We start from the raw sequence: 71,255 nt of genomic DNA, 5'->3' as shown, positions 1-71,255 counted from the left end.
TAACAGAAGCACAGTGTTTTAACAGAAGCACAGTGTTTTAACAGAAGCAGTGTTTTAACAGAAGCACAGTGTTTTAACAGAAGCACAGTGTTTTAACAGACCACTCTAGTGGTGGAAACAAACTGTGGTTCTATCATGCTGCTGAATCTACAAGCACCAGATTGAATTGCAGAAACAAAAATACAATAACTGAAGTATCACCTACACTGAGTGTGTGTAGGCAGACACCCAGTCAGTGTAGACACTGCTGCATGGACAGGTGTTGTCTGGGTGGTTCTTCATGGACAGCTGCTACCTCTGCAGCTTGCTTCTAGATTAGAGCCCCTCTACATTGGTTTGATACTGAATGTAGAGTTTCTGGCTCTCCTTATTTCCCCAGCTTTATGTCACTTAGAACTTCCACCTGCTATTCATTCAACGGATCAAACACTGAAAATTGATATTTAGCCAAGTAACAGAAAACAGTTCTTGGGTTTGCATCAGTCAGTGTTCTGAGGACAACAAGCCAGGCTGGAACCCTAAGGAGAGGCTTTGTTCACCTTCATCCCCATCCACCAGCCCTCTCCCTCCTCATCCTCCACCAGCTCTCTCCCTCCTCATCCTCCCAGCCCTCTCCCTCCTCATCCTCCCAGCCCTCTCCCTCCTCATCCTCCACCAGCCCTCTCCCTCCTCATCCTCCCAGCCCTCTCCCTCCTCATCCTCCACCAGCCCTCTCCCTCCTCATCCTCCCAGCCCTCTCCCTCCTCATCCTCCACCAGCCCTCTCCCTCCTCATCCTCCACCAGCCCTCTCCCTCCTCATCCTCCACCAGCCCTCTCCCTCCTCATCCTCCACCAGCTCTCTCCCTCCTCATCCTCCCAGCCCTCTCCCTCCTCATCCTCCCAGCCCTCTCCCTCCTCATCCTCCACCAGCCCTCTCCCTCCTCATCCTCCACCAGCCCTCTCCCTCCTCATCCTCCACCAGCCCTCTCCCTCCTCATCCTCCACCAGCCCTCTCCCTCCTCATCCTCCACCAGCCCTCTCCCTCCTCATCCTCCACCAGCCCTCTCCCTCCTCATCCTCCACCAGCCCTCTCCCTCCTCATCCTCCACCAGCCCTCTCCTTCCTCATCCTCCACCAGCCCTCTACCTCCTTATCCCCATCCAGCCCTCTCCTTCCTCATCCTCCACCAGCCACCCCCCACCTCCGTCTTCAGGCTCCGCCCCTGCTTCCTCGAGAGGGGGGAAGGTTGCCCCCGACCCCCCTGCCTCAGGACCAGTGTGAGATAGATGACCACCCTACTCAGGGAGGTCAAACCTCTGCCCTCTCCTGCTCCCCTCAGTCCTCTTCCTCCCTGTAGGGAGTTCACCAACACACCTGACTCACATGAACAGGTCATTATCAAGCCCTGCAGAAACCTGATAACAACCATTCATCTGAATCAGGTGTGTTGAACAGGGAACTATCTAGGACATGCAGGACATTGGGCCCTGGGGACCAGGGTTTAAGACCACTGATCTATGATGTGGCAGCAGGGCAGTGATCTATCACCACTGATCTATGATGTGGCAGCAGGGCAGTGATCTATCACCACTGATCTATGATGTGGCAGCAGGGCAGTGATCTATCACCACTGATCTATGATGTGGCAGCAGGGCAGTGATCTATCACCACTGATCTATGATGTGGCAGCAGGGCAGTGATCTATCACCACTGATCTATGATGTGGCAGCAGGGCAGTGATCTATCACCACTGATCTATGATGTGGCAGCAGGGCAGTGATCTATCACCACTGATCTATGATGTGGCAGCAGGGCAGTGATCTATCACCACTGATCTATGATGTGGCAGCAGGGCAGTGATCTATCACCACTGATCTATGATGTGGCAGCAGGGCAGTGATCTATCACCACTGATCTATGATGTGGCAGCAGGGCAGTGATCTATCACCACTGATCTATGATGTGGCAGCAGGGCAGTGATCTATCACCACTGATCTATGATGTGGCAGCAGGGCAGTGATCTATCACCACTGATCTATGATGTGGCAGCAGGGCAGTGATCTATCACCACTGATCTATGATGTGGCAGCAGGGCAGTGATCTATCACCACTGATCTATGATGTGGCAGCAGGGCAGTGATCTATCACCACTGATCTATGATGTGGCAGCAGGGCAGTGATCTATCACCACTGATCTATGATGTGGCAGCAGGGCAGTGATCTATCACCACTGATCTATGATGTGGCAGCAGGGCAGTGATCTATCACCACTGATCTATGATGTGGCAGCAGGGCAGTGATCTATCACCACTGATCTATGATGTGGCAGCAGGGCAGTGATCTATCACCACTGATCTATGATGTGGCAGCAGGGCAGTGATCTATCACCACTGATCTATGATGTGGCAGCAGGGCAGTGATCTATCACCACTGATCTATGATGTGGCAGCAGGGCAGTGATCTATCACCACTGATCTATGATGTGGCAGCAGGGCAGTGATCTATCACCACTGATCTATGATGTGGCAGCAGGGCAGTGATCTATCACCACTGATCTATGATGTGGCAGCAGGGCAGTGATCTATCACCACTGATCTATGATGTGGCAGCAGGGCAGTGATCTATCACCACTGATCTATGATGTGGCAGCAGGGCAGTGATCTATCACCACTGATCTATGATGTGGCAGCAGGGCAGTGATCTATCACCACTGATCTATGATGTGGCAGCAGGGCAGTGATCTATCACCACTGATCTATGATGTGGCAGCAGGGCAGTGATCTATCACCACTGATCTATGATGTGGCAGCAGGGCAGTGATCTATCACCACTGATCTATGATGTGGCAGCAGGGCAGTGATCTATCACCACTGATCTATGATGTGGCAGCAGGGCAGTGATCTATCACCACTGATCTATGATGTGGCAGCAGGGCAGTGATCTATCACCACTGATCTATGATGTGGCAGCAGGGCAGTGATCTATCACCACTGATCTATGATGTGGCAGCAGGGCAGTGATCTATCACCACTGGTCTGCTGCGCTAATGCACTTTAGCTTGGTAAGATGTCCTCCAATGGAGGCATGCGGATTGACATGTCCTCTCTCCTCTCATCTCCTCTCTCTCTCTGCCCTCTCTCTCTCCTCTCATCCTCCTTTCTCATCTCTCTCCTCTCATCTCCTCGCATCTCATCTCTTCTTTCTCCTTTCCTTTCCTCTCCCATCCCTCTCCCATCCCTCTCCCTCTCTGTCTCTGTCTCTCTCTCTGATCCAGGTCAGCTGGTCTCTCCCCAGACCCTGCTGCCTGTGCCCTCCGAGGGAAAGGGAGACGTCAGCAGGGAGAACAGCGCTGTGGACTTCAGTAAGGTACAGTGTGACCTGAACACCCCAGCATGCAGCCAGAAACACGGCACAGCGACAGCAACCACCAGCCCACCACGGAGGCTCACATCTGCTCCAGGCACTTCCTCTCATGTTCTGTTGTTAAAGACTAAATCTGATAGGACGATGGCATTCATGTGCTTCAAATAGACACAACTGACACAGTTCAAGTATAATTCCCTCTAATGGGTGCTTTGGGCTATATTTCAGCATCTGACTGCAGGAAGTGGAAACAGATAGATTTATTTTATTCTTTTACGTTGCGTACAATAAGTACTCATTTGGATTTGTTTTTATGTTTCATGAAAAAATCCTCTATTAGTGGATTAGTGTTTAGACCCTTCTGAGGGTGGAAGCACAGTGCCGTCAGCCATGACAGATTTAACGCACCCAGCTGGACTACCATGTCCCAGTGTGGACAGACAGCCTCCTGGGCCACAGGTCTACACCCAGCTGGACTACCATGTCCCAGTGTGGACAGACAGCCTCCTGGGCCACAGGTCTACACCCAGCTGGACTACCATGTCCCAGTGTGGACAGACAGCCTCCTGGGCCACAGGTGGACACCCTTCCTCTCGACCCATGGGGATTAGACCTCTATAATATGGACTGTAACTGGATACTACAGACACAACGCACAACATACTTAGATGAGTAGACCATAAATAGACCACAAATAGAATCAATAAATGGACCAGATTAGTACAAGAACAGATCGTTCTGTTCCGGGGGTATTTTAAACGAGTACTTAGAGTTCATTTGAATTGTGTGGCAAGTGTAATGTTGTAAGTAGGTAACATAGCAGGTGTGCCATTATCTCCATGTTGACAGCGTGTGGACTGTGACTCTTACAGATGGTCCCTCAACAGAACTGGTCTGACTGATTCACTCTTGTGACAACTAGTTTAGGCTATTTTTCTGGATTTTTCACCAAGCTTAATTAAATAGTTAATTATTAATAACTACTTACTAACCAGTTCACGAGGTCATGCCGGGAAATATCAAACTGAGGCTGGATACGGCAAAACCGAGGTTTGATATTTCCCGGCATGACCGAACGGTCGAGGTTAGTAAGTAGTTCATCATATGGCATTTTTAGCTTCTTTTCATTTTGTAAACGAAAATTTGGTACCTCTAGGCTAATTGTAGCTAGCTCTCAAGTCTTCTCACGCTATGTTTCATGTGTTGCCTAGCAACTCATTACTTTTGATAGAAAGCAGACAACATGGTTCTGCTAAAATGGCTTTAATTTCAACACAAAATATTGACACAAGTGATTAAAAAAAGTCTAGTCTTCATCCTCACTTTCGATGACAAATCTTTTCAGCATCATCTGGATGGTAAAACTCAGCAGCTGACTCGTCGATCTATTTGAAGATGACGTCAGAGGGCAATACGGAGCCGTATTGACCGCTGAGGAGGGCAATACGCGTTTGGCATGACTACCCATTAGCCAATCAGAACGCTCCTACCGTAGTTGCCATATAATAACATATGTTAATTACATATTTATTCTTGTACAAATACTTTAAAATACTTTTTATACGTTTTTTGATAAATTATCTATAGGCTAGATACTATTAAGATTCAAATCCGTCTCATATCTAAGTTATGGTGGATATGTCGGCCTTGAGAAGCTGGCTTTTTTCTGTCACTATTCCCACTCTCTGTGTCGTGTAGTAGTTCACTCTGTCTCCCAGCACCTCCTACCGCCAGACACATAACCAGGACTCTGGTGCCCCTACAGGCTCCTCAGGATATTGCACCTTCTCTTACAGTGTTTGACGCACTGCAGCCCAAAAGCAGAAGAACACAGGATCAGGGGTCAGGGGTCAGGGGTCAGGGGTCAGGGGTCAGGGGTCAGGGGTCAGGGGTCAGGGTCAGGGGTCAGGGTCAGGGTCAGGGTCAGGGTCACTTAGCTCTGACAACTGTGGGGGCGGACACATTGCAAAATGAGTAGATTAACCTTAGAGATTCCATGAAACTCCTATGTTTGGATTTAGTTTGTAATATCGGGTAATATTTCATAATAATGTGCATTCTGTGCAAGTGTTACGTCCTTACCCGTGTCATACTGCAACACAGCTGAACACAGTGCTTCCTCCTTACCCGTGTCCTGTTACAGATCGACCTCCATTTCATGAAGAAGATTCCCCCCGGTGCGGAGGCGTCCAACGTGCTGGTGGGAGAGCTGGAGTTTCTGGAGAAGCCGGTGGTGGCGTTTGTCCGTCTGTCCCCGGCAGTGCTGCTGAACGGCCTGGCGGAGGTCCCCATCGCCACCAGGTGAGCGGCACGCTGCACTGGACTTCCACAGCTGGTCAGTGTCAGTGGAAGACACCTTACAGCCTGCAAGTCAGGTAACACCACAGCAGCTCACAGCTACTGTGTGGGCTGTTGGGTGCACGTGCACCCACACTTCCCTGCTGCCTGACAACATCCGGGTGGAATGTTGGCAGGGACCAACCTATGTGGAGCAGCCTAACTGCTAACACCTGCAAACTACAGCACAACCACTGTCTGATGTGTTGGTCATTCATATTTATTCTTGTACCAAAATGCCTTCTTTAGATACCTATCTAGATACCACTAAAATGTATATTGATCTCATAAATGAGTCATAGTGGATGTATTGGCCTTGAAGATATGGGGGTGTTTTGATGGTCTCTTGACATTGGAAGAGACATGTCACAACTGCCTGACTCTGTGCCAACAAATCAAACATGTGTAATCAAAAACGCTTTAATCAGGAAAAGGTCATCATGGTCAAGCGTGGGTTCTTGGGATGAGCTTGTTATGTGGTGGTTGTTGACTCCTTATTTGGTCGTGCCCCCAGGTTCCTGTTCATCCTGCTCGGCCCTCTGGGTAAAGGGCCACAGTATCATGAGATTGGCAGATCCATCGCAACGCTCATGACAGACGAGGTAGGCCTAACCGCGAAATGGACGGGAGAGCTGTCCTGGTCCTTGACACTTGCCACGCAAATTAGAGTTGTGTTTATCTGTGGAAGCGTTGATTGTTATTGACAAGATCATGTTAGGGTGCTGTGATGTTCAGATGTCTAGTCTCTTCACTGGGCCCAGCCTGGTTCAGATGTCCAGTCTCTTCACTGGGGCCCAGCCTGGTTCAGATGTCGAGTCTCTTCACTGGGGCCCAGCCTGGTTCATTTCACAGCCCAGCAGCAGATCTCCTCACTTTCTAGAAGTGGTGAAATGTTTTGTTAGTGTTAATGCGGCTCTTTAATGACATGCATGGAACTGTGAGTGCTTAGTCACTGGTCCTGTCTCTCATCCCCGTCTACAACGTCCTAGAACGAGGCAGTCTCAAAGAAGAACACACAAGTTGTGAAACTGTGTAGAGCCTCACAATCTAATTCTTCCCTTCATGAGTCAAATATGTAATGTATGATATTCATTTGGTAGTTTGAACCTGTGAACACTTGATCTGCCTTCAAAGTGCGGGGGAGGGGAGGTGACACAGCTTTCTAAGAGTCCTAAAAGGATGATGCACTCAGGTCAGGGCTTAAGGGAGATTACATTTAAAAAGCCTTTATCCCGCTATTTTCCGTAAATTACCAATAATCCTGTCTGCACAGCCTTCTTCTGGTCGTCTGCACAAACCGAATGAGCGACGTGTCTTCCAGGGACTGAATACATGTTCCGGTCTTCCCAGGTGTTCCATGATGTTGCCTACAAAGCAAAGGACCGTAATGATCTGATCGCCGGCATCGATGAGTTCCTGGACCAGGTAACGGTGCTGCCCCCAGGGGAGTGGGACCCCTCCATACGGATAGAGCCTCCCAAAAGTGTCCCGTCTCAGGTGAGTGCAGAGAACAGCACTTCCTGTTCGGGGTGTCGCTTTCTCACACTGCAGCAGAACTTTCCAGCCTTGTTCCTGGAGAACATCCCTCCTGTAGAACAAACCCGATTCAGCTCATTATTAGATTCAACGTAGACATTAGCCTCTAAATTTGCACCGGAGCGATAACCGTAAAGACAGTAGCTGTCCATGAACAGACCTGACTCACAGTTAGCTCTTCCTTAGGTCTGACCACCAGACCAAAGCTGGGTGCCCCAGCCTGGTAGGGAGCTGGTCTGGGGGTGTCCCAGCCTGGTAGGGAGCTGGTCTGGGGGTGTCCCAGCCTGGTAGGGAGCTGGTCTGGGGGTGTCCCAGCCTGGTAGGGGGCTGGTCTGGGGGTGTCCCAGCCTGGTAGGGTGCTGGTCTGGGGGTGTGTTAGCCTGGTAGGGGGCTGGTCTGTGGGGGTGTCCCAGCCTGGTAGGGTGCTGGTCTGGGGGTGTCCCAGCCTGGTAGGGAGCTGGTCTGGGGGTGTCCCAGCCTGGTAGGGGGCTGGTCTGGGGGTGTCCCAGCCTGGTAGGGAGCTGGTCTGGGGGTGTCCCAGCCTGGTAGGGAGCTGGTCTGGGGGTGTCCCAGCCTGGTAGGGTGCTGGTCTGGGGGTGTCCCAGCCTGGTAGGGAGCTGGTCTGGGGGTGTCCCAGCCTGGTAGGGGGCTGGTCTGGGGGTGTCCCAGCCTGGTAGGGTGCTGGTCTGGGGGTGTCCCAGCCTGGTAGGGGGCTGGTCTGGGGGTGTCCCAGCCTGGTAGGGTGCTGGTCTGGGGGTGTCTGCGGAAGTGATGTTGGTGCTACAGGAGCTGATGGAGGGGTTGATGTGTGTATGTTGGTGCTACTGGAGCTGATGGAGTTGATGGAGGGGTTGATGTGTGTTTCACAGGAGAAGAGGAGGACAGCGCCCCTACCAAACGGCTCCACCGAGGCAGGAGAGGAGGAGCACGGAGGCCATGGGGGGCCAGAGCTACAGCGCACCGGGAGGTGGGTGAGGAGAAGGAGGAGGAGGAGGAGGGGGAGGAGGAGGAGAAGGAGAAAGAGGGGGAGGAGAAGGGGGAGGAGGAGCATGGAGGCCACGGGGGGCCAGAGCTACAGCGCACCTGGAGGTGGGTGAGGAGGAGGAGGAGGAGGAGGAGGAGGAGGAGGAGGAGGAGGGGAGGAGGGGGAGGAGGAGGAGGGGGAGGAGGAGGAGAAGGAGGGGGAGGAGGAGGAAGAGGAGGAAGGGGAGGGGGAGGAGGATGAGGGGGAGGAGGAAGAGGAAGAGGAGGAGGATGAGGGGGAGGAGAAGGAGGAGGAGGGGGAGGAGGAGGAGGGGGAAGAGGAGGCGTAGGACGAGGGGGAGGGGAAAGAGGAAGAGGAGGAGGAGGTGGAGGAGGAGGAGGAATAGGAGGAGGGGGAGGAGGAGAAGGGGGAAGAAGAGGCGGTGGAAGAGGAGGAGGGGGAGAAGGAAGAGGAGGAGGAGGACGAGGGGGAGGAGGAAGAGGAGAAGGAGGGGGAGGAGGAGGAGGAGGAGAAGGAGGAGGAAGGGGAGGAGGAGGGGGAAGAGGAGGAAGGGGTGGAGGAGGGGGAAGAGGAGGCGGTGGAAGAGGAGGAGGAGGAGGCGGAGGAGAAGGAGGGTAAGGAAGAAGAGCTCAAAGTAGAGGAGGAGGAAGAGGGGAAGATGGGGGAGGAGGAGGAGGAGAAGGAGGAAGAGGGGAAGATGTAAAAAGAGAGAAAAGCTAAAGAGGACCTGACAGAGAAGTGTAGATATTGGGCTAGCTCAGTTGTTCCACTGTAGATAAAGACCAGAAGATATCCAGTCCAAACATGGAGAAGAACAAAGAGATTGATAAGCTTGTTTCAAAAGGCACTCCAACTTTTCCTCGTGTCTCTGTTGTGACAAATTCTACCTGTTAATTTCCAGCGAGGCTGGCTGGAACAGACACAAGAGAAAGAGCCATCAGGTTCGCCAGCCTTATCTGCCTCCGACAGTTTGCTCTCCAGCTCATTATCGCTGCAGCCTCAGGGATCCAGGATCCAAGTCATGCGCTGGTAACCATGGCAACCCCACGGCGGTAGCGAGGGGAGGGGAGGGGAGGGGGGAGGGGAGTAAGTAAAGTAAGACACCACGGTAACATGCTGCCCTTTTTAATAGTCAGCAGTTTCTGCAGTCAGGAGACAGACTCCTCCCATCTCTCTGTCTAGAGTCAGGAGACAGGCCCCTCCCATCTCTCTGTCTGCAGTCAGGAGACAGGCCCCTCCCATCTCTCTGTTTAGAGTCAGGAGACAGGCCCCTCCCATCTCTCTGTCTGCAGTCAGGAGACAGGCCCCTCCCATCTCTCTGTCTGCAGTCAGGAGACAGGCCCCTCCCATCTCTCTGTCTACAGTCAGGAGACAGGCCCCTCCCATCTCTCTGTCTGCAGTCAGGAGACAGGCCCCTCCCATCTCTCTGTCTGCAGTCAGGAGACAGACTCCTCCCATCTCTCTGTCTGCAGTCAGGAGACAGGCCCCTCCCATCTCTCTGTCTGCAGTCAGGAGACAGACTCCTCCCATCTCTCTGTCTGCAGTCAGGAGACAGACTCCTCCCATCTCTTTGTCTGCAGTCAGGAGACAGGCCCCTCCCATCTCTCTGTCTGCAGTCAGGAGACAGACTCCTCCCATCTCTCTGTCTGCAGTCAGGAGACAGACTCCTCCCATCTCTTTGTCTGCAGGGTCTTTGGAGGTCTTCTCATGGACATCAAGCGCAAGGCCCCCCACTACCTGTCTGACTACACAGATGCAGTGAGCCTGCAGTGTCTGGCCTCCTTCCTGTTCCTCTACTGCGCCTGCATGTCCCCCGTCATCACCTTCGGGGGGCTCCTGGGGGAGGCCACGGAGGGACGCATAGTAAGAACACCCTCATCCACACCCCTCATCCACACCCCACATCCACACCCCTCATCCACACCCCTCATCCACACCCCTCATCCACACCCCACATCCACACCCCTCATCCAAACCCCCTCATCCACACCCCTCATCCAAACCCCCTCATCCACACCCCTCATCCACACACCCTCATCCACACCCCTCATCCACACCCCCTCATCCACACCCCTCATCCAAACCCCCTCATCCACACCCCTCATCCAAACCCCCTCATCCACACCCCTCATCCACACCCCTCATCCACACCCCCTCATCCACACCCCTCATCCACACCCCTCATCCACACCCCTCATCCAAACCCCCCTAATCCACACCCCTCATCCACACCCCTCATCCACACCCCCTAATCCACACCCCTCATCCACACCCCTCATCCAAACCCCCTCATCCACACACCCTCATCCACACCCCCTCATACACACCCCTCATCCACACCCCCTCATCCACACCCCTCATCCACACCCCTCATCCACACCCCTCATCCAAACCCCCCTAATCCACACCCCTCATCCACACCCCTCATCCACACCCCCTAATCCACACCCCTCATCCACACCCCTCATCCAAACCCCCTCATCCACACACCCTCATCCACACCCCCTCATACACACCCCTCATCCACACCCCTCATCCAAACCCCCTCATCCACACCCCTCATCCAAACCCCCTCATCCACACCCCCTCATCCACACCCCCTCATCCACACCCCTCATCCACACCCCCTCATCCACACCCCCTCATCCACACCCCTCATCCACACCCCCTCATCCACACCCCTCATCCACACCCCCTCATCCACACCCCTCATCCACACCCCTCATCCACACCCCTCATCCACACCCCTCATCCACACCCCCTCATCCAGGGATTTGCGCTTCCGGGGGGGGGGGGGCGATGCTGGTGATACATCTTGCCTAGGGTGCCAAATGTGCGAGGACCGGTACTGCCCTCATCCAACCCCCCTCATCCAAACCCCCTCATAAAGAGACGTGTGTGTTCTGACCGTGGTTTAATACAGCACAGTGCAACACTCCTGTCTTCGTCTGTGTGTCGCTCCTGAACGCTGGAGGGTCGCGACAAGATTATCCGTTGCTACGGGAAACAGCTACTACGGATACTGGAGTAAACAACGTCAAAGAATAAACAATAAACATTTGTCCAGACGCATAAATTAAGAGCAAATCACTTTAATGTCGTCTTAATGTTGCATGTCAAATATTACAACCCCTAACAGACTCTTAATACCTTATGTGCATTTTCTCAGATGCTTGCTGTTCTTTAAGTGTAGTCTGTTTGTTTTGTTTTCCTTCCAGAGTGCAATCGAGTCCCTGTTTGGAGCTTCTATGACAGGCATGGCCTACTCCCTCTTTGCTGGACAGCCCCTCACCATCCTGGGAAGCACAGGGCCTGTGCTGGTGTTTGAGAAGATCCTCTTCAAATTCTGCAAGTGGGTTTGGGTTTTTGTGTGCGTGGGTAACATGTAGAAACCAAACCAGGTGTTCCATCATCTCATTGTATAGTCCAGGGCCGCCAGCCCCTGATGGGCTCTGCTCAGATGACATGTTTCCACGAGAGCAGCAGAGTGATCCCGTAGTGACCGCCAGATGATCTCCTGTCTCCTCTCTGATCCAGCTGCATTGACCCTTTCATTATCTATATTGATATGCAGGCACATTACCAATGCCATTGTGATAATGGTGGAGATGAGACCTACATCTCTGGGGATATGATTCAAATACTCTGATTAAAATGCTCTCTAGAGATGTGATCCAAATACCCCAACGGTGATATAATACGGAGCGTGGGATCGTCATGGTGATCGTCATGGGGATGTTGGGTGTCTTCTCCCTCCACAGGGAGAACGGCTTGTCCTACCTGTCTCTGAGGACCTGCATCGGCCTGTGGACGGCCTTCCTGTGTCTGCTCCTGGTCGCTACGGACGCCAGCTCTCTGGTGTGCTACATCACCCGCTTCACGGAGGAGGCCTTCGCCTCGCTCATCTGCCTCATCTTCATCTACGAGGCGCTGGAGAAGCTCATCCACCTGGGGGAGCACTACCCCGTCAACATGAACAACAACCTGCAGAAGCTCACCCTGTACTCGTACGTCCAGCAGGAGTCCCACACCCAGTCCTGTAGCTCCATGTTGTCTTAGAACATGATGACATCATTTCCTGAGGGCACTGAATGTATTCCACTCACTGTCAGATATATTCAACCCAGTGCTTCTGTGTACCTGCTAACCGCCCTACAGCCCACGACAAGAGAAGTATTGTGTAGAAAGTAGACAGTAGTAGATAAGACAGGGTTTGGAGGGTTTGGGATGTGTGTGGTGCGCCCGGTGTGAAGCCGCTCGTCCTGTGCTTCCAGGTGTTCCTGTGTGGAGCCTCCGGACCCCAGCAACGCCACCCTGCAGTACTGGGACGACAACAACATCACGGCCTCGGAGATCTACTGGGAGGCCATGGAGGTCAAGGTACTGGACGCTCACTGGCCAATAGAGGAGGAACAAAGGAAACAGGAAGTGCCTTTTGATTTGGATGGATTTGAATGAATGGTGGTGCAGAGTGAACGGAGAGATGGGTTTAGCTATGGAGCCCATTAAGTGGCATGCTCTCCCAGATGGAGAACGACAAGCGCAGGGGATTAAGGGTATGTGGGCTGGATTATGCTGGATTACCCATGCCAAATCATCGTAAAAGCACATTTTAGGTTTTCGTTCAACCTTTAGCGTATGACCCCTCAGACCCGCTTACCAAAAGTCTGTTGACACTTGTTGTCATCCTAAAATAATCCCAATATTGTTGTCCTCCACCTGTTTATGCCCGTCTGGTTTCACCAGGACTGCATCAAGAATAAAGGGGAGTTTGTGGGCAGTGCCTGTGGCCCTCATGGACCGTACGTCCCAGATGTTTGCTTCTGGTCTGTGATCCTCTTCTTCTCCACCGTCGCCATGTCGGCGTTCCTCAAGGACTTCAAGTTCAGCCGCTACTTCCCCACAAAGGTGAGGAGCACCGCTCATCTGACCTGCCATCGTTTCAGCCGCTTGAGCTGACAAACCCGTCTGACAAACCAGTGTAAATGTGGTGCAGGGGGGCCCTCTAGTGGCCATGTGTTGCTACTGCAGGGTTCTCCTGCTCTGGATCTGAACAGGAGTAACACTGACTGAAAATGAAACATGACGACTGGAATAGCGATGAATGTACAAAGATGGTGTTCAGAGAGTGTTCTTTGCCTCTACATCATGTCCTTGCATCATATTTTCGGACATATTTTCCCTTGCTTAGGTGAGATCCATCATCAGTGACTTTGCTGTCTTCATCACCATCCTCACCATGGTTGTGGGGGACTACGCCTTAGGGATACCTTCTCCTAAACTGCAGGTCCCCAGTGTGTTTAAGGTGAGTGGGCAAGCTTAACTGACTACCAGGTAACCAACTATGCTCAGTGGTAGAGCATTTACCCGGTGGTTCAAATCTCCCTTGTACCTCACTTGGGATAAAAGCACAGAATGAATGAATGTGTTATTCTAATGACCAACAAACACACCCGTGTAGCCGACCAGAGACGACCGGGGCTGGTTCATCAGCCCGCTGGGGCCTAACCCCTGGTGGACCGCCATCGTGACGGTCATCCCCGCGCTGCTCTGCACCATCCTCATCTTCATGGACCAGCAGATCACGGCCGTCATCATCAACAGGAAGGAGCACAAGCTCAAGGTACCGACGGCCTGGCTGCTTGCTCAGCTTTCATCAACCTGCTTTAGCTGTTTTTGGAATTGGGTTTTGTACAGTTGGCCTTATGAAGAATATAGGTTTGTGTTTGTCCGCTCATCATGAAGACATACGGTGCGTTGGTCATTTAGAATGTTTTATACGTGGGAGGGCTTCTATGGCTGTGTACATGTCGTCTTTGCAGATTGTAGAACTTGAGAATGTGATGTTTTACACCCACTCACGCTACCCCCCCCCCCCCCCCCCCACACACACACACACACGCTCCCTACAGAAAGGCTGTGGCTACCACCTGGACCTGTTTGTGGTGGGGGTGATGCTGGGCGTGTGCTCTCTCATGGGCCTGCCCTGGTTCGTGGCAGCCACTGTCCTCTCCATCTCCCACGTCAACAGCCTGAAGCTGGAGTCGGAGTGCTCCGCTCCCGGGGAGCAGCCCCGCTTCCTGGGCATCCTGGAGCAGCGCTTCACCGGCCTCATGATCTTCCTGCTCATGGGCTGCTCCGTGTTCATGACCTCCGTGCTCAAGGTCAGGCTCCTCTCACGCCTTTCAGAAGCTAGACTGTCAGGTGCACAGAACAACACAAGGTCAGACTGGGCACTGAAATTCTTGGGACAAGACAACGCAGGCAACCTAGCATAACATAACATATAAGTACTAAGAACATAGATTACATATATGATAAGATCAAATAAAATAGAATAAAATAAAAATAAAATAATAGTAATAAACATCCTAATATACAAAAATAAGTATGCAATATACAATAATACACATTATACACTAATACACATAATGACCTATACTAACCTTATAGACCTATACTAACCTAAAACATTGTTAAATCATTTGGCAGTTTGAGCTCCGGTTTCAGAGTGGGAATACTGACCGGAGATGCAAGCAGTGTGCGGTGAACCCATGTTGTACAGCAAAGGGTGTAAATCTAATTGACGTGGAGTGTGTGTTGTGTGTTAACTGTTGTTTCACTAATGTGTCCTCAGTTCATTCCCATGCCGGTGCTGTACGGAGTTTTCCTCTACATGGGAGCGTCATCGCTTAAAGGCATTCAGGTGAAACACACTGATACCTTTCAACACGCTAGTGTTCCAGTAGTGTTGGCTGAAGTGTCAGCACGCTAGTGTTCCAGTAGTGAGGTGTAACGAGGTGTACTGCACACCCTAATTCCTTGTTTCTTTATCCAATTTCCCATGTTTCTACCAACCTGACCCCCTGTGCACCCTGGTCCAGTTCTTTGACCGTCTGAAGCTGTTCGGCATGCCGGCCAAACACCAGCCAGACTTCATCTACCTGCGGCACGTTCCCCTGAGGAAGGTGCACCTGTTCACCATCATCCAGCTCACCTGTCTGGCTCTGCTCTGGATCATCAAGACCTCCAAGGCTGCCATCGTCTTCCCCATGATGGTACGACTCTGACCCCTCCACCACCCCTCCACCACCCCTCCACCACCCCTCCACGACCCCTCCACCACCCCTCCACCACCCCTCCACCACCCCTCCACGACCCCTCCACCACCCCTCCACCACCCCTCCACGACCCCTCCACCACCCCTCCACCACCCCTCCACCACCCCTCCACGACCCCTCCACCACCCCTACACGACCCCTCCACCACCCCTCCACGACCCCTCCACCACCCCTCCACGACCCCTCCACCACCCCTACACGACCCCTCCACCACCCCTCCACGACCCCTCCGCCACCCCTACACGACCCCTCCACCACCCCTCCACCACCCCTCCTCGACCCCTCCACGACACAATATGCTCACAGGTTGCGGTCGGTTGTCCTCAGTTATTAAAGTGTAATGACACACTACTGTCACCAAGAGGAAGTGCTGTTGTCGACAGCAGTGTGTTTTAACAGTCTAATTACAGCATAAGGAACAGTGTGACTCTGCATGAGTAAGAAGTGTATATGTGACCCTGCAGGTGCTGGCGCTGGTGTTCATCAGAAAGCTGATGGACCTGTTCTTCACCAAGAGAGAGATGAGCTGGCTGGATGATCTCATGCCTGAGAGCAGGAAGAAGAAGCTGGAGGATGCGGAGGAGGAGGTACCGCTGGGGGTGGGGAGGGCGCTGGGCGTGTGTGTGTGTGTGTAGGGGGGGTGGGGAGGGTGCTGGGCGCGCGTGTGTGTGTGTGTGTGTAGGGTGGGTGGGTGGGAGGGTCGAGCAGTAAGCTCTGTCTCATGTGACACCGAGAAGTTGCCCAATGCTCAGTGTCATGCAACTGTGATGTTTAGGACGAGGAGCAAAGCATCCTGGGGGAGGATGAGGGAGTCGTGCAGGTGCCACTGGAAGGCTATCCTCCCAAGTGAGTCATCGCCCTCCGCTGTGTTGTGTCTGCACATCTGTCTGCTGTGTTGTGTCTGCACATCTGTCTGCTGTGTTGTGTCTGCACATCTGTCTGCTGTGTTGTGTCTGCACATCTGTCTGCTGTGTTGTGTCTGCACATCTGTCTGCTGTGTTGTGTCTGCACATCTGTCTGCTGTGTTGTGTCTGCACATCTGTCTGCTGTGTTGTGTCTGCACATCTGTCTGCTGTGTTGTGTCTGCACATCTGTCTGCTGTGTTGTGTCTGCACATCTGTCTGCTGTGTTGTGTCTGCACATCTGTCTGCTGTGTTGTGTCTGCACATCTGTCTGCTGTGTTGTGTCTGCACATCTGTCTGCTGTGTTGTGTCTGCACATCTGTCTGCTGTGTTGTGTCTGCACATCTGTCTGCTGTGTTGTGTCTGCACATCTGTCTGCTGTGTTGTGTCTGCACATCTGTCTGCTGTGTTGTGTCTGCACATCTGTCTGCTGTGTTGCGTACAGATGTGTTGGAGCCCTTGTGGTTGTAGAGTTGTGGTTGTTTGTCTGGCTCGGCACCCGCCAAGCCAAGGTCATCTTCTACACTACTTCATTTAAAGTATTTACACAAGTTCCTCTGTAACCATGCATTTGACCACCCAGCACGAGGCTGTGACGAACTAGTGTGCCTGTACTCATGCTTCTGTGTCTGTGTTTAGGGGGGAGTCGTCTGAAATCAACCTGACAGATGAGCTGTCAAAAGCTTCCTTTGGAAACACCTGGAATGTTTACCAACTCCAAAACTGACTGGAAACAAATTATGGAATATTATGTTGTAATTTTTATGTACTTAAAGGAAAGTCTCTTTTTACCAAATTCTGTAGGTTTGTCATTGTTTGGTAGAGTGGTTTCTGTCCAAAACACTTTTTATTTTTTAGCCTTGGGCCTTTTTATGAGAGATAAAATAGCCCCATATCTTACCAGTGTTTCTCTGTTCCATCTGTCATAAGCTTCCTCTCCTAACCTCTCTCATGCTGATCCCTTCGAGGTAAGACGTGTATCTATGTGCCCTTGCTTGATCATCCATTGGTTGGTGAATTTAAAAAAATATATATAATTTAAATATTTGTGTTCCTTTTTGCATTTTATTTGGCAGGATTGAAAAGCTTTGAATTTCTGTTTCCTAATGGGTTGAGACTGGATTTGCACAGTTCAATTCAACATCACAGCTTTACTTTGCCTCCAAACAGCCGACCTATGTGTCTCACACATTATTATGTTCCTCTAAACACAGTTTATATCACGATGAGACCACTGCTTTCCCAAACTGTCTAAGGACTGCCAAGGATTTTAGATTAATATAAACATTTACATTTTATTCATTTAGCAGCGGCTTGCATCCAAAGAGACAAACACAAAGTGTGTGTAGAAAGCAGCAGAAGTGCATTGTTTTTGCACAGTATTTCTGTGGCCAAAGCATGGTCTGCATTTATGAAGTCTGTATTTGCTAAACACAAGCATTTTCCTATCAGTGTAGTTACATTTACAAGCAATACATGCAGTAGTGAAGAATTAGAACGGATGGACTAAAACTCTGAATTAGAAATCGTCCCTGCTGGTAATGGCTGCTATCATGTTGTGCAGCACAAGCAGAGAGTCCATGTAAGGCTTTCACTCTTGATCAAATAAACAAAGTATAGTAGCAATGTCAGTAAAAGACAGTTCCCCCTCAAGACTGAATATTCCAGATAACACAGCTGCTCAGGAAGGGCTTGCTATCATGTGTTTAAGAACCGTCTCTTCATTTGAACCGTCTCACATAACCCTCTGTTCCTTCAGCGGTCTAGAGCATGTGTGTGATTGATGCCCATGGCTCCGAGGGATTTGACTAACGTGAAGGTACCGCCAATGGAAAAGCCCACCAAGCTGAGGGCTTTACAGTACAAAGTGTCCTGCAACATGATATCAACTTCTCTCACACCTCACACCCGCAGTCTGGCCCACAGCCTGGGGAGGAGGGGAGGAGGAGAGGAGGAGGAGAGGAGAAGGAGAGGAGGAGGAGAGGAGGAGGAGAGGAGGAGGAGGAGAGGAGGAGAGGAGGAGGAGGAGGAGAGGTAGACAAGGGCTTTGACAGGGAGACTTGACATTACCTTTACTGTGTTTAAAACCCACCAATACTGTGTGTGCGGCCATTTTCCCATTCCTTCAGGGTTTAGTCTTGTATTTGTAAGCGTGTCCAGAGGTATAAAGCAGTGCTTGGTCCCTGCACCTGTCAGCTGCCACAGGGGCAGGCTAAATATGTATTTTGTGTTTTTAAAAGTCAAGTTATACCAGCAAGATGTAGGAATGATGGTGTTTTAAAAGATGTGGAATCATGGAGGGGGGAATCAGATGTGGATGTGGAGTGTTTTGAGGATTTTCTGCATCAAGAATTACATCAAGACTCTATTTTCAAGTTGTGTTTGTTTTTAACTTATCTGTATGTATTTTGTATGTTTTATATTTTGGAATATTATAATAGGAGTCTTCAATGTATCCTTTAACAGTTGAAATGGTTTGTACAATATTGGTGTTCAATAGTATGAAAGCAACAAAGCAAATACACATATTTATTGAGATATGTATTTCATGTATGCAGAATTAAACATGATTCTTAGTTGCTTCATTGTAGATGTGAGTAAAACACGGATATGAATTAGGCCCTCAGTGTTATTCATAATTATTTGCGATATGTGAACTCTGCTAGTGAGATAATATGTTCAATGTTCAACTTTAAATTCTGATTTTGAATAGCATCTTCACGCTTTACAACTTAAGGGAGATTCTGAAACAATAAGCGCAATAAATGACAGTCCTGGCTTTGTGTTTACATCACTACAGTATTTGTTGTCATGACAATCATGCCAAAGTGTAGGTTTTTATTTAATGTAGTTGTAGGTCAGTGGTGTAGTGTGCTGTGTGTAACGCCAGGCATGCGCTCTGTACCCATGAGAATGGCTCTTGTATGCCCACTATGAAATGAGCAGTGATACATGGGTGGAGCACGGAGTAGGGAGGAGGTGAATCTGACGGGTGCCCCCTCCTTCATACTACACTGATGATGCAGACATTGTCTCTGTGTTTCAGTGCTACTCAATACTCACACTCCAGTGTCTGAAACTAAGAAGTCATTGTTTTGGTGACGGGGCTATGATGCAATTGCATCCATAGAAATTAATGTGGTTTTTGGAAATTCAATACAAAATAATACTTGAAAGTGTCTTCAGTAAGGTAGATTTATGGCTTCAGAAACAAAAGCAAAAGCACTTTTTTTCTAGAAGGGCAAAATGTATAGTATATTTATATCAAAGATCATTTCAAATATATATTTTCTTTGTATAATAGACACAAAGATTTTCTTCACATGTAATTTGCTATGCTATCAAATAAATGTATTGCTTCATGTTAATGTACTTGTATTAGCAAAGTATTCTCCAATTATCAGATTTGTCTCGTATCCAATTGTATTTATATGTTTCAGAAATAATGTAATATGATAAGGGGAAAAGTATTGTTTTTGATCTTTGGGTTTGAAGTTTGACTGAATTACCCCCTTAATTAAATGTCCTGAATTATTCTTATTACGTATCTAATTTATGTATTGTACCTGAAAACTGTAAACGTCAAACTGAATAAATGTATATGATTGCATGTTCACTTCGTTTTTATTGACTTGTCTAGTGGTTAGGAGTCCTGAGCTTTCACTCATCACCTGACCATCATTGCTGTTCAATTTCACTACTGGTTATTGTTCCTCTTTGAACAAAGAAACAAGGAATTTTAGATTATTGATATGGACTTAGTAGACAGAAAAATAGTCCTCTTGCTCAGGATATCTGGCCAGCATACGACTGTCTGAGATGTGGGATATAAAAGGATTTGAGTGGGCTGAAGGGTTTAATTCAACAGATGGTTTGACGCTTGTTCTGACAGCTTGGAGATGGACAGTGTCCCAAAGCATGGCATGGAGTTGGCTCCTGTGAATACTCGTGTAGTTTCATCCATGCCACTGAAACCTGAGCAGTGACCCAAGCAGTGATCCCTACATGAGCATGTTGATTGACGCGTGTTCCCTCATCTACCCTTTCTGTGGCAGTACTGTACACTGGGACCTCTCATCATGTAGAATAACCAGGACTTGTCAAAGGATTGTGACAAGTCCTTCAGGTGATTGTTTGGATTCCTCTGAGTTCCCCTGGAGAATATGCTTATTGATGTATGACACATTCAGGCCTTACACGACTGAAAAAGGAATTCCACATTAATATTCCTAATCATCAGAGATGGCAGCAGTACACACATCCTTCACTCAAGTACAATTACAGATGCGCACGTTTAAAAACAGTCAAAGTTGAAGTATTAACCATACTTTTTCACTCAAGTTAAGGAAATAAGTATGGGCTCTGACATATACTTTAAAAAGTAGCCATCACTACTAGCTGTTTTTGTTTTTTTGTAAAAGATTATCAGAAAAATAGTGAAGTAGTGATACCAAATTACATAAGTACAGTAACAAAGTATTTGTACTTTGTTACTTCCCATCTCTGCAACAGTGTAACAACAGCACAATAACAGTGTAATTATAACGTAATGAATAACAACAGTGTATAAAACAACATAATAAACATGTAATAACAGTTAAAAGCAGCAGAGTGTAATAACAACATAACAGTGTAACAATAATGTAACAACAGTGTAAGAACTGTGAAACAGCAGTGTAATAACAATTTACAAACAGTGTAATAACAGTATACTAGTGTTATAACAGTATTAAAACAGTGGTATAACAGTGTAGTCATAGTGTAATAACAAATAACAGTGTGATAACAGTGTAATGGCAGTGTAACAACAGTGTAACAACAGTGTGACAACAGTGCAGAAATGGCAAAAGTACACACATCATTCACCCAAGTAAAAGTACAGATATTCACGTTTAAAAAGACTGGTAAAGGTTGAAGTGCTTTTTCACTCAAGTTAAAGTAAAGAAGTATGGGCTCTGACATGTACTTAAGTAAAAAGTAGCCATTACTTCTACCTGTTTTAGTGTCACGCTGGTAACTGGACCTCACATCATATTAATACATGAATACAAAAAGACACAGTAGAGACACACAGTGGATTCTTATGATCATTAATGTCTCTATTCTCAGTCATGTCCACATCGCTAACTCCCTCTGTCTCATCCAGAACATGGGGGATCAAGTCTCTATTTGAAAATGTAAGAAGTAGAAAGTACAGATATTTGGGTAAAAAATGTAAGGAGTGAAAGTAAAAAGTTAATAAATAGTGAATTACTGATACCAGTAAAATCTACTTCCCAGCTCTGCTTATCGTAAATGTAAACACTATGAGCCGACCACAGATGTTTTATGAGACAGTTGACTTCAGTATGTCAGTCCCTGTTTGGCCCAGTCCATGTTGACTGTGAATAAGACACAGCTTACTTTAAAATGTCCGACTGGATACCATGTTTAATATTCAGATTCTGAAATGTTGTCTTTAACTCGGGCAAAAGTTTGTTCAAACACAAGTCTTTAAAAATTACGTTTCGTGAAGAAATCCAGTGCATTCTTTGAATGTGCCAACAAATTCAGACCCACATGAGGATCAGTACATACATGAGGATGTTCCTCTGTTGATTCTTTACATACATGAGGATGTTCCTCTGTTGGTTCAGTACATACATGAGGATGTTCCTCTGTTGGTTCTGTCATTATTCTCTGTCTTATTACATTCAAACTGGAGTTCCAGAAAGAGAGTGTTAAAACCCACCTACAGACAAAATGTGTTGAATGCAATTCTCCTTAAACAATCTATGGAAATCATAAATAGTACTGTTCAATTTACCAGTACAAAGGATTTTTACTGAACATCATCTTCCCATTAAAGACCAAAACAGCATTTATCAGTGAAATTTATTAGCATGACCAGATAAAGTAGGACACAGGTTATAAAACAGGCCGAGGGTGGAGAGGGTGGAGGTGCATGAGCTGCAACAGACGACCTGTTTGCGTGCTTGCAGGGGTCAGGGGTCAGGGGTCAGGGGTCAGAGGGTCAGGGGTCAGGGGTCAGAGGGTCAGGGGTCAGGGGGTAACGTCTCAAGGCTCTACTCTCGTCTGCCTCGGCCAGTTTTCAGCCAGGAGACAAACTCCTTGGCCGCTTGGTCCTGGAGGTAGGAGCTGACGTCGCTGGTGTAGGTGCCGTCCGCATGCCGTCTACTGGGATTCCTGCAGCAGGGGATGGACCGGTCAGTTTGGGTTGATGAACGCAGATCCCAAACTTTCTTTTCAAAAATATCTTGTCATTTCTTTTTTATATATTATATCTATGGACAAGAGTTACTGGCTCCCATGTGCATAGTACACACTGAACTGTATATTCATGAGTAAAAAAAATCCTTAATTGACAACTTTGACTTCACTGTACAATGTTGTCTTTTTTTATGGCATTGCCATGAGTTGTTAATTTCCTGCGAATCTTAATGCCTTTCTGTCACAGTATGGTGCTTCAACACTGTAAAAGCTGTGCTGTGCAGAGTCATGCATGAACAAGAAACACTATAATCACAGTATCCAATTCACTAAGTGCCAAAAATCATCTTTCTCATGATCCCATGCCAGTCGGCTCAGAGAACCAGACAGTCACTCACCCACTTCGCTTTGAGTTCTTCAACCACTGGACGAAATCTTGTGCTCTCCTCGTCTCCAGGTATTTACTGTAGTCGTTGGAGAAAGTTCCCTCTGAGTGTCTCTTCATGGCTGTGAGCTCGTTTGGGTCATTGAACATCAAGTCTTCTGTCAGGCTGGAAACACAGCAGACAGACGTTGAGTTGAATGAAAACATGAGAAGCTGTTCCGTAATCAGCTGAGGAACACGTCTTACCTGGAGTCCTCCTGTGTGTCCCCATCAGACACCTGGCAGCTGCTCTGGACCAGCACCAGCAGCAGGAGACCAGCCAAGGAGTGGGCACCTTTCATCTTTTGAACTCCTGTGGAGAACAGCGTGAAGACGGCGGTGAGCTTCCCCCAAACACTTCATGAGGACTGAATCCCAACTCAAGTGGAACCGTACAGACTGTTCAAATGAAACTTCTAGAAATAAAATGCCACTCGCTGGGGCTGTGGGATGGTGGGGGTTTGAGACGTTAAGGGTTGGAAATGAGAAAGGAGGAGGCACTCACCTGTGTTACTTCCTGGAGAGCTTCTGTGAGAAGGCTGGATGTGGATGTTTAAGCTTGGATCTTCTCTGGTGTCGTCTTCCCTCGGGCTCCCTGGAGCTTCAGAATGCTCCCTGCCTGGTCTGGCAGCCTTATATAGCAGAGCTGGGTGACAGTGTACCCAGGTGACACCCTGCACACACACGCCACACACACGCCACACACACCCTGCACACACACTCCACAAACACTCCACACACACCCTGCACACACACTCCACACACACGCCACACACACCCTGCACACACACTCCACACACACTCCTCAAGCCCTCCTCAGCACGATCGCTATTACTCTCGACCCATTACTCAGGGATCGTCTCAATGCACTGATATTTGTTCATTCAAAGACTGTCTTTGTTTGAGAAGGATATGTGGACACTTCCCGAGGTAGAAAAAAAAACCTGTCACTTAAGGTGTTAAAATCAAACACGATTCCATCCTGTCAAACTAAATCAAATAATTATACAACTTCCTACCATCTGTGTTCAGGTTGGATTGAGTGGGAAACATAACTCTCTGTGGAAACATTGCATGAAGATATATTCCCAGTGGAATGTTAAAATCTCTTATTTCAACGTTCTTAGAATATCTAAATAGATTTTGGTTGCTTATCTTCCTCCTTAATAACTGGAACATATGGAGCAATAAGGCTAATATTGTCTAGGTGACATTTAAGACTTTAAACAGCATCTGTGATCTCTGTAAAACTCAATTTATTAACAGGTGTCTAATACACAACACAGCTCTTGCTTTTATAGTACTGTAGACAACTCGAGGTAACAAATAAACTACTTGGGAATAAACACTTTAAATTAAGGATACTTTAACTAACATGTAACTACATATCAATCCCCTGAAAGGAAAAGTTATCAGACCTCTAAGAGGACTTGCAATGTAGTTGCACTTTATTGACTAAGTACGTGTTAACATTTATCTTGTTTTGGGGTAAGTTTATGTTAACATGGATCTTGTTGAACACAGCTGAACCCAACTGCGTCGGACTTCCCCTTTTCAACATTCTCTTCTTCCCCTCCCCCATACCGAGTCTTCTTACACTTGTGTTATAACCCGTGCCGCTATTACGTACCACTGAATTAAATTGCAATGTGTACCTACACTGTTGTTACCATAGGTATTGCCACAGTATGTCGTTACACAGTGCTTAATGTAACTTTTATATAAGATGTGAGACACTGCTTGTGTTGATAGCCTCACCAAACAAATCATGTACGTATACATGCAACAATAAAGAGATAATAAATGTATAAACATCAAAAAGTTTCAAGTTTATTTTTTTTATCTGGCCACATAAATTGAAACATACAAGTATTATTTTCTAAACCATCTAAAAATGGTTACAATATTCATACTATATTCATGTACAGTTTATTTGTATCACGTGTTGACTACAATGAAAAGTGTTCCACAAGAGTCAGTGCAACAACATGTTTGTGTTATAAGTAATGTCACAAAGTCCACTGATGTAAAGTTTACCAGAATATAAACATGCAATGGCTTGAAGAACATCATGGTAAATAGTCACATTTTCTCTATGATTAAGACACGATTAATCTATAACAAATATCCAGTTATACAAGTCTTACAATATTAATTGTACATTAAAACCTCTACAAAAATGACCAAATTGAATCCTTTCTTTAGATTGAACTGAACAAACTATACAAATGAGAAGCAGCAGTTCTGCCACAGTCACATATATTCATCAACGATAAAAAGACAGTTTTAGATGTGACGACAGGAGGTATGGTTTATTTGGAGTTGATGAGGCATTTCTGAAGGAAATGACTCATGTGGGTGTAGACATGGTGATAAGCAGAACCCCCCAGACTGTGATCCTTGTCAGTGTACCACTGAAACAAGAAGAAGCACAAACATCTGGACTGGATCACATTCAGTCACAACCTCTCAATCATTTACAGTAAATCACATTCAGTCACAACCTCTCAATCATTTACAGTAAATCACATTCAGTCACAACCTCTCAATCATTTACAGTAAATCACATTCAGTCACAACCTCTGAATCATTTACAGTAAATCACATTCAGTCACAACCTCTAAATCATTTACAGTAAATCACATTCAGTCACAACCTCTGAATCATTTACAGTAAATCACATTCAGTCACAACCTCTGAATCATTTACAGTAAATCACATTCAGTCACAACCTCTGAATCATTTACAGTAAATCACATTCAGTCACAACCTCTGAATCATTTACAGTAAATCACATTCAGTCACAACCTCTAAATCATTTACAGTAAATCACATTCAGTCACAACCTCTGAATCATTTACAGTAAATCACATTCAGTCACAACCTCTGAATCATTTACAGTAAATCACATTCAGTCACAACCTCTGAATCATTTACAGTAAATCACATTCAGTCACAACCTCTGAATCATTTACAGTAAATCTTGATTTCAAAATAATTGGGTGTGCTCATGCTTTCGGCGAGCACAACCATTGTTCTCTCACATATATATTATTATTATTTTCCCACCCCTAAGGATCCGTCAATATATGGACTACATAGACAACGTTGGTGTCCAAAGTTTAGTCTTGGTCCCGATTGAGTTGCTTGTATTTTTATTTACGTTCCGTTGCACAGTTTAGGAGGTTACAAAGTTTTTGTTGCAAAAAGTGTATTTTGTGCAAGAAGGGAACTTCGTGCTCGCCTACGTCACAACGTCAACGCACCTTAGCAGCGACGCATAGATACTACGTGCATAGACGTGCACGTAGTATCTAAAGCAAGTATCGTATCGTGCCATGGTGTACTAGCAGCATCATACATTTAAGCAAGACTTGCATGTACAGTAAGTAATGTCACATTAAATAATGAATCTCAACTCAAGCTTTTTTTTTTTTTTTCGGCACATTCAGTAAGGTTTGGCAAGCAACATCAGCTAGGCTAGCTGGCTCGCAGCACAATTCAGCTTCTCCACACAGGGCTCTAGACTGAGACCAAATGGTCGCTTTTGGCTTTTATACTGACAATGATCGCTTCCAGCAAACTTCTTTTGAATGAGCCATTTCCCCCTAAATAAATATCAAGCTTATTGACGTGTTTGGGGGAATATTTTCAGTTAGCAGATGGTACTGTTTAAATTGCAATTCCATCTGAAAAATACTGCTGGTGACAATGTTGTTAGAATAGCTTGTTGTTGTTAGGGGGTTCAGCTTGTTTCATAATAAACTGACCGATCTGCAACCGAAGCAAGCAAGCACACCCTACAATTTCCCCAGAAATTGTACCCTCTCTAGTATTGAAATTGAAATGTATTCAGACATGTAAATGTTTGTTTTTCAGGTGGGCCTGCTTTGCACCATCCCTGGGGTTACCTCCTCAACGACACGCTAATCTATGATGAGTAACAGTATACTGAAGAATGGCAAGTGTTCAACATAATTTCAGAGAAACTCCATCACATCTTAACAGATCAATTCCTGACGGCACACCAATATTTACCATGGCCTCAAAGTCCACCTGCTGGTCAACCAGGGCCTGTGAGATCTGTGCCGACTGCTGAAAATGAACATTGTCTGAAGGACATAAAAAACATTTGTTAGAGCTTAACCATGAGGCAGTCTGAATAAGATCATAACTCCTTTGTAGATCACCTGAATGTACTGGTAGTTGATGTTGTGCGATGTGATAGAGTAATTGTATTATGGCTATGCAGAAGGAACATGTTTTTGTGTTCCTGCAGACAGCAACACATACCATCTGCTGTCCCATGGATCAATAAGTACTGCACGGATTGGAAATTACGGGCTCTACTTGTAACTGTTGAATTCTTGTAAGAATCAGGATTTTCTGCAGGTTTGTTCATGTAGCGCTCAGTATAGACAGCATCTGGAATTAAACACAACTGTCTTTTGGATGGAATTCATAGTGCTTGGTATATGTAGGAATAGATTGTTATACACTATATTACATACCATAATACTCCCACTTAGCTACAGGAGCAACAGCTATTCCACACTTAAAAAGCCCACTTCCAGAACCCAGAGCCATGGAGGTGACATAGCCGCCATATGACTGAAAAATAGGTCAGTAGAATTTGATGAAATAAATTGAATACCAATCAATAAAATAATTTAATAAATAAATACATTTGAATTAAAATGAGAACATCCCCCAAAAAGCAGATTATTCCAACATGCAACTTACCCAGCCCCAGATGGCTATTCTCTCTTTGTCGATAAAGCCCATATCAATGAACTTTCTGATGGGGAAAAGGGGGTTCTATAAAACAATCTATACTGGCACATTAGTCATGAAATTAAACATGAAATGAGACATGGAACAACATTTAAAAACATGAAACATTAAATAGTTTTTCCCCTTTTGGTTCATGAGCATCTTTTACCTCACAGCTGTTATTTGGTCTTCCACCTCAAATGTTCCAAGGCGTCGGTAGATTGAGTGCATTATCTTGTCACCTTGGTAACCGGTCCCTCTTCCATCAAAACTAGCGATTATAATCCCCTCGGTGCTGGCCAGGTATGAGCCCCAGTTGATTCTGAAGCGGAACTCTGTATTCTGACTGCAAGGACCACCATACCTGTGAGGGACATCCGCAGTGACCGTTACACGGTTATACTGGACAGCTGGGAAAGAAGTGACACACCCAGGATTGAACATCTTCTCTGTACGTACACATCAATGAGAAGGGGATACTTTTTGGATTTCTGGAAATTTGGTGGCAACGTCATCTGATACCAAAGATCTGTTGGAATATAAGAGAGGTTGGTGAGTCACAGGAGAGAAGAACGTTAAGATGTGCCAGGTGACCCCCACACCCTCCCAGGTGACCCCTCCCCACACCCTGCCAGGTGACCCCTCTTCACAACCTCCCAGGTGACCCCTCTTCACACCCTGCCAGGTGACCCCTCTTTACACCCTGCCAGGTGACCCCTCTTCACACCCTCCCAGGTGACCCCTCTTCACACCCTGCCAGGTGACCCCTCTTTACACCCTCCCAGGTGACCCCCTCCTCACACTTTCCCAGGTGACCCCCTCCTCACCCTGCCAGGTGACCCCCTCCTCACCCTCCCAGGTGACCCCTCCCCACACCCTGCCAGGTGACCCCTCTTCACAACCTCCCAGGTGACCCCTCTTCACACCCTGCCAGGTGACCCCTCTTCACACCCTCCCAGGTGACCCCTCTTCACACCCTGCCAGGTGACCCCTCTTTACACCCTCCCAGGTGACCCCCTCCTCACACTTTCCCAGGTGACCCCCTCCTCACCCTGCCAGGTGACCCCCTCCTCACCCTCCCAGGTGACCCCTCCTCACCCTGACAGGTGACCCCCTCCTCACCCTGACAGGTGACCCCCTCCCCACACCCTGCCAGATGACCCCTCCCCTCACCCTCCCAGGTGACCCCCTCCTCACACCCTCCCAGATGACCCCCTCCTCACACCCTGCCAGGTGACCCCCTCCTCACACCCTGACAGGTGACCCCCTCTTCACCCTCCCAGGTGACCCCCTCTTCACCCTCCCAGGTGACCCCCTCCTCACACCCTCCCAGATGACCCCCTCCTCACACTCTGCCAGGTGACCCCCTCCTCACACCCTGACAGGTGAGAGAGGTGACCCCCTCTTCACCCTCCCAGGTGACCCCCTCTTCACCCTCCCAGGTGACCCCCTCCTCACACCCTGCCAGATGACCCGTCCTCACACCCTCCCAGGTGACCCGTCCCCACACCCTGCCAGATGACCCGTCCCCACACCCTGCCAGATGACCCCCTCCCCACACCCTCCCAGGTGACCCCCTCCCCACACCCTGCCAGATGACCCGTCCCCACACCCTGCCAGATGACCCCTCCCCACACCCTCCCAGATGACCCGTCCCCACACCCTCCCAGATGACCCGTCCCCACACCCTCCCAGATGACCCGTCCCCACACCCTGCCAGGTGACCCGTCCCCACACCCTCCCAGGGCACTCTGGTCCTCTCACTCTCAGGCTCACCAAATCCAGCCACTTTCAGAGTGCCACGTTGAATGGTTGGCATCTTAAACTCAGTCAGAATGTGTTCAAGCTCTTTGTTGTCCTGAAGTACCAGAAGCTCTGAAAGAAAGAAATACAATATCAACTGTATTTACCAACTGAAAACAGTCTAATATTAACCCTCTTAATTAATTATAACAATGGGGGTTTTCTAACCCACTTGCAACTACACTCCTGTACATTTTCAGTCTAAACCCAATTGTAACTACCCAAATTAATTTAGTCAAACTGATTATTTTAAGAATGAGGTATGCCACAGTATGGTCAGAATAAGACCCAACCCCACGTTAGGAACAGCCTTGCAGTTTGGTGTTCTAGAATCTCTGGCATACCTGAGCCAGAGCCTCTGTTGTCCCTGAGAGTGATCAAAGGAAGACCAGGTCCTGTTGAGAGACACAAGTAGACACCAGTGCTGCATGAGACCCACTCTACATCCACCCCTCAGTGCTCAGGGCCTGCTGCTCACGGCTGACTGGACACAGCCCCTCCACTAGTCCAGGAGTGCCAGCCGGGTCTGTGCATGGAGCATGGATGAGTTAGTGCTCACATGTGATGAAACGGGGAAACTGACCGTAGCAATCCATGCGGTAATACGAGGCGTCTGTGCTGAAGTACGCTGAGTTGTATTGACACCTGTCCTTGTACAAGTCACAGGTGAGACACTGGGGCGCAGTGGGAATGTTGCCCAGCACAACCCTGGATAAGATGCAGAAAACAGGTTTGATGAGTTCACACCCACAACTCAACAATGCTAACGTGCAGTAAAATGTAAAAAAACATGTTTGTCAGGATTATGTTGCAGATGCTGTTTTGTTCTGTATCCCCAACTAGTTCCTGAAGAGCACTGGTATGGTTCTGTACTGTAATTTTTTGCTTCTGCCATAATTGAGCATTTCTTTCTACTCATTTGCTGATGTAATTAGCTGAATCGGGTAAGTTAAAACTGAGGTTGGATAGAAATCCTACAAGAGGGAAGCTCTCCAGGAACCGAGATGAAGGGCTGAGAAGTCTGGTGTCTTACTTGTAAAGATTTCTCTGCCCAGGTCGTCCTTGATGCTCATTACTTATATAATATCTGTGATAAACAAAACATTCAGTTTCCACACATATTTCTTCCAGGCAACACATGCACTAAATACTACTGATGTGGACGTTCTTACATGGCATCTTTTGTGAGTTTGGAAATGTATATGACCTCCCACTTCCCCGAGGTAATGGGCGTTGCTGTTCCCTTTGGAATAATACACAGGTATCTTCAGAAGTCTATCATTTAATATTGTATGAGAGTTCATGCAACACCCTATCTAGTGATTCACTCCATATGAACATCACATTTGTTCATTTTCATCACAAAAATGGTTTTGTGTAAAAACGTACATCTTTGACCTGATGGATGTGTTTGTATCCGTTTGAGTCACTCATCACTTTGTAGAAAGTGAGGTTGTCCTCCGCAAAGAAGGCCGGAAGGGGAGAATACTGAAGGAAGAAAACCACTGACAAATTATTACGTTATACTTCCTGCACATAGCATGCTAGAGTGTGCTGGTACAAAATGCTTCCTCAAAGTCAACTTACATGACCAATCCAACCCGTCTTGCTTGTCTGCTCAAATTTCTACAGGGAACAAAATGTTGAACCCCTTTTAAGACAATCGCCTTGCATCCTAGATCACTGACTCCATGTTGTTTATTTTAACCACACGGTTGACTCTTCACCGACGGCGTACAGTACCTGCTTCTCATTCCAGCCGTTTCCATCAAAGTCATATGTCTGTAAGAGGACATGATCCTGCTTCCTCCTGAGCCACTGAACTGCAATGCGTTCATCTGTCACCCACACCACTGAACTCAAATAGTGATCGCTGCGTTCAAACAAACAGAAGGACAAATCTGGAGACACCTATTTTGTCGTGTGGAAAGAAACGACCAGATAAACACACTTCCATTACGTTAACAGAAATAGCACAGGTGCTTTGGGTGTACCTTGAACCAACAGCTTCTGGAACTACCACCTGAGTGCGTCCGGTTGGGCTGTCAGTGTCCACTACAAACAGCTTGACCTTGGGAATCGTTGAGCCAGACTTGATAGGAAATACAAGGCATTAGCAAACGTTAAGTTGCATGTACAGTATGGTGAATATTAATATAAGTAGTATTTCATGTATATCCAGTAGCTTGAATACATTAAATAATCCCTAATATGCACATATGAAACTATTGAATAGCATTGACTGGGTGAAAGCATTAATCATTGACTTGATAAAGCACACAAGGCTACCCACCTTGGGGTATGGGATGACCACTGTCTTGGGGTACTGCTCTGGCCCGTAGAATGGATATTCGATAGTGTGCACTTCAGTGTCATTAAACTCAGCATATGCCAAAAACTTCCCAGTTGGTGACCACCATACTGCTTCATTTGATGAAAAAACCTCCTCTGAAGAAAGGAAACCAAAACATCAAAGATGCCACCAGATACTTGACCTTGTAACCTCGACCTGCCCCCAGCCTTCTCTTCCCTTCCCCCTCAAAAAAGAGAAAAAGCGGTGAAGGTACTAACCTTCGTACACCCAGTCAGGGACGCCATTTAGGATCTGATTCTCCTTTCCGTTGTGGGTCACTTGAATGGCAGTGGCTCTGGCATACGGTTTCAAATAAATGTTGTAATTCCAGATGTAGGCCTGAGGGAGGGATTCCAGTTATTGCAGATTCCCTTCCTTTTCTAGTTCCTCTCACAGCCTGACGGCTACTCCGTGGGAACAGCTCGACATGGAGCTCTTCTAAACATGTCTCACACTTTTAACTCCTGGCCTCTTTTGCATGTTTATCCGTCAAGGCCAAAATGTTTCCATACTTTCCATGGGAGGAAGATAACACTACCTGCTGAGGTATAGGCTTCACAACATGGTGACTCCTAACCATGTCATTCCTACCCATGAAGGACTGAGATTCATTGTGTGAAATATATGATACAGCATTACACCCTATCAGTTGGATATCATGTGTTCTTGATAGGTTTTCATAGCAGAGGACTAGAATGTAGGAGATTTGTTTTTTTACCAGTTTGTTTCCACTAGGGGCCCAGGTTAGGTATTGCACAACTTCTGGAATGTTTACTGGAGTAATGAATGTTCTAAGGAATAAAAACAGACAATGAAATACAGACCATAATATTACATCTGTAAATAATCTATAATATAATGGCTCTCCTGATTCTGTCAATCAACAACTGAGGTTTTTTCTTCACAAATTCGATGAGACTCTAGAACTCCAAAATTGACTTACGAACTTTCCAGGTCAAATAAGGAGTATGACGCGTTGTACGAATGTCTCCATTGCTGTAGAAACATTAAACAAGCAACAGTAATGGGTTACTTTTACTTTTCAATGCTCATATTCTTTTCCTGTAGAGGGTTAATAGGTAAACTAAAACATACAACGGGAGTGTTGAATGGTGAATCAATAACTACGTGGATTTACAAAGATCCCCTGGCAGACTCACGTAAAGCCCCTAGGGGTCTCTATTCTGCTAGTTTACTGTAACTTCAGAGATGTAACAGCTAGCTTTAGGCCTAGACACTTTCATGTCTGGAATAGGGGAGAAAAATTACCTTTGTGTAGTTGCTTTCAAAACAGACATATTTGCGATCAGCGGACACAAAATACCCTGTAGCTTCCACTTGTTCCTGCAACATCAATGCTTTAGGTAAATACACGACCGGTGTACACAAGGGTGTGAAATCCCCATTCAAGTTTTCTTACAAAGGTTTTGTTGCTCAGAAATTGAGATGTCTCCTTGGTTTCAACATTGTAAAGGATGACATTGCCTTGTCTTGTTTTATGCAGGTACTCATGATCTACAGGGGAAAAGGAAACAACAAACTGTTTCTACAATCCATTCACCTTTTTGAAAGAATCGCAAACTTTGAACTGAAAGACTGTTGTGTGATACCTGATATCCATCGCAAATTATATGGTCTGTTTCTAATAGTGTCGTTGAAATAATCGTCCAGGGTGAAAGATCTCTTTGTGCCACTGGCATCTCTTCCTGGAACAAGAGAATCCACTTGACTGTTGTTTATAACAACACAAACACTGTACAGTAATGGGCCTAAAACTGTTACACGCTGTAATGTCATCTACCTGACAACGTCTAATGAAACGTGAACGGAAACGACATTCCCATTCCATACAGATGATCAATAGTTCAAAGGTTGAGAATGAGATGGACAAAAAATATGTATACAGCACTGTTGCTGATCCCTCCGCAAGTACACCTCACGGTGCCACATGGATGCACACGTTAATCGGTAATAGGTGATGTAAAGTCACTTGCATCAATAACGGTTTCACTCTCCAGCCAACAGCCGAAAAGTGATCAGCGCATATAGGCCTATCAGACTGTTGTGAAGACAACCGATTTTGTCCTTATTTATTCGAGTTCTTTAAAAGGATTCGTTTTCCGCAACAAGTCACAAGCTATATTACAAAAGATACCCCAAACTTTCCGTCACAATATATTGAGGTCCATGTTTAAATAGGCATGTATAACAAAAAAAGTAACTTACTGTTCAAATAAATTGCAGTGGGTACAGTTATTAACGTGATGACGACAGCCGCCCCTACCAGCCCCCAAAACACCTTGCCGCAGCCCTGTAAAGGTGAGGGTGAAACTAAGTTGCAAAAACCTTCTGTGAAATCCACAGCATAGCGTATTCTACGAGGAAAACTTTGGCATTAGTTTTCATCAAGTTAAATGTTGCTTGGTTGCTTGATCTTCAAATTAATTGTTACGCACTTAAAGTAGCCTTCGTTTTCACTTAAGTAACCTAATCTCTTATTTTTGAAAAGTGCATCATGAAAGCACCGATTCGAAGTACAGGTATATTTACTAACCATGGTAGCACCGTTGCTGTTAACGACATTCACTGGCGAATGGACATTCAGCTCTCAATCTGAGGAATCCTAAAGGCTTGCGGACGTGGATCACAGGCGACTTCGAGTGCCGAGTAATTGTATCGCTAACAAATGGGAAAAAAAACCTAAACAAGACAGCTGCACTTTGATTAAACCATAACTTCATCAACTGAAAAACGTAAATCCTTCCCATCGGACAGAAATTTAACTTAGATCCTCGTTTACCATTTAACTCCGTGATGTATCCGCGAGGAGAGTTGGAAATTGTTACTAGTCAGAGCGATGCCTCCTCGAAGTCAGCGTAACTTTCCTTCAACGCTGAACTTGTTGGAACAATGGCTTCTCGACCACAGATCATAACTAACCCATATTTGCAAAAAGGAAAACCACGGTACAGTAGCTTATATCCGAGCAAGTGTTAATTAAGGTACACAAATTCCTCCGTCTCTCTGATAGTGTAACATTCAGGTAGGCTACAGTTCCTTCTAAATATGAATTGGAGGTAGGCTACTTTATTTCAAATTGTGACCCTAAATGCGGACGATAATCATAATGACCATAACCAATGGTTACGATGAATATTACGCACTGTATGATATTAAGTATAGAAAGACTTAGTATTTCATGGACAATTCATTGTTTATCACCAATTATCGACAACTGATACACACATTGTAAGCACTGTACTCATCCGTAATTTTGTGTCAGAAGTACACAAACACAAAATATACAATCCCACTGAAAGTCTTAACCCAGAAAGAGTTTTTAGTATTTTGATATTTTAATAATACATGTTATCCAAAATCTTATCTGCAGCAAATGCAATGTATGTGGCTGCATATATCCATGGATGGCATTCCCTCAACCTATGTCTTGAAAAAATCTTGAGTGTGTGTGTGTGTGTGTGTGTAAAGGGGGGGCACGAGGGGGAGCAGGAGGGGGGGCAGGAGGGGGAGCAGGAGGGGGGGCAGGAGGGAGAGCAGGAGGGGGGGCAGGTGGGAGAGCAGGAGGGGGGCAGGGGGGGGGCAGAAGGGGGAGCAGGAGGGGGGGCAGGAGGGGGGGCAGGGGGGCCGACGTCAGAGCACCACCCTCAGAGGACTGCCAGAGGAAGTGTGTCACCTAACCTGTGATTCATTCATGTTGTTAAGTAGCTAACTTTGCTTCTTCTGATTGACGTTGTTTGTTCGTGTTGGGAAAGGGCACCTCTCTTGGCTTCACACTGATTCAACACACTTGTCATGTCTGACCCATACCCCATACACATTCTCTTCACTGCGTAAACAAAATCAGTTTTTCAAACTGATGAAAAGTTCAAAGAGAAAAAAACAAAATTGCTCACTGCGGTTATAACACGATTGCAATCAAATCAATTGCTTCCTCATATTTGGACTGCAAATTAAAAAAGACACACATACTGTAACATGCAAACACTACCACAATGACGGCAACGTGATTCCATTTGCTGTGCCCCAGCCCCTACATGCTGTCGTCATCCTCCTCAGAGCTGTGAGCCACTAGACTGGCATGCTCAGCGTAATCAAAGGCAGGGAACTTGATGGCGAGTTCACTCCACTTGGTGTAGGTCTTGTTCCTTCCATCGAAGGTCACTACGAAGTGTTTGATGTGAAGACAGGGACAGTCGATACCACGGAACAGCATCATGGAGCCCCACTCCTGGAACAGCACACAGTCACACGTCAGACACGGTTCTACAGAGAACTCTCTCCTGTAAGGTACTGCACATGTACCTGCGGTTCCTATTCAGTCATTCATTCAGAAGAGACTTTTATCCAAAAAAGAGGGGGTGGGAAGGGGTGTTGAACCTTTGACCTCTTGAGCTGTAATCTAGGGCTCTAACCACTGAGCTACACCCTCCCCTAAGTACAGAAAAGATTATGTGTCATCTGATTTCAAGAACCAGAAGAATTCATGGAAACCTCACCGATAGTCAAAGACACATTCCATTACAATGGACCCAGGCAGGTTTGTACCAGTAACATTGTCACACTGTACCTGTCCACAGTCCTTGCAAGCTATGACCAGGTTGGTCTCATAGTCCAGCATCCTCTCACGAAGGGACGTGTTTTCTCTTTTGATAAAAAGTTCACTGAAAAAAAAAAAGAAAAAGAAAAGCTGTCAATTTGCAAATCATTTATTGTATTGCTATAGTATAGTATTACCAGCTAGAAAGAGATTTGTTTAAACTTCTTACCCAAACTGTGCAGAAACGTTGACTCTGTGCATACTTTCAATGATCTGAATGTCTTCACCAGAGCAGACTGTTTTGCTGCAGCCTTTACAGTTGAACATCACTTTGGACGGACTCTCCATCTTCATGGCTTTCTGCTTCTTATTAGTCTTCTTCACTCTGTCCTCCATAATAGCCTGGAGCTGATACTCTAGAATCTAGCAGAGCAACCAAACACTGGAAATAAGTTTGAGCTCTGTGGGTTTGGAGACTTCTATACGAGTGTGACTCTAGTGTGATAAAGTCATTTAACAATGAATCAACCCCTTCTTTGTGATTCAGGATATTCAAAACAGGACTGACCTACAGGAAACTGAACACCCTGCGCTTACCCTTTTCTCATACACTGCTGGATCAAGCTTCTTCACTTTCTCGATAGCCTTGCTCATCATGCTCTCGCGGTACTCATTCACATGCTCCCGTTCAGCCACTCCTGAGCCCTGCTCCTCCACCAGGATGTAGCTGCTGTCCTCTGCTCTGCCTCGGCCCCGGGCCTTACAGGAAACAGGAAACAGGAACAACATCCAAGAGTCAAGGTAGGACTCATACTGACGTTTTCGTGTAGAACACATTTTTAGCCCAGGTGCTGTATAGGGTGAGATATGAACTTGCAACCCTCTGCAGTCAAATACTCATCTATTGAGCTTCACCTATAGAGTTGGTCATGAGGATGACAAGTATTTTGGTAAGCCATCAAACCCCCCCCAAAACTGACTAGACAAGGTTTTTACTTTAGTTCAGATTTGGCTTAGGCAGTTATCTCTTCGAAATCCCACTGACCTGGATCATGGCTATCTCATTGGTCACCAGGGCATATCGGATGACAAAGTTGCACTCTGCTATGTCCAGACCCTCCTCCGCCACAGTGGTGGCGATCAGCAAGTTCACTTCTCCGTTCCGGAACTTTTTCAAGGCCTCCCTTTGTTCAGCCTGAACACACATTGAGGGACAGAGATCAGTCACATGACATGGTTGGAACAGAGATCAGTCACATGACATGGTTGGAACAGAGATCAGTCACATGACATGGTTGGAACAGAGATCAGTCACATGACATGAAGCATCTACCGTAGAGCCCAGAACCCATGGAAGGTGACCATGTAAACAGCGATGGAAACATAATCTGGTAGTCCCAGAAACTTGCATTAAAACACATCTTACAGGAGTGTACTCACAAGGGTCATTGGTTTCACTTCACTCTGGTCTCCCGCTCCTATCACGTAGCACGCTTTCACTCCCACCTCGGCAAACTTTGGGTTGTCCTGAACCCACTGGCTTAAAGCTATGGCACTGTTACGGGTTTTGGTAAAAATTATCCCTCGCGCTTCCATCCTGCTCGTAAACTCCTGAAGAACGGTGCTTCTCAGCTGAGACAAGATGTTATTCTCATACTCCGGATGCTTGGTCAACTGCTGCAGTTGTGCCTTCTTTCCTGCAAAACAGGGATGACGAGAACTGTGTCTTACAAATACAGATGACCATTTATCTAGCTCCCATCTCTGCGTGTTGGTGCCTGTGTGTTGTTATACTACAGTGAAACACACTGTACTGTTTTACAGTACATTATCAACAACCTGTGCTTGTGTTGTCGCTCCAGTATTGTGCTGTACCTTTAAAGAGATCGAAGAGAAACATCTCCGTTTCAGTTATATTTATGGGCGGGTCCTCCTCCAGAGCCATTTTCTTCTTCTTCTCTTCTTTGTAGAACTTGTGCAGGAAGCTGAAGGCGTCTTTCATGCGGATGGTGTTGCTCAGGTGCAACGCCTCATTGTACCTGCGAAGGTGTTCCGCACAAACACGCACCTTCTGGTTCTCCTCTTTTGCAGCTGTAAGAAAGAAAGATTCATATTCTCCTATCCTGTGTTTGTGAAGGTTTATTTCAATTTTTAGGGTTAGGGTTAGGAATACATTCAGGCTAGTTGGATCACACTACTTTATGGGAGATGTAGTTTTATTTGACGTTGTAGAAGAGGGGAACTCTTACCATTTTGCTCCATCAGAACTACCCACTGCTCGTAGTTCTGGGTGCCCAGGTCGCAGGTGGGAGACAGCTCACCACGGCCATGGATGTCATTCATGATGCCCTTGATTACATCCCCGAAGGGATCCTGGAAAAAGAGTTTCAAGTCTGTGTTTGTTTTCCTGGAACAATACGTCAGTGAGGTCATCGAATCATGGAGGCTGCAGGGACTAATTAGCTTGAGCAAAATGTGATAAAACAGAGCAACGTTATTAACATCAAAACTCAAAATAAGGTGGTTTGAAAGTTTTTATGATTCCGAAAACTTGGCTTCGAGACTTCCTTGGAAAGGCGCTAATAATGGAAACAATGTTTACATTATAGTTAAACAATGAAGCCCTTTCTTAGATGTAGGCCTACTATTGTTTTACTTTCCAATCAAACCAAATCGGCAAATTCAGGCCAAAGGGGTGTTTAATCTCTAATAAAACCTCTACCTCATTCCTCTCTTCAGCCGTAGCAATCCTCTTATGTGGTTCCTTCTTTTTAGGTCCACGATTCTCAGTCCTAGTCAAGATCTCAGAAGCATCCAGGTTTGCACAGATCTACAGAACACAAAACAAAGACAGGTCATTGGACACATGATATACAGGGTAATCAGCACAAATACTAGAGGTCTAACAGGAGAATGTAATCAGATTCTTAGGTGTATTATGTCACAGTACTAATGGTGTTTTATCTAGTGGTGCGCTAATGCTAGATGAGCACCACTACAGTTTTAAACAAACAAAAAAGCTGTTTCAGATCTTTCCCTCTGCAGTGCAAGTATGACAGGCAAATGAAGGTTTACGGCTGCCTAGCGCACAGGGGCTGAGTGGAACATTGGAAACAGCTTGGAGGGGCTGAGCGAGGCTCGAACAGAATCAGGAGGGCGAGCCTCGGACCAGGGAGGGGAGGGGATCTGAGTGAGAGGAGATCAAGGCTGTGGGAATAGTATGTGTGTGAAAGACAGACGAGAGAAGGGGAAGATGGGGGAAGGGGGGAACAGAAAGAAAGAAAGAAAGAGGCAGAGCACGCTTAAGTATTTACTCGTAAAATGTGCTCCTCAGCTTTCGCCATTTTATTGGCTCCTCCAACACCAGGTGAGGCAGTGAGGCCCAGGATCTGAGGAATGGGCACAATCTTCTTTGCTAACTTCTTCAACGAAGCGTTCTTCTTCTTCTGTTTCAGGTAGCGGATCATGATCTTGTTGTAGACAGCTCCCTTCTGTGTGTGGTGACACTCATCAATTACAATGAGGGTCAAATCTACAAGGCAGAGAACACATGATAATTATAACACAGCATCAGGATTCATGGGATGCATTTGGTTAGACAGTAAGGTTAGCCCCTCAGCTTGTCTGGTAAAACAGAGAGAACACTACATGGGTTGTAGTCTTAGCAGAGCACCAAGTCTCACTCCTAAGCTACTGCACTGTGCTATAGGGGATGTTTAAACTGCTGCAGGGTTCAAAGAAATGATTTCCCTCCAGTAAAACCACGGTATCTGATCTTCTTGTCTCGTCTCTGGTTTAGAACTTGTACTGTAAATATGGAGGTGGCTTATTTGCACTCACAAATTACACTCTGGTTCGGTGTCTCCCCAAACAAACCAGCACTTTTCTAGGAATTCCAACGCCGCAGTTTGAAACACACCCCACGGTCACCACAACCCCAAAACAAGACTTGTGTGAAATGTGCGTTTCACAGCAATGTGAGATGTGTTACGAGCCAAGAAGCATTCACAGATCGTAGAGGAAGCTGCAAATGCAACTTCTAAAGGGGGTCAGGCAGGCGAGTCTCTGGAGAGCCTGGGAGTGAGGAGTGGAACAGCCAGCCTGATGCAGTGACAGACACTCTCATGTGAATATGAACAGCCAGCCGCTGATGGCTTAAACAGACGTGTGCCTTGGAAGCCAGAGGAAGGGAAAAAAGGAAAAAAAAAATAGCGTTTTCTGAGGCGTTTCAACAAACAGCATATGTTCCACTGAGGGGAAGGGGGCTGGGGTTCCTCTCTGGACTGGGGAGAGCCAACAGTAGCGGACGGGAGAGGGGGAAACAGATGACTTTGACAAGAACCTGTCAGATGAACTCCCATAGGATACAAACATGCAGCTCCTAAACCCTGGCAGTGGCAACCATGCAGGGCAGTTGACTTGCCTACAGAACTCCAATATACCTCTTTGATAAAATATCTCATCAATATGAATATACTGTATACAGTGCAGTATATATGTAAAAGTGGAATCAATGTGACGTAAAAAAAATCTTTCTCTGGAACAGTTTGGACAATTAAGGAAATGTCGAATGTCAAGAAGATTTTGCCAAACCTGATAACTGAATCCCCTCATCGTCGCCATCATTGGCCCTCTCCAAGTAGTTCTCCAGGATCTGGGCAGTGCAGATTATGATATCGTTCGTCTGGACTATCTGAGTGAAGGAGATTTTGAGCTGGGAGTCTCCACTGACTTTCTCCACTTTGTACTGGTGTTTCAGAAACTTCCAGAACTCTGTGGAGTAATGCTGCTCAACCAAGGGCACCTAAAGGACAGAGATCACATAACTTTGAATCAGTGTACGGCTGTAGAGGGCATTATCTGTGTATCAGCTTGTAGCTGCTGCAACAAGATAACGCCCCTCTCCTGGCAGGAGCCTCTGTTTACGAAATGAGTAAATCCAAAGGTTTAGGTGGTGTTGACAAGTGCATGTGTGTATCTTATGGATCTACATTAGGTCTTTGTTTGAGGCTGGGTTTCAGATTGGCCGTGGTCCATGTTGGTCTATGTAGTGTTCTAGGGCGGTCCTCACTGGACTTTGCCTTTCCTGCCACAAACACCATGCTGATGAAAGCTATTTTTCCATTTCCCCTTTGTTTATTTGGATCTCCTGTAGTTTGTTTAAGAAACTCTTCTTAAATAAAAATCTCCCTCCCCTTAATGAACAAGATGCCATACTCAGAGCAGCTCATATGGGGAAGACAGTAGAATACTTACTAAAGAAATGACATGACTGTGACTGTAAAATTACCACTACTGTGCTATTGTAGCTACTTTAACATGTTTTTTATTTAACACTGACACAGTAAAACTATCCTGACGAGAGACAGTCTGAGCCAGGAAATAAGAGCTAAACTGCAATGTTGTAAAATGCAGTTTTTGTTACTCTGAACTGAACCTATCATTTGTGGTGCGTGATACCACATTGATTGATTGTGGCACAGCATTTTCCACTCCACAATATTCCCACAGAATCTCTCTTTCCATCAGTAGACATGTGCATGCCTGACGTGAGTACAGTAGGTCTAGGGAAGAACAGAACGTCCTAGCACGAGGTGAGGCCACAGGTGGTACCTTGTTAACCAGGACCACCACTTTCCCAGGCAGGCCCTCTCTCCTCCTGCCGTCCAGATGTTGTTTAGTAATATACACTGCCACTCGGGTTTTGCCACTTCCTGTCGGCAGGCAGACAATGATGTTTTTCCCCTCCAAGGCAGGTCGCGCAACCTCCATCTGATAATCTCGAAGGACAATGTCAGCTTTCCTGGGGCTTCCGGCAGAACTTGAGGTGTCGCTGCCATCTGTAAAGTAAAGCAGAGCTTCAGTCTGGAGACCTGAACGGTGTCAATGTCAGCAACCTGGAGTCAGGGCCGATGGTTCCTACTCTCTCAGCAGGAAAAGGCTCTGCTTGTTGTTGTTTTGGAGGTTTTGATGTTCCACTGAGCTGTGACCTCAAGCGGTCTGTTAGAATAACATCATGTACATGGCAAACTCTGGATCATTCTGTCAGAGGACCCAGGCCTGTGTTAAGGCTCAGTATTAAAATGGACTGAGGCAGCATGCAGTTATGGAGATTGAGAGATAGGAGCCTAAAGTCAATATGAAGTAGACTGCAGCCTTGGTGATCTCCCAGTCCTGTTGTAGCAGTTCCCAGACCTCAGACTTATTAGCGGAAATTCCATCATTAGCCATGCTAAACACAATGTCAATAAGATAGCAAAGCCACAGGGACTGGTTTTAATTCAAAAATACTGAGTTCCTATTGCCAACTGGAGAGCTCATATGCAACTGCTTTACAGTGATGGAAAATGAACCTAGGACGTGTGCGCTTTCTCTGCCTTAACTGGGAATTCCTCCAAAATACAAGCGTACGTGTATTACATTATACATACTCCGACATGGTGTAACAAATGGTAGCTTGTTGCCTTAATAGTGATGTAATGAGAACAAATGTGAGTTTGTTGGCGAGTAATGAGAGCAATAAAAAAAGGCCCTCATGAGAGACTTGTTTGATTGGCATCATCTGTCTGTGTGGGTGTTCAGCTTCACCTGGCGGAGCACTCCTCTCCTGGCCCACCTGTCATTTCTCCTTCCTCTCCCCTGACTCCCCGCTCCAAATAAAACCTGGATGATGTCACGGACACCCTTCTGGTGGGCTACTGCCAGAAATTGATTGGCTGGCTCAGTGTACCAATCATGTCAGCGATGTGAAATGAATGGGGAGACAGCTGCTTCAGGAAGAAGCAGCTTTATATTTGGCTAGAAGCATCACTCTCATACTAGATTTGTTTTCTGAATTACAACTATTTGGATACAAAATCAAAGAATAGCAATGCAGCGCTGCCCGGCCTGTATAGCATGTGTTTGCAATTAGGAGTCTCGTGGCTACGCTCTGAACATTTGAACATCTGTGAGGTCTGTCAGGATGCACATGGAACACACTTTCTGAGCCAAATAGGACAAGCACTCAGAACTCATCCATTAAAACCCTGTCTTTCATTACTTTGATCTAAAGAGACAAAAAAACAGAATGAAGAGCGAACTCAGCGCCACAACGATGACTCGGCTGAGGAAAATGTGACTAGAGTCCACAGTTTTCAGCTGACTGATTCTGAATTTACGATATTGTATGTCTAACACGCTGGTCGGAACATTTGGCCTTCATTTGAGGCCAGCTTTGCGAAGCTCCCTCCATGACTGCATATTTCCAGAATGTCCACCTTCTTCCAAAGGTGTTCAACCCCGTTCTCTTCCAGATGAAACGTGAGACACTGACTCTGTTTAGCCTAGTTTTGAGGGAGAGCTTCAGAGATCATAACTAGGGACAAGATGGGATTCAGTACAAATATTGAATGATTTGGTGAGGATTTGAAGAGAAATGGACAGTGCTAAATGTATATTTCTGTCTGGGAATTACCTGAGAGTGAGACATCCAAGCTGTCCCTACTTTGCTCTTCCTGTTCTTGGTAAAGATCTAAAAAGATCACAGTAGTCTCTTTACATTTTCTGTACAGAAGACATGCTTATGATCTTATTTTCCTGCAGTCTAAACATAATCACATACAATGCATACATGTATTGTGTGAAGTCAGAAGTTATATATATATCAACAACAAAATGAAATTGGGTACAACTTAAACTTTAATGAAAATGACTCAAATGCCCCCTCTCCTGGTGACTTTGGAATACTGTGACTGACTGACGACTATTAGTACTACTACAGCTACTACTATTAGTACTACTACTGCTACTACTATTAGTACTACTACTACTACTACTATTAGTACTACTACTGCTACTACCATTAGTACTACTACTGCTACTACTATAGTACTACTGCTACTACTATTAGTACTACTACTGCTACTACTATTAGTACTACTACTGCTACTACTATTAGTACTACTAATGCTACTACTATAATACTACTGCTACTACTATTAGTACTACTACTGCTACTACTATTAGTACTACTACTGCTACAACTACAGTACTACTACTGCTACTACTATTAGTACTACTACTGATACTATTATTAGTATTACTACTGCTACTACTATAGTACTGCTGCTACTACTATTAGTACTACTACTGCTACTACTACTAGTACTACTACTGCTATTACTATTAGTACTACTACTGCTATTACTATTAGTACTACTACTGCTACTATTAGTACTACTACTGCTACTACTACTAGTACTACTACTACTTTTAGTACTACTACTGCTATTACTATTAGTACTACTACTGCTACTATTAGTGCTACTACTGCTACTACTATTAGTACTACTACTGCTACAACTATAGTACTACAACTGCTACTACTATAGAACTACCGCTACTACTAATACTAGTGTTTCTACTTATACTTCGACTATATAGTAGAAGCATAAGTATATATGCTTATATAAATATATGTATATATATGTATGTGTATATATATATATATATATATATATATATATATATATATGTATGTATGTGTATATATATGTATGTGTATATATGCATATATATATATATATATATATATATATAAGCATGATTGATGCATGTCTATGTTCAGCCTCTGGTCTGCACCTCTTGGCCTCACCAATCGTCTCTGGAGGAGGGGAGCCCTGACTGAACTGCTCTCACTGAGGTCTCCTGGGACTATCTCCTTGTTTCCCACGAGAGTCTAGCTTGGTGTAGGTGCAGTATTATGGGTGTGTGTCAAGCCCTCTGTGACATAGCTTGTAAAAGGTCACAGAGAAATGCATTTGATTTTATTTTGATTCTACCATTAAGTACCAAGTACTAAGACTGCTACAGTGCTACTACCATTACTGCTACACTACTAATGTTACTACCATTACTGCTACACTACTAATGTTCCTACCATTACTGCTACACTACTAACGTTTATACTATTACTGCTACACTACTAAAGTTCATACTATTACTGCTACACTACTAAAGTTTATACTATTACTGCTACACTACTAACGTTTATACTATTACTGCTACACTACTAAAGTTCATACTATTACTGCTACTAATTCACTATGGTGCAGGTGCACCTTGTAATAAGGATGATCTGACCTGTAGTGTCTAAGGACTCATCCATGCTCATCCCTGATACGCCGCTGCTGTCCAGGGTGTCGTCCTCCGAGCCTTCAGGACTCTGGGCTGCCTGGCTCTGGGTGGGGGCCTGGCCCTGGGTGGGGGCCTGGCTCTGGGTGAGGGCCTGGCTCTGGGTGGGGGCCTGGCTCTGGGTGGGGGCCTGGCCCTGGGTGGGGGCCTGGCCCTGGGTGGGGGCCTGGCTCTGGGTGGGGGCCTGGCCCTGGGTGGGGGCTTCCCCTGGAGGTCCGTCCCCATCCTCACCTGGCTCTGGGTGGGGGGGGGGGGGGGGGAGCAGAAACACTTTAGTACAGTGTGGAATCAATCACTGTACAAAGTTACTTTGGTAGAGGTTGGTTGAGGGGCAGTTCTATGGGCGTATGTGAAACAATTTTAATTGAGGTCAAGTTAAAATCTGTTCCAATGATCTGTAAGGCTTTTTGAATGTTTTACTTATTTTAAACACGATTCCTATGTATTTATATCAGGGGAAGCAGCGTCAACAACAGTGACATTTTACCATTCCCCTCCTCCCCAGGGCTTCCTCCAGTCAGCTCCCTGTACAGGGGAATGTGCTCTGTGTCTCGCAAGACCAGCAGGAAGGTGGAGAACCAGCCAGGAGGACATCTCACCACCCTTCTCAGCAGTTCACGAGCTCCTTCTTTTGGAGTTTTAGCTGAAATCTAAGATATTATTGAACATGATTACACTGCACCGTGTAATGCAGAACTTCTTTCAGCTCCTTAATTAGTGGATTAGTACCCCCCCTTCTGGTTAAACCGTGGAACCACACATAGTAAATATGAACAGAAAATATACAGTTGGCTATATCTACAGCACAATAATACAATTTCATAGACTATAACAGAAACTTTTATATATTTCTACGTATGTAGCCTAATTCAAAACATGCAATGGTGTATGTACGCTACTATGGATCTGAGTTTAGGTCAAGTAGATAGCATAGTTGGCACACAGGCTAACAGACAGTACATAGACTACTCACAACTTCGAGGTCCTCCTGGTTGATAATTTCTAATTCAAAACACCTATGGGACACATCATTAGTCTTCATTTCCAAAAGTGTGGGTGAGAGAACTTCAATAAGTCGGACGCAGTAGTCATTCTCTGCCTCCAATGAGGGGCTTGGAGGGCGACCCTCCACATAACTCGCAGCATGTTGACAACCTGCTGCCGAGAGGGCAACTACAAAGGACCTGAACCAGCCAGCCGGGTACTGTTTTCTGATGAGCGTTTCAATGAGTACGTCAACAGCCCGGATGTTGCTCTCTGTCTTTGCTTTGTTTTTTATTAGTTCTTTTTGGTCTGCGTCTATGAAATCTAGGTAATCCAGAACAGGCTCGACCAGGATCAGTTTGCGCAACCTGGGTTTGAAGACATCGATAAGAGTTTTCCAAACGTTATCATCCTTAGTGCCCATTTCCTCCTCGTCGTGTCAGTACCACCTCGAAGATAGCTGGATGCACACTAGCCAACCGAGTGCACTTTAGTCAGAAGTGAGTGAGCTGGTTGCATTTCAGTGTCAATGAAATCACTTTCGATTTCGTTTCGGTTCTTTTTTGATTGAGCAATTCTGTCACTCGCCGCTGGGGGTCTGTGGGGAACTGTCATGGCCATAGTCTAGGCCCTCAGAGAGGGCCTAATATATTCTAATATATATATATATATATATATATATTAAAAGTAATCTGTTCTTATTTTATTTTATCAATTCATAATTTGACAATCTAGAGACAATGTTTCTGAAATAAACCTTTCATTCCTGTCTATTCAGTTTGTGTTGGAATGTGTGGAGTTAAATGAAAAAAATCCCCTTTTGTCACCCTATCAGAATTTTGCTGCCTCCGTTGTTGGGAGGAAAATGCCATCTTTCTAGCTATGGTTAGACATTCTCTGCTAATGCTCTGACATTCTGGTTCCGCTTTGGATACCATCAAGCGGGATCTCTGGTCGTTGTCAGTCCTTCACGAACCAATCAGCATTCATTAGCAGAATGCTAACTCTATGGTTATGGACAACAACGAGTCACCCTGTAAAAAATCGAAAGTACATAAGTACTCGTTAATTCAACTTTTGACCTATAATACATATTGAAAACATGCAAAAACTACAATCGAATCTAAGATTTCTCAACGACAATCAGGCGAAAGAGACAAATTTAGTTTAGCTCCATAGCTAAACTAAGGGGAGCTCCATAGACACCCATTCATTTTGCACTGGACCGCGATCACTCCCAGTGGAACTCTGGTGGAACTGCAACAAAATTCGTTACAAAGGGGTTTGTTGCAGTATGTGCGCTGTTTTCAAGGTTAACTTTTAATGAGAAGTTGGAGTTAATCGGTAAAGGAAGAACTCCATTTTGTGCAGAAAACCAAAGCTTTTGAGAGGCATTTCAAATGCAGCAATGATGTGTGCGCGCTGTATCGAGGTTTAAGAGTCACGGTCGGGGCCGGATCCAGGGGGGGCTGGGGTGGGCTGCGCCCCCCCAGATTTCTGCCGCGCCCCCCCAGATTTCTGTCGCGCCCCCACCAAGCTCCTTCTGACTTCAGCCTATATGGTTACATGTTGAAGCTATGAAAAAGTCTGTTAGTGCTTTCAGTAATAGGCTTCTTTTTTTTTTTTTTTTTACCAGTGATTGTCTGGTTTATAATGGGCAACGTATGTTAGAGCTCCGCAATCCACGTTTACCGATAAATGTTTAATCAACCTCGAATCTCTTGCCACTCACTTGTTCTCGAAGTTATTGTTTATCGGTCTTTTGTGGAGGGCTTTTGACGAATAGTAAAGTGTAGCATTGGTGTTTAATGTTAGACCCTGGAATTTCATACTTCTGTTTCAGTTGTAATCTTTATTTGAGATACACGGATTAAAGACATTAACAGTGGTCGCTTCTTTTAGCTTCGTTAGCCATCGATTCTTGCGTGCATGTTTGTACCTACAAAGAAAAACCTTTAATCATGCATCGATTTCTGATCCCAAACCATCTACTACTGCCCCAGCGACAAGGGATATTAAACTCATACTCCAGAGCAGGCAGAGCGTGCTGGTCCGAGTGGAATCACTTCCCTGTCTTCCGGTACCAACGTTACCGCTGCTGGGTGAAGGCGAGCATGGTTTGAATCCAATGCGGCCTGTTCTGCAAACGTACCCCATGCGCATTTTCATCCAAGGTCCTAGGCATCGCTCTCAAACTTGGTTAGAATACTCAGTCAAGCTACATGCATGTTTCTGCTTCCCCTGTCGACAATTTGGAGCCAGAAATGATAAAGACATCACCTTCATAGCAAAAGTTTTTACCAATTGGAAAACAGCAGCGGTTTATTTTACATAGAGCTCAAAAAACTATTTTGCGCTCAAATTAATTCCCAAAAATGTTGCTCGCGTGCTGCGCGCGCTCGCACTGTGAAGGATCCTGTCCAGAATCAGATCGAACCGAGGATGTGTCATGGGTTTGGGTTAAGCCCCGAATGTGTGTAACATCTGGCTCCGTGCCTGATTAACACTCGGATTGTTAAGTAGACTCAAAAATAAGAAAAAAATGGTTATATAAAAAATTAAACGACCCCCTTCCGTAATCATAATGACCCCCCAGAAATGTTCACTGCCCCCCCAGTCAAAGCAGGCTGCATCCGGCCCTGGAACACACATTCTTAAAACATTTTTTTTTTGTGGGTCACACATTCTGACAGCGGTCAGAAATGGTGACCCCGGTGGTAATGGCTCTATGATGACTCTAAGTCAGAAAAAATGGCTCCAGATTAGTGTGAATCGATTAAATAACTACCCCAAACGATCTTTGGAAATTATAACACCTTTAGGAAGCAGTTACGGTGGGAACACACATTCTTAAAACATTTTTTTTTTGTGGGTCACACATTCTGACGGCTGTCAGAAATGGTGACCTCGGTGGTAATGGCTCTATGCTGACTCTAAGTAAGAAAAAATGGCTCTGGTTTAATGTGAATCGATTAAATAACTACCCCAAAGGATATTTCGAAGTTTTAATACCTTTGGGAAGCAGTTACAGTGGGAACACACATTCTTAAAACATATATTTTTTTGTGGGTCACGCATTCTGACGGCCGTCAGAAATGGTGACCTCGGTGGTAATGGCTCTATGATGACTCTAAGTAAGAAAAATTTGCTCCAGATTAGTGTGAATCGATTAAATAACTACAACAAAATACTATTTCGAAGTTTTTATACCTTTGGGAGGCAGTTACGTGGGAATACACATTCTTAAAACATTTTGTTTTTTGTGCGTCACACATTCTGACGGCCGTCAGAAAGGGTGACCTCGGTAGCAATGGCTCTATGCTGACTGTAAGTAAGAAAAAATGGCTCTGGATTAATGTGAATCGATTAAATAACTACCCCAAATGATATTTCGAAGTTTTAATACTTTTGGGAAGCAATTATTTTGGGAAAACACATTCTTAAAACATATTTTTTCTTTTATTGTGGGTCAAACATTCTGACGGCCGTCAGAAATGGTGACCTGTGTGTTAGGCTCTATGACGATTCTAAATCAGAAACAACGGCTCCTGATTAATGTGAATTGATGAAATAACTACCCCAAACGATCTTTTGAAAAGTTAATACCTTTAGGAAGCAGATACGGTGGGAACATATATTCTTAAAACATATTTTTTTTGTGGGTCACACATTCTGACGGCCGTCAGAAATGGTGACCTGTGTAGTAATGGCTCTATGACGACTCTAAATCAGAAACTACGGCTCCAGATTAATGTGAATCGATGAAATAACTACCCCAAACCATCTTTGAAAGTTTTAATACCTTTGGGAAGCAGTTACAGTGGAAACACACATCGTTAAAGCATGTTTTTTTTTGTGGGTCAAACATTCTGACGGCCGTCAGAAATGGTGACCTGTGTGGTAATGGCTCTCTGACGATTTTAAATCAGAAACAACGGCTAAAGATTAGTGTGAATCGATGAAATAACTACCCCGAACCATCATTGAAAGTTTTAATACCTTTGGGAAGCAGTTACGGTGGGAACACACATTCTTAAAACATTTTTTTCTTTTATTGTGGGTCACACATTCTGACGGCCGTCAGAAATGGTGACCTGTGTGGTAATGGCTCTAAGACGAATCGAAATAAAAAACAACGGCTCCAGATTAATGTGAATCGATTGGATAATTACCCCAAACGATCTTTCGAAATTGTGATACCTTTGGGAAGCAGTTACAGTGGGAACACACATTCTTACGGCCGTCAGAAATGGTGACCTCGGTGGTAATGGCTCTATGACGACTCTAAATCAGAAACTACGGCTCAAGATTAGTGTGAATCGATTAAATAACTACCCCAAACCATCTTTGAAAGTTTTAATACCTTTGGGAAGCAGTTACAGTGGGAACACACATCGTTAAAGCATGTTTTTTTTTGTGGGTCACACATTCTGACGGCCGTCAGAAATGGTGACCTCGGTGGTTATGGCTCTATGATGACTCTAAGTAAGAAAAATTTCTCCAGATTAATGTGAATCGATTAAATAAGTACAAAAAAAGAATATTTCGAAGTTTTAATACCTTTGGGAAGCAGTTATGGTGGGAACACTCATTATTAAAACATATTTTTTCTTTTATTGTGGGTCACACATTCTGACGGCCGTCAGAAATGGTGACCTGTGTGTTAATGGCTCTATCACGATTCTAAATCAGAAACAACGGCTCAAGATTAGTCTGAATCGATGAAATAACTACCCCAAACCATCTTTGAAAGTTTTAATACCTTTGGGAAGCAGTTACAGGGGAACACACATTCTTAAAGCATTTTTTTTTTGTGGGTCACACATTCTGACGGCCGTCAGAAATGGTGACCTCAGTGGTAATGGCTCTATGACGACTCTAAATCAGAAACAACGGCTCCAGATTAATGTGAATCGATTAAATAATTACCCCAAACGATCTTTCGAAATTGTGATACCTTTCGGAAGCAGTTACAGTGGGAACACACATTCTTAAAGCATGTTTTTTTTTGTGGGTCACACATTCTGACGGCCGTCAGAAATGGTGACCTGTGTGTTAATGGCTCTATGACGATTCTAAATCAGAAACAACGGCTCAAGATTAGTGTGAATCGATGAAATAACTACCCCAAACCATCTTTGACAGTTTTAATACCTTTGGGAAGCAGTTACAGAGGGAACACACATTCTTAAAACATTTTTTTCTTTTATTGTGGGTCACACATTCTGACGGCCGTCAGAAATGGTGACCTGTGTGGTAATGGCTCTAAGACGAATCGAAATAAAAAACAACGGCTCCAGATTAATGTGAATCGATTAGATAATTACCCCAAACGATCTTTCGAAATTGTGATACCTTTGGGAAGCAGTTACAGTGGGAACACACATTCTTACGGCCGTCAGAAATGGTGACCTCGGTGGTAATGGCTCTATGACGACTCTAAATCAGAAACTACGGCTCAAGATTAGTGTGAATCGATTAAATAACTACCCCAAACCATCTTTGAAAGTTTTAATACCTTTGGGAAGCAGTTACAGTGGGAACACACATCGTTAAAGCATGTTTTTTTTTGTGGGTCACACATTCTGACGGCCGTCAGAAATGGTGACCTCGGTGGTTATGGCTCTATGATGACTCTAAGTAAGAAAAATTTCTCCAGATTAATGTGAATCGATTAAATAAGTACAAAAAAAGAATATTTCGAAGTTTTAATACCTTTGGGAAGCAGTTATGGTGGGAACACTCATTATTAAAACATATTTTTTCTTTTATTGTGGGTCACACATTCTGACGGCCGTCAGAAATGGTGACCTGTGTGTTAATGGCTCTATCACGATTCTAAATCAGAAACAACGGCTCAAGATTAGTCTGAATCGATGAAATAACTACCCCAAACCATCTTTGAAAGTTTTAATACCTTTGGGAAGCAGTTACAGGGGAACACACATTCTTAAAGCATTTTTTTTTGTGGGTCACACATTCTGACGGCCGTCAGAAATGGTGACCTCAGTGGTAATGGCTCTATGACGACTCTAAATCAGAAACAACGGCTCCAGATTAATGTGAATCGATTAAATAATTACCCCAAACGATCTTTCGAAATTGTGATACCTTTCGGAAGCAGTTACAGTGGGAACACACATTCTTAAAGCATGTTTTTTTTTGTGGGTCACACATTCTGACGGCCGTCAGAAATGGTGACCTGTGTGTTAATGGCTCTATGACGATTCTAAATCAGAAACAACGGCTCAAGATTAGTGTGAATCGATGAAATAACTACCCCAAACCATCTTTGACAGTTTTAATACCTTTGGGAAGCAGTTACAGAGGGAACACACATTCTTAAAACATTTGTTTTCTTTTATTGTGGGTCACACATTCTGACGGCTGTCAGAAATGGTGACCTGTGTGGTAATGGCTATGTGACGACTCTAAATCAGAAACAACGGCTCCAGATTAATGTGAATCGATTAAATAACTACCACAAACAACCTTTCGAAATTCTAATACCTTTGGGAAGCAGTTACGGTGGGAACACACATTCTTAAAACAGCTTTTTTCTTTTATTGTGGGTCACACATTCTGACGGCCGTCAGAAATGGTGACCTGTGTGGTAATGGCTCTCTGACGATTCTAAATCCGAATCAACGGCTCAAGATTAGTGTGAATCGATGAAATAACTACCCCAAACGATCTTTGAAAGTTTTAATACCTTTGGGAAGCAGTTACAGGGGAACACACATTCTTAAAACATATATTTTTTGTGGGTCACACATTCTGACTGCCGTCAGAAATGGTGACCTCGGTGTTTATGGCTCTATGATGACTCTAAGTAAGAAACATTTCTCCAGATTAGTGTGAATCGATTAAATAACTACAAAAAAAGAATATTTCGAAGTTTTAATACCTTTGGGAAGCAGTTACAGAGGAAACACATTCTTAAAAATTTTTTTTGTGGGTCACACATTCTGACGGCCGTCAGAAATGGTGACCTGTGTGGTAATGGCTCTCTGACGATTCTAAATCAGAAACAACGGCTCAAGATTAGTGTGAATCGATGAAATAACTACCCCGAACCATCATTGAAAGTTTTAATACCTTTGGGAAGCAGTTAGAGGAAAACACACATTCTTAAAACATATATTTTTTGTGGGTCACACATTCTGACTGTCGTCAGAAATGGTGACCTCGGTGGTTATGGCTCTATGATGACTCTAAGTAAGAACAATTTCTCCAGATGAGTGTGAATCGATTAAATAACTACAAAATAAGAATATTTCGAAGTTTTAATACCTTTGGGAAGCAGTTATGGTGGGAACACTCATTATTAAAACATGTTTTTTCTTTTATTGTGGTTCACAGATTCTGACGGCCGTCAGAAATGGTGACCTGTGTGTTAATGGCTCTATCACGATTCTAAATCAGAAACAACGGCTCAAGATTAGTGTGAATCGATGAAATAACTACCCCAAACCATCTTTGAAAGTTTTATTACCTTTGGGAAGCAGTTACAGAGGGAACACACATTCTTAAAACATCTTTTTTTGTGGGTCACACATTCTGACGGCCGTCAGAAATGGTGACCTCGGTGGTTATGGCTCTATGATGACTCTAAGTAAGAAAAAATTCTCCAGATTAGTGTGAATCGATTAAATATTTACCCCAAACGATCTTTCGAAATTGTAATACCTTTAGGAAGCCGTTAACATGGGAATAAACATTCTTAAAGCATTTTTTTTTGTGGGTCACACATTCTGACGGCCGTCAGAAATGGTGACCTCGGTGGTTATGGCTCTATGATGACTCTAAGTAAGAACAATTTCTCCAGATTGGTATGAATCGATTAAATAACTACAAAAAAAGAATATTTCGAAGTTTTAATACCTTTGGGAAGCAGTTACAGAGGGAACACACATTCTTAAAACATATTTTTTTGTGGGTCACACATTCTGACGGCCGTCAGAAATGGTGACCTGTGTGGTAATGGCTCTCTGACGATTCTAAATCAGAAACAACGCCTCAAGATTAGTGTGAATCGATGAAATAACTACCCCAAACCATCATTGAAAGTTTTAATACCTTTGGGAAGCAGTTAGAGGGGAACACACATTCTTAAAACATATATTTTTTGTGGGTCACACATTCTGACTGCCGTCAGAAATGGTGACCTCGGTGGTTATGGCTCTATGATGACTCTAAGTAAGAACAATTTCTCCAGATTAGTATGAATCGATTAAATACCTACAAAAAAAGAATATTTCGAAGTTTTAATACCTTTGGGAAGCAGTTACAGAGGGAACACACATTCTTAAAACATCTTTTTTTGTGGGTCACACATTCTGACGGCCGTCAGAAATGGTGACCTCGGTGGTTATGGCTCTATGATGACTCTAAGTAAGAAAAAATTCTCCAGATTAGTGTGAATCGATTAAATATTTACCCCAAACGATCTTTCGAAATTGTAATACCTTTAGGAAGCAGTTAACATGGGAATAAACATTCTTAAAGCATTTTTTTTTGTGGGTCACACATTCTGACGGCCGTCAGAAATGGTGACCTCCGTGGTTATGGCTCTATGATGACTCTAAGTAAGAAACATTTCTCCAGATTAGTGTGAATCGATGAAATAACTACCCCAAACGATCTTTCGAAATGTTAAAACCTTTAGGAAGCAGATACGGTGGGAACACACATTCTGAAAGCATGTTTTTTTTTTGTGGGTCACACATTCTGACGGCCGTCAGAAATGGTGACCTGTGTGTTAATGGCTCTATGACGATTCTAAATCAGAAACAACGGCTCAAGATTAGTGTGAATCGATGAAATAACTACCCCAAACCATCTTTGACAGTTTTAATACCTTTGGGAAGCAGTTACAGAGGGAAAACACATTCTTAAAAATTTTGTTTTCTTTTATTGTGGGTCACACATTCTGACGGCTGTCAGAAATGGTGACCTGTGTGGTAATGGCTATATGACGACTCTAAATCAGAAACAACGGCTCCAGATTAATGTGAATCGATTAAATAACTACCCCAAACGACCTTTCGAAATTCTAATAACTTTAGGAAGCAGTTACGGTGGGAACACACATTCTTAAAACAGCTTTTTTCTTTTATTGTGGGTCACACATTCTGACGGCCGTCAGAAATGGTGACCTGTGTGGTAATGGCTCTCTGACGATTCTAAATCCGAAACAACGGCTCAAGATTAGTGTGAATCGATGAAATAACTACCCCAAACGATCTTTGAAAGTTTTAATACCTTTGGGAAGCAGTTACAGGGGAACACACATTCTTAAAACATATATTTTTGTGGGTCACACATTCTGACTGCCGTCAGAAATGGTGACCTCGGTGGTTATGGCTCTATGATGACTCTAAGTAAGAACAATTTCTCCAGATGAGTGTGAATCGATTAAATAACTACAAAATAAGAACATTTCGAAATGTCAATACCTTTGGGAAGCAGTTATGGTGGGAACACACATTCTTACGGCCGTCAGAAATGGTGACCTCGGTGGTAATGGCTCTATGACGACTCTAAATCAGAAACTACGGCTCAAGATTAGTGTGAATCGATTAAATAACTACCCCAAACCATCTTTGAAAGTTTTAATACCTTTGGGAAGCAGTTACAGTGGGAACACACATCGTTAAAGCATGTTTTTTTTTGTGGGTCAAACATTCTGACGGCCGTCAGAAATGGTGACCTCAGTGGTAATGGCTCTATGACGACTCTAAATCAGAAACAACGGCTCCAGATTAATGTGAATCGATTAAATAATTACCCCAAACGATCTTTCGAAATTGTGATACCTTTCGGAAGCAGTTACAGTGGGAACACACATTCTTAAAGCATGTTTTTTTTTGTGGGTCACACATTCTGACGGCCGTCAGAAATGGTGACCTGTGTGGTAATGGCTCTCTGACGATTCTAAATCCGAAACAACGGCTCAAGATTAGTGTGAATCGATGAAATAACTACCCCAAACGATCTTTGAAAGTTTTAATACCTTTGGGAAGCAGTTACAGGGGAACACACATTCTTAAAACATATATTTTTGTGGGTCACACATTCTGACTGCCGTCAGAAATGGTGACCTCGGTGGTTATGGCTCTATGATGACTCTAAGTAAGAACAATTTCTCCAGATGAGTGTGAATCGATTAAATAACTACAAAATAAGAACATTTCGAAATGTCAATACCTTTGGGAAGCAGTTATGGTGGGAACACACATTCTTACGGCCGTCAGAAATGGTGACCTCGGTGGTAATGGCTCTATGACGACTCTAAATCAGAAACTACGGCTCAAGATTAGTGTGAATCGATTAAATAACTACCCCAAACCATCTTTGAAAGTTTTAATACCTTTGGGAAGCAGTTACAGTGGGAACACACATCGTTAAAGCATGTTTTTTTTTGTGGGTCAAACATTCTGACGGCCGTCAGAAATGGTGACCTCAGTGGTAATGGCTCTATGACGACTCTAAATCAGAAACAACGGCTCCAGATTAATGTGAATCGATTAAATAATTACCCCAAACGATCTTTCGAAATTGTGATACCTTTCGGAAGCAGTTACAGTGGGAACACACATTCTTAAAGCATGTTTTTTTTTGTGGGTCACACATTCTGACGGCCGTCAGAAATGGTGACCTGTGTGTTAATGGCTCTATGACGATTCTAAATCAGAAACAACGGCTCAAGATTAGTGTGAATCGATGAAATAACTACCCCAAACCATCTTTGACAGTTTTAATACCTTTGGGAAGCAGTTACAGAGGGAACACACATTCTTAAAACATTTGTTTTCTTTTATTGTGGGTCACACATTCTGACGGCTGTCAGAAATGGTGACCTGTGTGGTAATGGCTATGTGACGACTCTAAATCAGAAACAACGGCTCCAGATTAATGTGAATCGATTAAATAACTACCACAAACAACCTTTCGAAATTCTAATACCTTTGGGAAGCAGTTACGGTGGGAACACACATTCTTAAAACAGCTTTTTTCTTTTATTGTGGGTCACACATTCTGACGGCCGTCAGAAATGGTGACCTGTGTGGTAATGGCTCTCTGACGATTCTAAATCCGAAACAACGGCTCAAGATTAGTGTGAATCGATGAAATAACTACCCCAAACGATCTTTGAAAGTTTTAATACCTTTGGGAAGCAGTTACAGGGGAACACACATTCTTAAAACATACATTTTTGTGGGTCACACATTCTGACTGCCGTCAGAAATGGTGACCTCGGTGGTTATGGCTCTATGATGACTCTAAGTAAGAACAATTTCTCCAGATGAGTGTGAATCGATTAAATAACTACAAAAAAAGACTATTACCCCAAACCATCTTTGAAAATTTTAATACCTTTGGGAAGCAGTTATGGTGGGAACACTCATTATTAAAACATATTTTTTCTTTTATTGTGGGTCACACATTCTGACGGCCGTCAGAAATGGTGACCTGTGTAGTAATGCCTCTATGACGACTCTAATTCAGAAACAACGGCTCAGGATTAGTGTGAATCGATGAAATAACTACCCCAAAAAATCTTTGAAAGTTGTAATACCTTTGGGAAGCAGTTACAGAGGGAACACACATTCTAAAAACATCTTTTTTTTGTGGGTCACACATTCTGACGGCCGTCAGAAATGGTGACCTCGGTGGTAATGGCTCTATGATGACTCTAAGAAAAAAAGGCTCCAGATTAGAGTGAATCGAGTAAAAAACGACAACAAAAGAATATTTCGAAGTTTTAATACCTTTGGGAAGCATTTACAGGGGAACACACATTCTTAAAACATATATTTTTGTGGGTCACACTTTCTGACTGCCGTCAGAAATGGTGACCTCGGTGGTTATGGCTCTATGATGACTCTAAGTAAGAACAATTTCTCCAGATGAGTGTGAATCGATTAAATAACTACAAAATAAGAACATTTCGAAGTTTCAATACCTTTGGGAAGCAGTTATGGTGGGAACACTCATTATTAAAACATATTTTTTCTTTTATTGTGGGTCACACATTCTGACGGCCGTCAGAAATGGTGACCTCGGTGGTTATGGCTCTATGATGACTCTAAATCAGAAACAACAGCTCAAGATTAGTGTGAATCGATGAATTAACTACCCCAAACCATCTTTGAAAGTTTTAATACCTTTGGGAAGCAGTTACAGTGGGAACACAAATTGTTAAAGCATGTTTTTTTTTGTGGGTCACACATTCTGACGGCCGTCAGAAATGGTGACCTCGGTGGTTATGGCTCTATGATGACTCTAAGTAAGAACAATTTCTCCAGATGAGTGTGAATCGATTAAATAACTACAAAATAAGAATATTTCGAAGTTTTAATACCTTTGGGAAGCAGTTATGGTGGGAACACTCATTATTAAAACATATTTTTTATTTTATTGTGGGTCACACATTCTGACGGCCGTCAGAAATGGTGACCTGTGTATTAATGGCTCTATGACGATTCTAAAGCAGAAACAACGGCTCAAGATTAGTGTGAATCGATGAAATAACTACCCGAAACCATCTTTGAAAGTTTTAATACCTTTGGGAACCAGTTACAGGGGAACACACATTCTTAAAACATTTTTTTTTTTTTGTGGGTCACACATTCTGACGGCCGTCAGAAATAGTGACCTGTGTGTTAATGGCTCTATGACGATTCTAAATCAGAAACAACGCTCAAGATTAGTGTGAATCGATGAAATAACTACACCAAACCATCTTTGAAAGTTTTAATACCTTTGGGAAGCAGTTACAGAGGGAACACACATTCTTAAAACATATTTTTTTGTGGGTCACACATTCTGACGGCCGTCAGAAATGGTGACCTGTGTGGTAATGGCTCTCTGACGATTCTAAATCAGAAACAACGCCTCAAGATTAGTGTGAATCGATGAAATAACTACCCCAAACCATCATTGAAAGTTTTAATACCTTTGGGAAGCAGTTAGAGGGGAACACACATTCTTAAAACATATATTTTTGTATATGTTTTATGTTCAGAAACAACGGCTCAAGATTAGTGTGAATCGATGAAATAACTACCCCAAACCATCTTTGACAGTTTTAATACCTTTGGGAAGCAGTTACAGAGGGAACACACATTCTTAAAACATTTGTTTTCTTTTATTGTGGGTCACACATTCTGACGGCTGTCAGAAATGGTGACCTGTGTGGTAATGGCTATGTGACGACTCTAAATCAGAAACAACGGCTCCAGATTAATGTGAATCGATTAAATAACTACCACAAACAACCTTTCGAAATTCTAATACCTTTGGGAAGCAGTTACGGTGGGAACACACATTCTTAAAACAGCTTTTTTCTTTTATTGTGGGTCACACATTCTGACGGCCGTCAGAAATGGTGACCTGTGTGGTAATGGCTCTCTGACGATTCTAAATCCGAATCAACGGCTCAAGATTAGTGTGAATCGATGAAATAACTACCCCAAACGATCTTTGAAAGTTTTAATACCTTTGGGAAGCAGTTACAGGGGAACACACATTCTTAAAACATATATTTTTTGTGGGTCACACATTCTGACTGCCGTCAGAAATGGTGACCTCGGTGTTTATGGCTCTATGATGACTCTAAGTAAGAAACATTTCTCCAGATTAGTGTGAATCGATTAAATAACTACAAAAAAAGAATATTTCGAAGTTTTAATACCTTTGGGAAGCAGTTACAGAGGAAACACATTCTTAAAACATTTTTTTGTGGGTCACACATTCTGACGGCCGTCAGAAATGGTGACCTGTGTGGTAATGGCTCTCTGACGATTCTAAATCAGAAACAACGGCTCAAGATTAGTGTGAATCGATGAAATAACTACCCCGAACCATCATTGAAAGTTTTAATACCTTTGGGAAGCAGTTAGAGGAAAACACACATTCTTAAAACATATATTTTTTGTGGGTCACACATTCTGACTGTCGTCAGAAATGGTGACCTCGGTGGTTATGGCTCTATGATGACTCTAAGTAAGAACAATTTCTCCAGATGAGTGTGAATCGATTAAATAACTACAAAAAAAGAATATTTCGAAGTTTTAATACCTTTGGGAAGCAGTTATGGTGGGAACACTCATTATTAAAACATGTTTTTTCTTTTATTGTGGTTCACAGATTCTGACGGCCGTCAGAAATGGTGACCTGTGTGTTAATGGCTCTATCACGATTCTAAATCAGAAACAACGGCTCAAGATTAGTGTGAATCGATGAAATAACTACCCCAAACCATCTTTGAAAGTTTTAATACCTTTGGGAAGCAGTTACAGAGGGAACACACATTCTTAAAGCATGATTTTTTTTTGTGGGTCACACATTCTGACTGCCGTCAGAAAAGGTGACCTCGATGGTTATGGCTCTATGATGACTCTAAGTAAGAAACATTTCTCCAGATGAGTGTGAATCGATTAAATAACTACAAAAAAAGAATATTACCCCAAACCATCTTTGAAAGTTTTAATACCTTTGGGAAGCAGTTATGGTGGGAACACTTATTATTAAAACATATTTTTCTTTTATTGTGGGTCACACATTCTGACGGCCGTCAGAAATGGTGACCTGTGTATTAATGGCTCTATGACGACTCTAAATCAGAAACAACGGCTCATGATTAGTGTGAATCGATGAAATAACTACCCGAAACCATCTTTGAAAGTTTTATTACCTTTGGGAAGCAGTTACAGAGGGAACACACATTCTTAAAACATCTTTTTTTGTGGGTCACACATTCTGACGGCCGTCAGAAATGGTGACCTCGGTGGTTATGGCTCTATGATGACTCTAAGTAAGAAAAAAATCTCCAGATTAGTGTGAATCGATTAAATATTTACCCCAAACGATCTTTCGAAATTGTAATACCTTTAGGAAGCCGTTAACATGGGAATAAACATTCTTAAAGCATTTTTTTTTGTGGGTCACACATTCTGACGGCCGTCAGAAATGGTGACCTCGGTGGTTATGGCTCTATGATGACTCTAAGTAAGAACAATTTCTCCAGATTGGTATGAATCGATTAAATAACTACAAAAAAAGAATATTTCGAAGTTTTAATACCTTTGGGAAGCAGTTACAGAGGGAACACACATTCTTAAAACATATTTTTTTGTGGGTCACACATTCTGACGGCCGTCAGAAATGGTGACCTGTGTGGTAATGGCTCTCTGACGATTCTAAATCAGAAACAACGCCTCAAGATTAGTGTGAATCGATGAAATAACTACCCCAAACCATCATTGAAAGTTTTAATACCTTTGGGAAGCAGTTAGAGGGGAACACACATTCTTAAAACATATATTTTTTGTGGGTCACACATTCTGACTGCCGTCAGAAATGGTGACCTCGGTGGTTATGGCTCTATGATGACTCTAAGTAAGAACAATTTCTCCAGATTAGTATGAATCGATTAAATACCTACAAAAAAAGAATATTTCGAAGTTTTAATACCTTTGGGAAGCAGTTACAGAGGGAACACACATTCTTAAAACATCTTTTTTTGTGGGTCACACATTCTGACGGCCGTCAGAAATGGTGACCTCGGTGGTTATGGCTCTATGATGACTCTAAGTAAGAAAAAATTCTCCAGATTAGTGTGAATCATTAAATATTTACCCCAAACGATCTTTCGAAATTGTAATACCTTTAGGAAGCAGTTAACATGGGAATAAACATTCTTAAAGCATTTTTTTTTGTGGGTCACACATTCTGACGGCCGTCAGAAATGGTGACCTCCGTGGTTATGGCTCTATGATGACTCTAAGTAAGAAACATTTCTCCAGATTAGTGTGAATCGATGAAATAACTACCCCAAACGATCTTTCGAAATGTTAAAACCTTTAGGAAGCAGATACGGTGGGAACACACATTCTGAAAGCATGTTTTTTTTTTGTGGGTCACACATTCTGACGGCCGTCAGAAATGGTGACCTGTGTGTTAATGGCTCTATGACGATTCTAAATCAGAAACAACGGCTCAAGATTAGTGTGAATCGATGAAATAACTACCCCAAACCATCTTTGACAGTTTTAATACCTTTGGGAAGCAGTTACAGAGGGAAAACACATTCTTAAAAATTTTGTTTTCTTTTATTGTGGGTCACACATTCTGACGGCTGTCAGAAATGGTGACCTGTGTGGTAATGGCTATATGACGACTCTAAATCAGAAACAACGGCTCCAGATTAATGTGAATCGATTAAATAACTACCCCAAACGACCTTTCGAAATTCTAATAACTTTAGGAAGCAGTTACGGTGGGAACACACATTCTTAAAACAGCTTTTTTCTTTTATTGTGGGTCACACATTCTGACGGCCGTCAGAAATGGTGACCTGTGTGGTAATGGCTCTCTGACGATTCTAAATCCGAAACAACGGCTCAAGATTAGTGTGAATCGATGAAATAACTACCCCAAACGATCTTTGAAAGTTTTAATACCTTTGGGAAGCAGTTACAGGGGAACACACATTCTTAAAACATATATTTTTGTGGGTCACACATTCTGACTGCCGTCAGAAATGGTGACCTCGGTGGTTATGGCTCTATGATGACTCTAAGTAAGAACAATTTCTCCAGATGAGTGTGAATCGATTAAATAACTACAAAATAAGAACATTTTGAAATGTCAATACCTTTGGGAAGCAGTTATGGTGGGAACACACATTCTTACGGCCGTCAGAAATGGTGACCTGGGTGGTAATGGCTCTATGACGACTCTAAATCAGAAACTACGGCTCAAGATTAGTGTGAATCGATTAAATAACTACCCCAAACCATCTTTGAAAGTTTTAATACCTTTGGGAAGCAGTTACAGTGGGAACACACATCGTTAAAGCATGTTTTTTTTTGTGGGTCAAACATTCTGACGGCCGTCAGAAATGGTGACCTCAGTGGTAATGGCTCTATGACGACTCTAAATCAGAAACAACGGCTCCAGATTAATGTGAATCGATTAAATAATTACCCCAAACGATCTTTCGAAATTGTGATACCTTTCGGAAGCAGTTACAGTGGGAACACACATTCTTAAGCATGTTTTTTTTTGTGGGTCACACATTCTGACGGCCGTCAGAAATGGTGACCTGTGTGTTAATGGCTCTATGACGATTCTAAATCAGAAACAACGGCTCAAGATTAGTGTGAATCGATGAAATAACTACCCCAAACCATCTTTGACAGTTTTAATACCTTTTGGGAAGCAGTTACAGAGGGAACACACATTCTTAAAACATTTGTTTTCTTTTATTGTGGGTCACACATTCTGACGGCTGTCAGAAATGGTGACCTGTGTGGTAATGGCTATGTGACGACTCTAAATCAGAAACAACGGCTCCAGATTAATGTGAATCGATTAAATAACTACCACAAACAACCTTTCGAAATTCTAATACCTTTGGGAAGCAGTTACGGTGGGAACACACATTCTTAAAACAGCTTTTTTCTTTTATTGTGGGTCACACATTCTGACGGCCGTCAGAAATGGTGACCTGTGTGGTAATGGCTCTCTGACGATTCTAAATCCGAAACAACGGCTCAAGATTAGTGTGAATCGATGAAATAACTACCCCAAACCATCTTTGACAGTTTTAATACCTTTGGGAAGCAGTTACAGAGGGAAAACACATTCTTAAAAATTTTGTTTTCTTTTATTGTGGGTCACACATTCTGACGGCCGTCAGAAATGGTGACCTGTGTAGTAATGCCTCTATGACGACTCTAATTCAGAAACAACGGCTCAGGATTAGTGTGAATCGATGAAATAACTACCCCAAAAAATCTTTGAAAGTTGTAATACCTTTGGGAAGCAGTTACAGAGGGAACACACATTCTAAAAACATCTTTTTTTTGTGGGTCACACATTCTGACGGCCGTCAGAAATGGTGACCTCGGTGGTAATGGCTCTATGATGACTCTAAGAAAAAAAGGCTCCAGATTAGAGTGAATCGAGTAAAAAACGACAACAAAAGAATATTTCGAAGTTTTAATACCTTTGGGAAGCATTTACAGGGGAACACACATTCTTAAAACATATATTTTTGTGGGTCACACTTTCTGACTGCCGTCAGAAATGGTGACCTCGGTGGTTATGGCTCTATGATGACTCTAAGTAAGAACAATTTCTCCAGATGAGTGTGAATCGATTAAATAACTACAAAATAAGAACATTTCGAAGTTTCAATACCTTTGGGAAGCAGTTATGGTGGGAACACTCATTATTAAAACATATTTTTTCTTTTATTGTGGGTCACACATTCTGACGGCCGTCAGAAATGGTGACCTCGGTGGTTATGGCTCTATGATGACTCTAAATCAGAAACAACAGCTCAAGATTAGTGTGAATCGATGAATTAACTACCCCAAACCATCTTTGAAAGTTTTAATACCTTTGGGAAGCAGTTACAGTGGGAACACAAATTGTTAAAGCATGTTTTTTTTTGTGGGTCACACATTCTGACGGCCGTCAGAAATGGTGACCTCGGTGGTTATGGCTCTATGATGACTCTAAGTAATAACAATTTCTCCAGATGAGTGTGAATCGATTAAATAACTACAAAATAAGAATATTTCGAAGTTTTAATACCTTTGGGAAGCAGTTATGGTGGGAACACTCATTATTAAAACATATTTTTTATTTTATTGTGGGTCACACATTCTGACGGCCGTCAGAAATAGTGACCTGTGTGTTAATGGCTCTATGACGATTCTAAATCAGAAACAACGCTCAAGATTAGTGTGAATCGATGAAATAACTACACCAAACCATCTTTGAAAGTTTTAATACCTTTGGGAAGCAGTTAAAGTGGGAACACACATTCTTAAAACATATCTTTTTTGTGGGTCACACATTCTGACAGCCGTCAGAAATGGTGACCTCGGTGGTTATGGCTCTATGATGACTCTAAGTAAGAAAAATTTCTCCAGATTAGTGTGAATCGATTAAATAATTACCCCAAACGATCTTTCGAAATTGTAATACCTTTAGGAAGCAGTTAACATGGGAATAAACATTCTTAAAGCAAGTTTTTTTTTGTGGGTCACACATTCTGACAGCCGTCAGAAATGGTGACCTCCGTGTTTATGGCTCTATGATGACTCTAAGTAAGAAAAATTTCTCCAGATTAGTGTGAATCGATGAAATAACTACCCCAAACGATCTTTCAAAATGTTAAAACCTTTAGGAAGCAGATACGGTCGGAACACACATTCTGAAAGCATGTTTTTTTTTTGTGGGTCACACATTCTGACGGCCGTCAGAAATGGTGACCTGTGTGTTAATGGCTCTATGACGATTCTAAATCAGAAACAACGGCTCAAGATTAGTGTGAATCGATTAAATAACTACCCGAAACCATCTTTGAAAGTTTTAATACCTTTGGGAAGCAGTTACAGTGGGAACACACATTCTTAAAGCATGTTTTTTTTTTGTGGGTCACACATTCTGACGGCCGTCAGAAATAGTGACCTGTGTGTTAATGGCTCTATGACGATTCTAAATCAGAAATAACGGCTCAAGATTAGTGTGAATCGATGAAATTACTACCCCAAACCATCATTGAAAGTTTTAATACCTTTGGGAAGCAGTTAGAGGGGAACACACATTCTTAAAACATATATTTTTTGTGGGTCACACATTCTGACTGCCGTCAGAAATGGTGACCTCGGTGGTTATGGCTCTATGATGACTCTAAGTAAGAACAATTTCTCCAGATTAGTGTGAATCGATTAGAATAATTACCCCAAACGATCTTTCGAAATTGTAATACACTTAGGAAGCAGTTAACATGTGAATAAACATTCTTAAAGCAAGTTTTTTTTTGTGGGTCACACATTCTGACGGCCGTCAGAAATGGTGACCTCCGTGTTTATGGCTCTATGATGACTCTAAGTAAGAAACATTTCTCCAGATTAGTGTGAATCGATGAAATAACTACCCCAAACGATCTTTCGAAATGTTAAAACCTTTAGGAAGCAGATACGGTGGGAACACATTCTGAAAGCATGTTTTTTTTTTGTGGGTCACACATTCTGACGGCCGTCAGAAATGGTGACCTGTGTGTTAATGGCTCTATGACGATTCTAAAGCAGAAACAACGGCTCAAGATTAGTGTGAATCGATGAAATAACTACCCGAAACCATCTTTGAAAGTTTTAATACCTTTGGGAACCAGTTACAGGGGAACACACATTCTTAAAACATTTTTTTTTTTTTGTGGGTCACACATTCTGACGGCCGTCAGAAATAGTGACCTGTGTGTTAATGGCTCTATGACGATTCTAAATCAGAAACAACGCTCAAGATTAGTGTGAATCGATGAAATAACTACCCCAAACCATCTTTGACAGTTTTAATACCTTTGGGAAGCAGTTACAGAGGGAACACACATTCTTAAAACATTTGTTTTCTTTTATTGTGGGTCACACATTCTGACGGCTGTCAGAAATGGTGACCTGTGTGATAATGGCTATGTGACGACTCTAAATCAGAAACAACGGCTCCATATTAATGTGAATCGATTAAATAACTACCCCAAACGAACTTTCGAAATTCTAATACCTTCAGGAGGCAGTTACGGTGGGAACACAAGTTCTTAAAACAGCTTTTTTCTTTTATTGTGGGTCACACATTCTGACGGCCGTCAGAAATGGTGACCTGTCTGTCAATGGCTCTCTGACGATTCTAAATCAGAAAAAACGGCTCAAGATTAGTGTGAATCGATGAAATAACTACACCAAACCATCTTTGAAAGTTTTAATACCTTTGGGAAGCAGTTACGGTGGGAACACTCATTATTAAAACATGTTTTCTTTTATTGTGGGTCACACATTCTGACGGCCGTCAGAAATGGTGACCTGTGTGGTAATGGCTATGTGACGACTTGAAATCAGAAACAACGGCTCCACATTAATGTGAATCGATTAAAGAACTACCCCAAACGACCTTTCGAAATTGTAATACCTTTAGGAAGCAGTTACGGTGGGAACACACATTCTTAAAACATCTTTTTTTTGTGGGTCACACATTCTGACGGCCGTCATAAATGGTGACCTGTGTGTTAATGGCTTTATGACGATTCTAAATCAGGAACAACGGCTCCATATTAATGTGAATTTATGAAATAACTACCCCAAACGATCTTTTGAAATGTTAATACCATTAGGAAGCAGATACGGTGGGAACACACATTCTTTCAACATATTTTTTTTGTGGGTCACACATTCTGACGGCCGTCAGAAATGGTGACCTGTGTGGTAATGGCTCTAAGACGACTCGAAATAAAAAACAACGGCTCCAGATTAATGTGAATCGATTAAATAATTACCCAAAATGATCTTTCGAAATTGTGATGCCTTTAGGAAGCAGTTAAGATAGGAACACACATTCTTGAAGCATTTTTTTTTGTGGGTCACACATTCTGACGGCTGTCAGAAATTGTGACCTGTGTGTTAATGGCTCTGATGACTCTAAATCAGAAACAACGGCTCAGGACTAGTGTGAATCGATGAAATAACTACCCCAAACCATCTTTGAAAGTTGTATTACCTTTGGGAAGCAGTTACAGTGGGAACACAAATTCTTAAAGCATTTTTTTTTTGTGGGTCACACATTCTGACGGCCGTCAGAAATGGTGACCTGTGTGTTAATGGCTCTATGACGATTCTAAATCAGAAACAACGGCTCAAGATTAGTGTGAATCGATTAAATAACTACCCCAAACCATCTTTGAAAGTTTTAATACCTTTGGGAAGCAGTTACAGTGGAAACACACATTCTTAAAGCATTTTTGTTTTGTGGGTCACACATTCTGACTGCCGTCAGAAATGGTGACCTCGGTGGTTTTGGCTCTATGATGACTCTAAGTAAGAACAATTTCTCCAGATGAGTGTGAATCGATTAAATAACTACAAAAAAAGAATATTTCGAAGTTTTAATACCTTTGGGAAGCAGTTATGGTGGGAACACTCATTATTAAAACATATTCTGACGGCCGTCAGAAATGGTGACCTGTGGCTCTATGACGATTCTAAATCAGAAACAACGGCTCCAGATTAATGTGAATTGATGAAATAACTACCCAAAACGATCTTTTGAAATGTTAATACCATTAGGAAGCAGATACGGTGGGAACACACATTCTTTCAACATATTTTTTTTGTGGGTCACACATTCTGACGGCCGTCAGAAATGGTGACCTGTGTGTCAATGGCTCTATGACGACTCTAAATCAGAGACAACGGCTCATGATTAGTGTGAATCGATGAAATAACTACCCCAAACCATCTTTGAAAGTTTTAATACCTTTAGGAAGCAGATGCGGTGGGAACACACATTCTTAAAACATTTTTTTTTTTTATTGTGGGTCACATATTCTGACGGCCGTCAGAAATGGTGACCTGTGTGGTAATGGCTCTAAGACAACTCGAAAAAAAAAACTACAGCTCCAGATTAATGTGAATCGATTAAATAATTACCCAAAACGATCTTTCGAAATTGTGATGCCTTTAGGAAGCAGTTAAGATGGGAACACACATTCTTGAAGCATTTTTTTTTTGTGGGTCACACATTCTGACGGCCGTCAGAAATGGTGACCTGTGTGTTAATGGCTCTATGATGACTCTAAATCAGAAACAACGGCTCAGGATTAGTGTGAATCGATGAAATAACTACCCCAAACCATCTTTGAAAGTTTTATTACCTTTGGGAAGCAGTTACAGGGGGAACACACATTCTTAAAATATATATTTTTTTGTGGGTCACACATTCTGACGGCCGTCAGATATGGTGATCTCGGTGGTTATGGCTCTATGATGACTCTAAGTAAGAAAAATGTCTCCAGATTAGTAGGAATCGATTAAACAACAACCCAAACCATTTTTGAAAGTTGTAATACCTTTGGGAAGCAGTTACAGTGGGAACACAAATTCTTAAAGCATTTTTTTTTTGTGGGTCACACATTCTGACGGCCGTCAGAAATGGTGACCTGTGTGTTAATGGCTCTATGACGATTCTAAATCAGAAACAACGGCTCCAGATTAATGTTAATCGATGAAATAACTACCCCAAACGATCTTTCGAAAGTTTTAATACCTTTGGGAAGCAGTTACAGTGGAAACACACATTCTTAAAGCATGTTTTTTTATTGTGGGTCACATATTCTGACGGCCGTCAGAAATGGTGACTTGTGTGGTAATGGCTCTAAGGCGATTCGAAATAAAAAACAACGGCTCCAGATTAATGTGAATCGATTAAATAATTACCCAAAACGATCTTTCGAAATTGTGATGCCTTTAGGAAGCAGTTAAGATAGGAACACACATTCTTGAAGCATTTTTTTTTTCTGGGTCACACATTCTGACGGCCGTCAGAAATGGTGACCTGTGTGTTAATGGCTCTATGATGACTCTAAGAATCAGAAACAACGGCTCAGGATTAGTGTGAATCGATGAAATAACTACCCCAAACCATCTTTGAAAGTTTTATTACCTTTGGGAAGCAGTTACAGAGGGAACACACATTCTTAAAATATTTTTTTTTTGTGGGTCACACATTCTGACGGCCGTCAGATATGGTGATCTCGGTGGTTATGGCTCTATGATGACTCTAAGTAAGAAAAATGTCTCCAGATTAGTATGAATCGATTAAACAACAACCCAAACCATTTTTGAAAGTTGTAATACCTTTGGGAAGCAGTTACAGTGGGAACACACATTCTTGAAGCATTTTTTTTTTGTGGGTCACACATTCTGACGGCCGTCAGAAATGGTGACCTGTGTGTTAATGGCTCTATGACGATTCTAAATCAGAAACAACGGCTCAAGATTAGTGTGAATCGATTAAATAACTGCCCCAAACCATCTTTGAAAGTTTTAATACCTTTGGGAAGCAGTTACAGTGGAAACACACATTATTAAAGCATTTTTTTTTTGTGGGTCACACATTCTGACTGCCGTCAGAAATGGTGACCTCGGTGGTTTTGGCTCTATGACGATTCTAAATCAGAAACAACGGCTCCAGATTAATGTTAATCGATGAAATAACTACCCCAAACGATCTTTCGAAAGTTTTAATACCTTTGGGAAGGAGTTACAGTGGAAACACACATTCTTAAAGCATTTTTTTTTTGTGGGTCACACATTCTGACTGCCGTCAGAAATGGTGACCTCGGTGGTTTTGGCTCTATGATGACTCTAAGTAAGAACAATTTCTCCAGATGAGTGTGAATCGATTAAATAACTACAAAAAAAGAATATTTCGAAGTTTTAATACCTTTGGGAAGCAGTTATGGTGGGAACACTCATTATTAAAACATATTCTGACGGCCGTCAGAAATGGTGACCTGTGGCTCTATGACGATTCTAAATCAGAAACAACGGCTCCAGATTAATGTGAATCGATTAAATAATTACCCAAAACGATCTTTCGAAATTGTGATGCCTTTAGGAAGCAGTTAAGATGGGAACACACATTCTTTCAACATATTTTTTTTGTGGGTCACACATTCTGACGGCCGTCAGAAATGGTGACCTGTGTGTTAATGGCTCTATGATGACTCTAAATCAGAAACAACGGCTCAGGATTAGTGTGAATCGATGAAATAACTACCCCAAACCATCTTTGAAAGTTTTATTACCTTTGGGAAGCAGTTACAGAGGGAACACACATTCTTAAAATATATATTTTTTTGTGGGTCACACATTCTGACGGCCGTCAGATATGGTGAT

At 43.7% G+C, this 71,255-nt stretch overlaps 4 protein-coding genes across 5 annotated transcripts in view; 1 reads left to right on the top strand and 3 right to left on the bottom strand.

The window, feature by feature from the left end:
* slc4a10b (solute carrier family 4 member 10b) overlaps positions 1-17,002 on the top strand; it is a 31,338-nt gene extending 14,336 nt beyond the window's left edge. The window contains exons 7-24 of the mRNA XM_084689369.1: positions 3,255-3,346; positions 5,487-5,644; positions 6,195-6,282; positions 7,031-7,177; positions 8,086-8,183; positions 9,890-10,064; positions 11,420-11,553; positions 11,963-12,208; positions 12,476-12,581; positions 12,948-13,109; positions 13,393-13,506; positions 13,663-13,824; positions 14,114-14,365; positions 14,839-14,907; positions 15,086-15,259; positions 15,787-15,909; positions 16,098-16,168; positions 16,864-17,002. Coding sequence (XP_084545495.1) covers positions 3,255-3,346; positions 5,487-5,644; positions 6,195-6,282; positions 7,031-7,177; positions 8,086-8,183; positions 9,890-10,064; positions 11,420-11,553; positions 11,963-12,208; positions 12,476-12,581; positions 12,948-13,109; positions 13,393-13,506; positions 13,663-13,824; positions 14,114-14,365; positions 14,839-14,907; positions 15,086-15,259; positions 15,787-15,909; positions 16,098-16,168; positions 16,864-16,951 — 2,459 coding nt within the window. The 3' untranslated portion in view covers positions 16,952-17,002. The remainder of the gene's footprint in view (positions 1-3,254; positions 3,347-5,486; positions 5,645-6,194; positions 6,283-7,030; positions 7,178-8,085; positions 8,184-9,889; positions 10,065-11,419; positions 11,554-11,962; positions 12,209-12,475; positions 12,582-12,947; positions 13,110-13,392; positions 13,507-13,662; positions 13,825-14,113; positions 14,366-14,838; positions 14,908-15,085; positions 15,260-15,786; positions 15,910-16,097; positions 16,169-16,863) is intronic.
* Positions 17,003-22,114: 5,112 nt separating this feature from the next.
* Positions 22,115-23,433, bottom strand: gcgb (glucagon b). The gene is made up of 4 exons (XM_084689776.1): positions 23,364-23,433; positions 23,066-23,171; positions 22,833-22,985; positions 22,115-22,410 (listed from the first exon to the last, which is right to left on the bottom strand). The coding sequence occupies exons 2-4, from the start codon at positions 23,158-23,160 to the stop codon at positions 22,290-22,292; spliced, it is 369 nt and encodes a 122-aa protein (XP_084545902.1). The 5' UTR covers positions 23,161-23,171; positions 23,364-23,433; the 3' UTR covers positions 22,115-22,289.
* Positions 23,434-24,685: 1,252 nt separating this feature from the next.
* On the bottom strand, positions 24,686-35,306 carry fap (fibroblast activation protein, alpha). The gene is made up of 26 exons (XM_084689757.1): positions 34,588-35,306; positions 34,342-34,487; positions 34,014-34,098; positions 33,398-33,493; positions 33,208-33,302; positions 33,057-33,131; positions 32,731-32,783; positions 32,506-32,578; positions 32,006-32,126; positions 31,728-31,882; positions 31,429-31,526; positions 31,178-31,307; positions 31,022-31,060; positions 30,824-30,922; positions 30,607-30,677; positions 30,468-30,521; positions 30,018-30,142; positions 29,779-29,829; positions 29,408-29,506; positions 28,091-28,160; positions 27,801-27,995; positions 27,602-27,656; positions 27,370-27,469; positions 27,152-27,283; positions 26,897-26,970; positions 24,686-25,272 (listed from the first exon to the last, which is right to left on the bottom strand). Exons 2-26 carry the CDS (start codon positions 34,342-34,344, stop codon positions 25,171-25,173), a joined length of 2,250 nt encoding a protein of 749 aa, XP_084545883.1. The 5' UTR covers positions 34,345-34,487; positions 34,588-35,306; the 3' UTR covers positions 24,686-25,170.
* A 98-nt stretch (positions 35,307-35,404) lies between these two features.
* On the bottom strand, positions 35,405-47,037 carry ifih1 (interferon induced with helicase C domain 1). 2 transcript variants are annotated; one of them, XM_084689755.1, is made up of 16 exons: positions 46,493-47,037; positions 46,007-46,169; positions 45,469-45,756; positions 43,802-43,858; positions 41,959-42,185; positions 40,939-41,149; positions 39,660-39,877; positions 39,068-39,175; positions 38,595-38,718; positions 38,221-38,436; positions 37,786-38,042; positions 37,391-37,540; positions 36,943-37,104; positions 36,575-36,768; positions 36,376-36,469; positions 35,405-36,036 (listed from the first exon to the last, which is right to left on the bottom strand). In XM_084689755.1, exons 1-16 carry the CDS (start codon positions 46,925-46,927, stop codon positions 35,839-35,841), a joined length of 3,102 nt encoding a protein of 1,033 aa, XP_084545881.1. In that variant the 5' UTR covers positions 46,928-47,037; the 3' UTR covers positions 35,405-35,838. The 2 variants fall into 2 exon arrangements, with proteins under 2 accessions (XP_084545881.1, XP_084545882.1); XM_084689756.1 differs by lacking the exon at positions 43,802-43,858.
* Positions 47,038-71,255: the final 24,218 nt, after the last annotated feature.

Source organism: Hypomesus nipponensis, chromosome 23 (genome assembly GCF_054491055.1).
Source record: "Hypomesus nipponensis isolate SF chromosome 23, ASM5449105v1, whole genome shotgun sequence".
In the NCBI taxonomy this organism is placed as follows: domain Eukaryota; kingdom Metazoa; phylum Chordata; class Actinopteri; order Osmeriformes; family Osmeridae; genus Hypomesus; species Hypomesus nipponensis.
This window is presented reverse-complemented; position numbering and strand designations above follow the sequence as displayed.

Excerpts from the sequence above, each read along its gene's own strand:
- gcgb (XM_084689776.1), bottom strand. The coding sequence starts at position 23,160 with ATGAAAGGTGCCCACTCCTTGGCTGGTCTCCTGCTGCTGGTGCTGGTC. Across the intron at positions 22,986-23,065 it reads GACACACAGGAGGACTCCAG|CCTGACAGAAGACTTGATGT; the intron begins GTAAGACGTGTT and ends CTGTGTTTCCAG. Across the intron at positions 22,411-22,832 it reads AAGAACTCAAAGCGAAGTGG|GAATCCCAGTAGACGGCATG; the intron begins GTGAGTGACTGT and ends CCCCTGCTGCAG.
- ifih1 (XM_084689755.1), bottom strand. The coding sequence starts at position 46,927 with ATGGGCACTAAGGATGATAACGTTTGGAAAACTCTTATCGATGTCTTC. Across the intron at positions 45,757-46,006 it reads CCCTGGGGAGGAGGGGAATG|AGCCAGGTGAGGATGGGGAC; the intron begins GTAAAATGTCAC and ends CCCCCCACCCAG. Across the intron at positions 36,470-36,574 it reads AACGTTTCTGCACAGTTTGG|TGAACTTTTTATCAAAAGAG; the intron begins GTAAGAAGTTTA and ends TTTTTTTTTCAG.
- fap (XM_084689757.1), bottom strand. Across the intron at positions 30,923-31,021 it reads AGACGGGTTGGATTGGTCAT|TATTCTCCCCTTCCGGCCTT; the intron begins GTAAGTTGACTT and ends TTCTTCCTTCAG. Across the intron at positions 27,284-27,369 it reads AGCTAAGTGGGAGTATTATG|ATGCTGTCTATACTGAGCGC; the intron begins GTATGTAATATA and ends GTTTAATTCCAG.